A 71,689-nucleotide genomic window follows, 5' to 3' on the forward strand; every position below is an offset into this window, starting at 1 on the left:
CTTTATCTTTCCTGGCTCTAGGAATCCATCTAGACTTCAGAAACAACATTTGAACCAAGATCAAAGCCAAGTCCAACAGGACAATGGGAGGTGCCCACAGTCTTGCCCCGCTTTCTTTATTTTTCTGACTAAGTCACACAGATAACCTTGACTGCTCTGTTACCTGGCCAGCTGCATGTTTTCCTCTGAAGGATGGAACCCAAGCTGTGGCCTTGGCCATTCGTAGGTACTGAAAAAGTTGTCTAAACAATGAGAGAGCAAACACGTAGAAACTATCCCTGCTCCTGAATTTCCATGAACTCTATGACCCAACCCTCTTTCATGGATCTGCCTGCATAGAACATGTCCTTTTCTTGATTTTCATCTAGAGGATGCTGATACCCTCTATAATAAATGCTTTAGATAAGATCACCCTGGCATTTAGTGCATTATTTTTCCTTTGGAACCCCAACCAGCTCTATCTTGAGATGATTTGGGATGGTCCCTGGAAGCAATTCCCCTGTACTTTAGGAGAAACTCCAGCTCTGAGTTTGGCTAGATAGAATATCTGAAAAATAAATCTTTCCCTCTCCTATTCACAGGTCATTCACACTCTCCAAGTACACATGTCCTTTTTTCCATTGTCTCAAGTCAGAGGCCAACAGTCCCATGACCTCCCTACTCCTGTGTGCATCTGGATGGGACAAGGAGTGCTCTGGGCTTGGCTGCTGGGGCCACAAGACCAGGGTCTTCAAGATCTGCAGGAATCTCGCCAGCTTCAGAGGAACATTCCCCGAGATGCTGTTATCCCACCTGGACAGTAGGCTGTGAAAGTCAAAGGAGGTAGTCCAGGGGTCTGTGAGGCATCTCAGGGCAGGAATGTCCATCAGGGGGCATCATCCATCCCTTTATAGCTAGACGGCAAACTCAAACGATAACTTATTAATGATGAAGAAAGATCCAAAGAAGGATCAGGCAGAGCCAGGTCTCAACTGTGAGCTCTCAAGACTTCAGTTGTTGAGCTTGTCAGAGACTCCCTAAGTCTCCCCCCCACTTCTCCCAGAGTTCCACAATCAGATGAGGATGGATCTCCTTCAAGGCTCGGTAGAGCTGGTCTTTGCAGGCCCAGTCCCAGGACCGGCTGAAGCTAAAGAGCTTGCGCATCTGGCCCGGCTTGGTGGTCTCTGCCCGTACCTTCTCATACTGTTCTTCACTCAGCACCTGTCCATGCAGCTTGTCCAAGACAGGGTCCACAGATGTCACTCGGGCCACCAGCTGTTCCCGATGCCGGTCCACAAAGTGCAGTGAGCCCAAGGCATCTGGGGAGTAAAGGTGAGGCTGGCAATGAGCAAGGAAAGGCTCCCACCATAAGCTCTACCCCTGATCCCACAGTTCTGGCTCTTGTCACTTATCTCATCTGCATCTCTGGCTTCATATTCCCTCTGGAAAGGCATTGGAAACCAGCAAAGCACCTCAGCCCTTCCTCATGCAATCATCTAGCCTGGCATTCTGATGGAGTGGGGAGGAAGGATTCATGATGGGTCGTTGTGACAGAGGGGGGTGCGCAGGCCTCCATGGGCAGGAGCAAGGGGGATGGGGAGGAACTCTGCCCTAGGCATGCACCACTCTTCAATCAGATCCCTGCTGAGGCTTGCAATGAGAAGTTCCCCTCCATTCTCTTGTCCCTTCCCTCCAAGACCAGACAGTACACCCCAGGACTATACCTGGCTCTTGTGGTCTCTGACAGCTGTTACTGACCTTTGGTGACTGGAGGGATTGGAGTGGCTGCAGGTCTAAGGTCTCCTGGAGGAAAAGAGAGATGTAGAAGCATTCGTAATGGTTATAAATATGTGTGACACACCTTAAGACTCCCACCCACTTCTGAGATTCTTTGATTCTGAGAACAAGCTACAGACCAATTGGGGTAGAATCTGGACTAAGTCCTGAAGGGCTTTTAGGGATTATCTAGATGAATCCCTTCCTTAGGCAGACAGGGAAACTGAGACTCAGAGGGGGATAATCATGGACTAATAAAGAGAGAAATTATCTGAATGAGCAATAGCAATTTCTCCCTCAATATCTCAGACTCAAGTTTTTATCCTGTCTTGGCCGGCACTGAATCTGTGATGGAGAACTAGCCAAGTCCCTTGCCAGATAGCTTAAACTATTTGACATCTTATTCTGAGCAAAAACACTCTCTTTGTACTTGTTTGATCTTCCATGCACACAGACCGAATATGTGTGTTCTGAATTAGGATGTCAGAATCAAGAACAAGCAAAACCTTTGCACATGGGAAGAATGAGTGAATTTTAATAGGAAAGTCAGCAGCAGAGGCAGCAGCAAAACAGCAGCAAATGAAGTGGCTTAAATAATTAATTCCATAGAGGGGAAGGGGCAGTTCACATCAGTTTACATGAATGAGGTCTGAGAGTTTGAGCAGACCCTAAATTCAGGGGACCCAAAGGGTAGGGAAGTGAGCACAAGGACCCAGGCTGTGGTACTGGGGGCACTGGGTCCATCTGTATGCTGCAGTGGGTTTTAGGGGATGGTGTTCCTCATACTCAATTTTGACTCAGAAATCTTGGAGTCAATCCTGATTCATGCACAAACTGGAGCATCTATTGAGAAAGGTGACAGGGAGACCCAGGATTAAAAACCAAAGAATAAGAAGAATGATAGAGGGAACTGGAGATGTTTAGCTTGCATAAGGGTAGACATGAGGAGGCCGTGAATTCAGTCTTCCAGTATCTGAAGACATTTCCTTGGGGAGGGAGGTAGACTTCTGTGAGCTTCAAGGGACGGAAGTAAAATAGGAGAAAGAGGTTGGCTTAACATGAGTAAGAAGAAGAATATTGCTACTATTTATTAAGGATCACTGCTTGAGGCATGGGCAGACATCATTTTATTTAGTCTTTCCAACAATCCTACCAGTTGGTCATTTTGATCCTCCTTTTACAGATGAGGAACCCCGGACTCAAACAAGTTCAGTAACTTTCCCAAGGTTATCCAGCAAGTAAATGCTGGGGTGGGATTCAAACCAGGTTTGAGGCTGGGGCTGGTTATTTCTCCCGCTGTGGTTGTACCCAGGCCAAGGCTGAGTCCAGCCCATTCCCTTTCCACCATGCTGTGGAGCTTGTGTGTCAGTCCAGGTAGTGTCATCACCATTGTTTGACAGATAACAAGGGCTGGTTGTCCCTAAAAGTACTGATTATGGGATTTTGGTTTTAGGGGACGTTGGTGCTGGCCTAAGAAACTATAAGTTTTCTTTACCCCTGAAAGTTCATTATTTGATTTTCTCTTGTCTATTTTGAAAATACTGACTGATCTTGGTCTATATAATGTTGGTGCAAGGTTGGCAAAAGTGGTTTAATCCATCAATGGCAGAACCGTCTAGTGCTTTCTCTCTCATTTCATATCCAACCTAACATGAGGAACTCTGTCAAAAGCCCAGTGGATGTCAAAATCTACTGTTTCAAAAGCAGTGTGGAGCCCGGTGTGGTGGCATATGACTGCAATCCCAGTGACTCCTGAGACTGAGACAGGAGGATTGCAAGTAGAAGGCTAGCCTCAGCAATTTAGCCAGTTCCTAACCAACTTAGCAAGACCCTGTCTCAAAATAAAAAATAAAAAAGGACTGGGAATGTGGCTTAGTAGTGTATCGCCTCTGGGTTCAATCCCAGTATCAAAATCAAACAAACAAACATAGAAATAAACACCGCCCCCCAGTGTGGAGACACAACAGTACACTGGAGAGAAAATGGGGGCTTAACTAATCTCCAGGATATAAAAATAACTCAAAAAAACCCCTCCAAAACAACCAATCAATAAATGAGATAAGGAGCTGAAAAGACATTTCTCAGAAGAAGATATACAATTGATCAACAAATATATGAAAAAATGTTTAACATCTCTATTAATTAGAGAAATAAAAATCAAAACTACTCTAAGATTTCATTTCACACCAAACAGAATGGCAGTTATCAAAAATACAAACAACAGTAAGTGTTGGTGAGGATGTGGGGGAAAGGCACACTCATACATTGCTGATGGGACTGCAAATTGTTGCAACCAATATGGAAAGCATTATGGAGATTCCTTGGAAAAGAGAAGTTATGTAACAGATGATATAACTGGAATTTAAGTTATGTAACAGATTATATAACTGTCTCACTCCTTGGTTTATACCCAAAGGACTTAAAAATCAGCATACTATAGTAACGCAGCCACATCAATGTTTATAGCAGCTCAATTCACAATAGCTAAACTGTGGAACCAACCTAGATGCCCTTCAGTAGATGAATGGGTTAAGAAACTATGGTGTATATACACAATGGAATATTATTCAGCATTGAAAGAGAATAAAATTATGGCATTTTGCAGGTAAATGGATGGAGTTGAAGAATATCATGCTAAGCGAAGAAAGCCAATCCCAAAAAACCAAAGGCCAATTGTTCTCTCTGATAAGTGGAAGCTGATACATAATGGGGAGGGGCATGAAAAAAATGGAGGAACTTTAGATAGGGCAAAGGGGAGGGAGAGAAGGGGAGGTGGCATGGGAGCCGTAAAGATGGTGAATTTAGATGGACATCTTAACCCTAGGTATATGTATCACTGCACATATGGTGTGATGCTACATTGTGTACAACCAGGGAAATGAAAAGCTGTGCTGCAATTGCATACAATGAATCGAAATGCATTCTGCTGTCATATATACCTAATTAGAATAAATAAATAAATTAATTTTAAAAAAAGAGAAAATGGGTGCTTAAAGTTATATGGACTTGAGTTTAAATTCAAGTTATATCATCTGTTACATAACTTGAAAAAGCCACATCATTTCTCTGGGCTATTCTCCTTAATGAATTATGAACTCCCCTTTTCCCCTCCAACACTGATCATCTTTCCCCCACTTCTGAGCTGTCTAGACTTGTCCTGGTTTTACCTGGTTTCAGCAGGGCCTTCCATACTACAGTTCCACCTTTCTTGTTTTTGATTTGCAGCTTGATCCCTGACCCCAAGTGGCCAATGTAGAACTCAGAGAAAAGCTGAGGTTCTCTGGGGCTCCGATAGCAGAGCTCCAATTCCTGAGGAGACAAAGAGTTGCCATGTGAGAAGCCACTGTTCATCCTGCAAGTGAGGTCTTTCCTTACCTGATACCTTCCGGCCCGGTCCAATCCCATTAAGGATACTGATTATCTCTTACTGCAATCATTCTCGGTGGGGAATCACTCTGAATGACCCACGCCTTCCTTCCTGAAGCAAGAGGCTCTGATGGATCACTACATTTCATAGTGACTTGGGTGTTGTCCCGGTTCAGGAAGTTGAGGGTGTGTCTTCAGATGTGGGCTTGTCACCCATGGGGTTGACTTACACTCAACTATTCCTTTGTAATATTACCCCTTTGCCCTGTTTGGGATAGAATGTTCCATGAAATGCCCTTTGTGTGTCCCCTTCTCTTGCTTTGTCCGTCCCTCCTTCCTTCCTTCCTTCCTTCCTTCCTTCCTTCCTTCCTTCCTTCAGTACTGGGGATTAAACCCAGGGGCACTCTATCAATGATCTACATCCCCAGCCCTTTTTAAAAACCATTTTATTGTGAACTTGCAATCCTCCTGGATTATAAGCATGTACCACTATGCCTGGATATAATTGCTTTCTTTAGATTGCCCTCCTAGAGATAAGATTTATTGAGATGCTCAATCATAGAATTCTCCTGCTTCCTGACAATATCCAATCTAAAGTAAATCTGTTTCCTTAGAAATTTCCTCAAATTATTCAACTGAGGCCCAGATGCTATGTTAGTTTCTTTCTTTCTTTTTTTTAAGTTGTCAATGGACCTTTTATTTTATTTATTTATATGTGGTGCTGAGGATTGAACCCAGTGCCTCACACATGCCAGGCAAGCGCTCTACCACTGATCCACAACCCCAGCCCATATGGTAGTTTCTTTTCAACATTCTTTTACTGAAATGCCCTATGATTTTCCATGGTGTGTATTCTCCTGCTTCAATAAGTAATAAACCCAGAGTGTTTGATTACAGGTGTGTTCCTGGTGCATTTTGGCTGGAAGGCATTGATACCCTGTAGTCCAAATACTTCCCAGTGCCCTCAAGTTGAACCCCATCATCCTCCTCATCCTGAATGTGATCCTTTCTCCCTTAATTTTCTTTCTTTCAATCTTTGAAGCATTCTTATTCACCCTGAATCCCACTTGTTTTCTGCCCAGTCTCAATTTACCTAGTCCCTGGGAGAGCCCTGAGACCTGCCCCTATACACTCTCCTAAATATGACTTCTGACTCACTGAGGGGCAAACATCCAGATTGCTCACCTTGGGGATGATTTCCAGCTTCCTTGAAGCAGACACAGTATAGCGGGATCCCAGGTAAAGGGGGGTCACCGGGGGTGGCTTATGTATTCGCACAAATTGGAACTTCTTTTCTTCATCATCTATGGCCTGAGGGATATACAGAAAATTGGGTAAGGGAGATCTGCCCTACAGAATCTGGTCTGAATACGGTGAGAATGGTGTATGGGTATGTCAGCGGGTTTGGTTGGGGACCACACCATCTCTGCCTCCCTCTTCTGCAGAGTATTGTCACTAGATAGCCCCAAGCTTGGCCTCTCCTATGTTCAGGGTAGAAAAGAGGTCATTATGAGAGAAGAAGGGAGAATAGAGAAAGGAGACAATTTGGCTATCCTTTTGACTCTTAGAAACAGGTTGCAAATGGTTATCTAGAGGTGAGTAGTGGAGCAGTGAACACAGTTTGGAGGGACTTGAGTGTCAGAAGACTAGTCCACCCTGAGCAGAGGGTAAGATTATTCCCCATTAAGGTTCTTTCAAGAGTCCCATCCTTATTCCCAGTTGAGGATCCCTCTAGGAGTCTCTCTGGCTGCATCTCATGGTCAATGTCAGCCCACCCTGGCCCTATCTTTTTGGTTCTTAGCCTCACCTTCTGAATGGAGCAGTCACTAGGGATCAGGTAGAGGTGGAAGGAGGTGATCTCCTTGGGATGGATTTGATGGTACAGCAATGTGGTGGAGGTGATGGGGATGAAGCACAGGGCGGTGGGGATCATTCTCAGCAAGATTCCCATCGGGGAGAAGCTGGGGTCCTCCAGGACTGCATAGTGTGGCTCCACCCTGCTTGGCTTCTCCAGGAGCATCCCTTCCTCTTTAAAGTGGGCCACATGGAACAGGGAGATGTCCACATGCCCCTCTGTCAAAGAACGGATTTGAGAGGTGTGGATTCAGTGTCCTCACAAGGTCAGGCTTGGCTGAGGTAGAAGGATATCGGGGTTTTGGCTCAGAGATCATCCTCGGGAAAACCTAAAGCTGTGGTCTGAATGTTTGGGTCCTCCAAAATTCACACGTTTAGATCCTCACCCCCAAGGTGATGGCACCAGAAGTATTTGGGAGGTGAGGAGGTCATGAAAGTAGAACCTTCATGAATAGAATTAGCGCCCTTGTAAAAGAGACCCCAGGGATCCCTCTATCCTGGGAAGACACAACTAGAAGATGCTATCCAATGAAGAAGAGGGCCCTTGCTAGTCACTGAATCTAAGTGCACCTTGATCTTGGACTTCTTAGCCTCCAGATCTGTGAGAAACAAATTTATTTTTTATACACTATTGAGTGAATAATATTTTACTAGAGCAGCCCAAATGGACCAAGACACCCAGAAAAGGGAAGAGGGAGCATGTCTGGGCAGTGGGGGAAGGTGGCTTCCGTGGCCATGGGCAATACTGTCTCTAGGGTGAGAGTACCACAGGAACCCCAACCGCTGAGCTTCTAAACTCAGACACAGGTCCAGCTCCTGGCCCTGGAGATGGAACGGATACTGAAACTGTGGTTTCCTGGGCTGGTGTGGATTCTGTAACTCTGAATGTTGAGTGTTTTTGTTGTTGTTGATGATGATGATGATGATGATGATGATGATGACCTAGAACCACTCCTAACAGCCTACGACTCAGAAGACAACAGGCATTTCAAATAAGATGGAAGTGATCTCTTCTATACAAACAGCTGTTTGCCATTTAATTCCTGACTTGAGTTTAACCTGTAATGAATTAACCCACAACTTAAGTGCGTATTCTAAAGAAGAAATTTACATAATATATCACTCTTCTGTGGAGTGATGCTTGCAGGTTTGACTCTAGGCAGGTAGAGAGCAAAAAGGAGGATGTGGTGGGGGGGTAAATGGAGTGACCAAGGGCAGCCTATATTGTTTATCTGTTTGGCTACCACTCAGACTATTATTTTGGGGCCGGGTGCAGAAGTGCAGAGCCTGTAATCCCAGGGGCTCAGAAGGCAGAGACAAAGGATCATGAGTTTAAAGCCAGCCTCAGAAACGGCGAGGTGCTAAGCAACTCAGACCCTGTCTCTAAATAAAAATACAAAATAGGGCTGGGGATGTGGTTCTGTGGTTGAGGGTCCCTGAGTTCAATCCCTGGTTACCCCTCCCCCCAAACACACACACACACATACACACACAACCAACAAAAAACCCCTACTATTTTGGGAAGAACCCCTTTCTTTACTGTTGGGTGGGTATTGGCAGGAGATAAACTGAGACTCCCACCCAGGAAGCAGCTACTCCCTGGCAGCTATGACACAAGTATGTGACCAATGAGGACCTAGAGTCTAGAGGGATGAATTTCAGATGAAGAGATGGCTGAAAATAATTTTGGCAGTTGCAGTGGGGTCAAGAGTCCAGTGGTCCCATGGCAGGAGGATCCCACAGGGACTGTGACTGCAGTAGATATTGCTTTATATTTTCTTGGCGTGACCTTGGCTGTGTCCTTGGTTTCTTACCATCATTGGTTCACTGACTTTTCCCACTTCTTAGACTTGTCACATAACCTTTTGTTAAGAATATGGCTACTCAAGAATATTCTAATATATTCCTTTACTTCCTAAACAAATCAGAATTTGTTTCTTTGATTGTAACCTCTGACCACTTTCCCAGGTAGGGATGTTGAAGCCATAAGAGACAGCTCAAGTGATGAAGGCTGGACATGGGAGAGACACTGGCTTAGAGATCAAGAGTTTGGGCTCCATCCCTATATTGTCTAGCAACCACTGCAATGCAGGTGGCATCTGGGCAGCAAGCCATCCATCTAGCTGTACAAGGTCCTTAGTGAGGCATCAATCAGAACATTACCAAATGATATTAATTCTGGAAGGGGCCATGAGGACATTACTTAGGACCATGCACTTATTAATTGCATTTTTGGATGAAAAATAATGTCATAGTGGTGAACCTCTTAAAAAATTCAAGAATTCACCTACGAATTTCAGCAATCAAGCAACACAGCTATTATGATCATTGTTCCCTTTTCTGTTACAGTTGTTCCTTGCAGCAACACTTTTTCCACATAGCCATCCTAGTCCAGGTAGCTTTTTCTCACTCTGGTTTAAATTGTTGCAAGCATCTGTGGATCTTTCTCATAACCACAGCATGGGATCCCTGCCAGTGGATGCCTCTCTCTGTAATTCTCCATCTGCATCTGGTTGCAGTGTTGAGTTTGCTTCCAAGTTTTCACCATGATGAATAGTACTGCAGTGCACACATTTCTGCAGAGAGCTTTTCTATTTCCTTTGGGTAATTGACTTGGAATCAATCAGTACCAAAGGATGAGAAAAGGATATGAAAGCATATGGCCTTCCCCTGGTCTCCCAAATTGCTTTTCTAAGGGGTGGTACTGCTTGCTTGGCACTGTCATCAGTGACACTAGGTGAATGGGCTCACCTGGACCTCCATAGTACCAAAATGTCTGTAATCCTGGGAAGGAAGCCCTTTCCCCAAGGTCCCACAGCCAGCCACAGCCCTAGTGACAAATTCTGACATTCTGACCATAGTCTGTGGCACTTACAGATGCTCTAATTTTGACTGAATTCTGGAAGGTGCTCTGACTCTCCGACTTACTTTCTTGCTACGGTATCCTGAGAAGTTTTCTGGGATGCAGAACTTTCAGTGTTAAGATCAAGAAGGTCCTGGGCCATCTAAGATGATTTGGTCAATTCTCTTTAATACATATTTTGTCCCTTCCACAGACTGTAGCAGAATTACCTTCTCCCAACTTCCTGACCAACAGTGTATTTGTCTGATAGACTGGAGGGAGAAGATTGTGGTTTGAAGGGGAAGAAGCCTGAGGGATGACTGGGGCGAGTATCATTGGCAGGAAGACCAAGGCCTTCAGCCTGGAGCTGCCTTTGACTCGTCTCATTAGACATATTCAGAATAAGCCATCAGAGGTAAGAGTGTTTCTGTGGTAAGGCCTGGGGCCCAGGCTTTCTATTTACTTATGGATGCTCCATGGATGTAGTTGGGAACTGGGACACATAAACACTGCAGTGCTGGAGCTTGTGGTCCAACAAGGAAGATAGACAGTGAATAGATCATGTCTAAAGGATCACAAGTGCTCTGTCAGGTGAAGCCCCATGTTAGCCTCCTTTTCCCCAGCCTCATGCCCAGCAATTGTCTTGGTCACTGCTGCTCCCATTCTCCAGGTGGATCTTACTTCTTTGGGACCTGCCCTTGGGCCTGTGACCCGATGCCACCCTGGCCCTGTCCTTTGCTGAGAGTTGTCCACACCTTCCAGACTCAGGTGAGCTGTTGACTTTTCTGCTCAAAGAGGGACGATGGGATTCATATATAAAGACTGTCCATCAGAGCGGTTAAATGATAAGGACTGCCTGAACTTGACTCCTAGCAATGTAGCTCAGAGCAAATTATAAAACATCCCCATACGTCATCTGAAAAGCGCAACCAAGGACAGTCGACCTCCTATTGTGGTTATAAAGATTGAGTGAGTTTGTGTCTTAGGGTAGCACAGGCTTCCTTATTATCATGGAAATGCAGCTTGACCAATTATATCATCACTCGACTCTTGTGGTTCTTTCCTCAAACAACTTGGCTCAGTCCTCCTGGGAACCCTTGGGGTCTGGGAAGGAAAAAGTAGTAAGATCTTTTGAAGATGCATTTTGCTGAACCTGAGTAGATCAGGGGCTCTCTACTGCTGTACAATCAGAAAGTATTGGTCCCAGAGAGCCAATATGGGTCCCAGCAATCTAGTCTGGGTGAGCTCCTTGGATGGGTGGATAAAAGAAGTGAATACAGTAAACTTGAGGGAATTCGCTTTGCTAGAGGGCAGGCCATGTGGAGAACAGGGGTCTGTGTGCCCTGTTTATTTCATTTATTTATTTTGTTGGTACAAGGGATGAACCCAGGGATGCTTTACCACTGAGGTGCATCCCTAGCATTTTTATTTTTTGAGTCATGGCTTTGTTAAGTTGCTGAGGGTGGCTTTGAACTCATAATCCTCCTGCCTCAGCCTCCTGAGCTGCTGAGATTATAGGCATGCACTGCTGTGCCTAGCTTCATATCTTAAAGACTACTTATCTCTTGGAGCATGTTACATATACTTTTTCTATGTTCTATTTCTGATAATTTCAGTAACTGAAGCATTTAAAGGGCCGACTCTGGTACCTGAGGGTTCCTCTGGCTCTCACTTGTGGTAGTAGTTAATGATAGTGACATTTTTTTTTTTTTTTTTTACCATGAGGCTATAGTACTTGGAACTTCATTTGTAGGAAGTCTTTGGAAGTGACTGAGTACGGAAGACTTTGTGACTACTTCTCCTATTAGGAAGTCCCTCTTTCATGACTCCAGCTGTCCAGTGGAATTGGGCAATTCTCTCTTCTCCTTGCCTACAGATGTTGTAATGGCTTACCATTGTCGATAGGCCCTGGCTACTAAATATTCCCTGGCTACTAAATATTCACTTCGCCTTACTCTGACATAAACCTGTCTTTAAAAATCTCCTTGAAAATCTCAACTGAGCATCTCACGTGTTTCCTGCTGGGACTCTTGAGTGGTATAATCTCTGTAAAGTGGTACAATCTCTGTAAAGAACACTTAACATTAATATACTAGTTAATATTGTGATTGAGGGTTGATCATTTTCTATTTAGGAAAACTTTTAGGTAAGCTTAGGTAAAGATAATTTTAAGGCGGAGAGACATATACTTCAAAAAATGTATGTCCAGTCAAGAATGGAATGAGGGAAAACCTCAGTCTCTGCCTCTGTAACCTTACTCTCTGCCTTAGTAAGGAAGCCACAAGCTGCCTTCTCATCATCCATGATTCTATATTCTCAGGCCCATTGTTATCACCCTCCTCCTTAACCTGCCCTCATTTACCTTGGAGGGCCACAAAGTGAGGCAGGTACACAGCGGCCACAGCTCCCTGTTCAGCTTTGATGTCAAACAGAGGCCCTGCCACCATCCAGCTCTGCGGTGGGATAGTGTTGCCTAGGAACTGGTCCCATGCACAGAACTCAATCTCGATGGTCACTGCTCTTCTCACCACAAAGGCGAGACCCGTGTTGGACCAACAGTAGGAGCCAGCCATGGGGAAATGAACTCTAGGAAGAAGAGGGAGATGATTCTAAATGACACAAACTTCTCAAACACCTACTGGAAGCAGCCCTGGGGCAGGGGCTTGTGGACAGAGTGGAGCAGCCATAACCTCAGACTGTAAATAGGAATGCAAGACCCATCTCCTAGGGCTGTGAGTGATGAGTCATCTAATATGCCTCAGCATAGAGGCCTGGGAGCCCTTAGCTATTTCTATTACCATGACAACCATGATGAAATGAGCAAGTGTTCTCATTATTAAAGGACCTACCCACCAGTAGTTAATACAATCTACATACTGATATTAACGATAACCCTTGGAGCTAAAAACAATGCTTTTTTAGAGATCTTTAGTGATTTTCTCTTGGTTCTCCAGGTGGCACATGGTCGGGTAGACAGATGCCACTTTCTGTAAATGCAAGTTGGGAGTGACACTATCTCCCATCAGCTGAGAGAAATATACTTTGACAGTGTTTGGTGAGTGGTAATGTGTTATATAAGAGATCATGATTTTGGTTATAGGCATTTATGACTCATGAGACTTCAAATGCTTGAAAGGGCAGGGTTACCATATTCATCTTAGGGTTCCCCCTTTCCAGTAGGTAATTATCACATAGTATAGCTGTTAATACAATGGAAACACATAGATTAAAAGAGAGTTAAGGGACATAACCAAATATAACGAGCAGATCTTGTTTAGATCACCGGCAAGCATGCATTTTAGATAACCGAGCCAATTACAATACAGTCTGGGTGTTAGATGATATAAACTCATCTCAGCTTTGTTAGATGTCATAATGGCATGGTGGTTATAGAAGAAAAAGTATTTTTATTTTCTGGGTATGTCAAATGAAATACTTAAGGATAAAATAACCCAATGTCTTGAATTTAAAATATTGTAACAGGGGGCTGTGGTTGTAGCTCAGTGGTAGGTAGAGTGCTTGCCTAGCATGTGTGAGGCCCTGGGTTCGATTCTCAGCACCAAATATAAATAAATAAATAAAGGTCCATCAACAACTAATAAGATTGCTTTTCATGCACAAGGCCCTGGGTTCAATCCCCAGTACCACCAAAATAAAATAAAATAAAAAGCAACTAATAAGAATATTAAAAAAATAAAATATTGTAACAATAATGAAAAAGGATAAAAGAGAATAATTGAATTTGGCAAAATGGTGGCTGAAATTGGGTAATGGGATGTGGAAGTTCCTTGTACTATTTTTGTGTATGATTGAAACTTTTCATAATAAAACATATTTTTTTCCCCATAATAAAAAGCACAAAACCAGGATCTTAGTCCTGTCCCTTCCTGCTGATTTGGTAAGGGGAGAGTTCCCAGGGGGAATGGGGAAGAGGAGGCCAGCCTGAGACAGGCAGAGACCCCTCACTCACCGGTACAAGCTCTTCTCTTTGTCTACCATCTCAGTAGCCACAGGCCCTGTGGGGCCCCAGAAGTTATCTTCAATCCCCAGAGGCTCCATGTGCAAGTCCTCAGCAGAGGCATGAGAAGACAGATGGAAGGGTTCCACTTGTGCTACTTGTGGGGAGTTTTCCTCTGGAATAGGCAGGACAGTGGTCAGCTGTATGTTCTCTTGCCTGTTCTCCCCAGCCCCCTACAGCAGGCTTTCCTGGGGCTGTCTACTATCTGAGAATATCCCCCCACTGACCCTTGACCCAGCCTCTGTCCACCTCCCCTTTCCCACTGGATCAGATGTGTCACTCTGCTGGGCGCGGTGGGGCACGCTTGTAATCCCAGCAGCTCGGGAGGCTGAGATAGGAGGATCACAAGTTCAAAGCCAGCCTCAGCAACCATTAGGTGCTAAGCAACTCAGTGAGACCCTGTCTCTAAATAAAATACAAAATTGGGCTGGGAATGTGGCTCAGTGGCTGAGTGCCCCCTAGGTTCAATCTTTGGTACCAAAACAACAACAACAACAACAACAACAAAAATCCCAGAGGTGTCACTGTTTTCAGCATGCCCTAGGTAGACAGATCAAAAGATGGATGGGCAGTGATGGAGAGGTGATTCTTTGAACTCAGGAGCCCAGAATGGGGGACAAGGCTCTGCTTCAGAGTCTGATGCATGCCACAGACATTGGAGAGGGGCAGCAGCAGCCCCCAAATCTGGGAGAGGGGGAAACAGAAATTCATCCAGGTTCTTGCAAGAATATCTTGCATGAGGCAGGACCCTTCTAGATGGGGAACCCCATCCTACTCCAGAGTTAGGGAGATGGAGATCATCCCATATCTTACAGGTACCCACTCCATCATGATGCTCCCAGTCCAGTCCCTTCAAATACCTGATTGTGGTCTCTGCCGCTTGAGTGAGGACATGTTCTCACCCATCTGTCCTTCATCCGGGTCCCCAATAGGGATCATCACACTTGGCTTCCTGCTAGAGATGTTCATGCTCTCTCAGATCTTGGGGAAAGCTAGGGTTGTCTACATGACATCCCCACTTGAAATTCAACTTATCTAAATTCAAATCTCGTCCCATACTGCTTCTATAGCCCCTGTCTCAGTGAATGGTCTCCATCCACACAGGCATCCATGCTAGAATTGGGGCATCATCCTGACACCTTCCTCCCTGCTGTGGTTTGATGTGTCCCCAAAAGATCATGCATAAGAAAGTTAATCCCCTATGCAATGGTATTGGGAGGTGGGAGTAGTCTCTGGCCCTTCTGCCTTCTGCCATGGATGATGCAGAGAGAAGGGCCTTTCCAGATGCAAGTTTCTCCACCTTGGACTTCCCAGCCTTGAGAACTGTAAGAAACAATCTCTGTTCTTTATAAAGCACCAAGTCTCAGATATCCTGTTATGGCAGCACAAAAGAAAGTAAGACATTTGCCCACAGTTGACCACCTTGATAATACCTCCCAGTAGCTCTCCTTTCTCTTCTCTATTCTCTGCCTCCAGCATCTCCATCCTAGTCCCAGGGCCTTGCATCTGTGGCCGGAACCACTACAGCATCCCACCAAAGGTTTCCCTGCTTTTGCTCTGGGTCTCTCTCCGGCACATTTTCTGCACAGTAGCTGATATTATTAAAATATGAATTTGATGTATCATTTTACTGTGAAAGTCCTGTAATGTCTCTTTATTGCTTCTGGGGGAGGGGGCAGGGGAACGAGAAGTTCCTAAAATGGTCCAAAGGGCCTTGCTATGGCCCTTGTCTCTCTTCAACCCCATCTGGGCCATTTTCTCCCTACTCACTGATCTCTAGACAGGTGGCTCTCAAACTCTGTGTGCTTAAAAATGGAACGGAGCGTTTGTTCAAACAGATTCCATTGAGGGAAACTGGCTCCACCCCAGAGATTCCAATTCAGTAGGTCTGGAGAGGGGCCTGAGTATTTGCGTTTCTGAGAAGTTCCTCCGTGATGGGGAGGCTGCTGCTGCTGGTCTGTGGACAACATTTTGAGTGGCACTGTCCACACACCTGGCCTCCTGCTATTCCTCAAAGGAGCCAAGCTGTCTCCTGCTTCAGAGCCTCTGTCTGGAATCCTCTCCCTTCCCAATTCAGCTGACCTTGCCCCATCTTTCAGAACTTCCCTCAGCTCCTTGGACAAGATCAAACAGGCCCATTAGTGTGCTCACACCAACCCCAGGTGCAATTACACAGGCTTGTGGCAGGACTTGTACCTGTCTCTCTATTGGACTTGAGATAGAATAGAAGACATAAGAGATACAAAAGAGTCAAGAGATAGAAGACATGAAATATAGAAAGCAAAAGGGGACTTTCACTTTAATCTGAAAGCCTTGTGCTAAAGTTCCTCACACTTTCACATCCTAGGCCAGGATCCCTCCCAGGCCTGTTACTTCCCAAACCATTTTTTTTTTTCCCCCTGAGGCCTGTCACTCCCAAATTTCTGAGAAATCTCCAAATCTTTATTCACAATCTTAGTGTTACTGGAAATTCACTCAGGAAAATGTGCCATGTACTTTTAGAACAGATGGAGGAAAGGGAGATGTGATATTTTAAGTAATCTGTAACATAGGGAATGTTCCAAACATTATCTATTGATCAGATAATGCAGACAATGTCAAAGATCCTGAGAACAGCCAGACTACCATAAAAAAAAGTCATCTCCCCAAACCTTCCCAAGTCCATCCCTTACAAAGTTTGCTTTTTTTTTTTTTAAGAACACAAGATCCCCAAAGTGTTTTCTCACTTAAGATAGCCCACATTCTGTCTTGAATATGTACTCCTTGCTTTCATGAACAAATCTCTTCTTGTGCCTCTCTGACACATTAAAATTCTTTTTTTTCTGATGTATGTCAAGGACCTCATTATTCTGAGTTGAGGTCCAGGACCTCCTGTCCAGGACCTCCCTCACCCCTTCCAGTGATAGACTGAGCTCCTGGAGGTTGGACTGTGTCTCGTTTACTTTTGTGTCCTCAGACCCCCAAACAGTGCCTCATGTTCTTCTGATGAATGGATGACTCTGTGGCTTAAGCCTAGGAGCCCTTTTCTTTCCGTTAATGGTGAGGCACACAGCCTCCAGGAACTTGAGGACAGAAGGATTTCACAGTTAGGTGCTGAAATGTGCCAAACTAAGAGAACATGGGGGCTACAGTGCATTCCCTGGGGTGGAGGATGGACTCTCTTGCTCTGAGGTGCTCAGTCAAGTCCAGGGGATGGGTACAGTGTGGGTGGGTGGTGGGGTGGTGGTGGGGAGGGGGTGGGGGTGGTGATGGTGGTGGTGATAGGGGAGATGTGATGGTGGTCTTTCCTCCAAAGGTTTCTCGGTATCTTTGTCTTTGTCTCCCCCTTATGGTCATTGTTTTCACTGATCCAAATCTCCAGTCTCAGTGGCCATTCCTTATCTGTTTGTCTTTCCCACCACCCCAAGACCCTTTGTCCACCTCTTAGTTCTGGACCTGGGGGGCAAGGGTTCAGCCCTGTGGCCTGGGTGGGTCAGAGGGAGACCTGGTCCACCCCTTACCATCTGCTGGAGATGAGCAGCCTGGGTATCTCTTCTTCCAGGGCCTTCAGCTCCTCCCTCACCTGGTCACTCAAAGGGATGTAGTCCAGCCTGCAAGCACAGGGGCGGGGTCTGATTCTTCTGGGATTCTCCATGTGATCCTAAGTTCCTCAAAGACCCAGCTCCTGGGTTCTACCACCTGCTAAAGGAATCTGCCACAGGTTCCCTGGGAATCAGGCTCTGAGTTGGAGGTAGCGTGAGGGGGTTTATTAGGGAGTGTTCTTGGGCCAACACCAGGACAAGGGGAGGGAGGGCAGCAGAACTGGGCAGGGGTGGAAACTGCTGTGATATAGTCTAAATGGCAGCCTTGGCTAGCTCACGGGGGTTTCTGAAGCCAGGATGAAATGATACTTTGGAACTGGAATGAGGGACTGGGAGTTTACACTCCAACATGGGTCAGTCATTGGATGTAGGCTATCCCAGGAAGGGGATGTTCTTGGGTGAGGTGGCGCTCATTGGCCCAGGACATCCCTGTCGCCAGCTGCCATCTGCATCTCCAGTGGTGGAGGGATACGTCTTCATTCCTGAAGGGACTCTGGGCTACATTTCACAGTGTCCACCACAGAATGGCTATTCAGAGTGACTACCTAGGGCCTAGGTCTTGGGTTTCCTTCCCAGAGGTTGGAAGGACAGAGTCCTGGGGTTTCTGTTGTATTTGAGGTAGTTACTCTCTTCTCTGGGCCTCTGTGTCCTCAATCTACAACCTGGGATTGGTCACTCCTGCTTTGCTCATCGTGAGGCAGGGTGAAAAGAGCCTACATCTGCAAAAGACTATGCATTGTCACCGTTACTGATGTTGAGCTGTTTTTGGGGGGAAGAAGATGGAGCTCTTGAAGTGAAGCTTGTCCCTGTTCACCACGCCCTGGGCTCCAAGAGGGAGGATGCAGAAGCCATCTCAGAATTTCAGGGAGCAAGATCTGAATCCAGATCTACCCACAGCATCAGCTCTGGAGAGACTTCTGAAAGAGCTCTGTGGGGAACCAAGGCACTAGCCCCCAGGGTAGAGTTCCCCTGGTTGTAAATGGCCAGTTTTAACCACAGGAGATCCTGAATGTAAGTTCTTCATTCTCATTATCTTGCCCAACTACTCCTTTAGGTTTGGGAGTCAAGGCAGAAGGCCTGGCTGAAGAAAGCCTGAAGGTACAGGCTTTCTGGACCCCTCCTGAGAGCCAGATAGAACCAGGTGGCTCTAAACCTCTAAACCATGTTCTCTGAGCACATGGCCCTGGCAGGGAGCTGTGGAGAAGTGTTCTGCTAGAAATGGTCTAGGGGCTGTGTTCAGAGAGGTAGAAGAAAGAGGAAATGGTGGAAAGTGTGGTGGTGGCTTCTTGGAGAAGGGCAGGTATCTCCACGGCTGCAGGATGGGGACTTTGCTGGCTTGCATGACCTTATAGGGCTGGGACTCACTTCATTTCAGCTACGTAGGGCCTGCCTGGCCCTCCCTCCAGGGCTCAAGTCCCTTTTTGTTCCAGAGCCTTTCCTCATACTGTGCCTTTGCTCTTTTTTGGCCCAGTCAACTCCTATTTCTCCTTCAGGTCTCAGAGAAGCCCTCCCTGGCCCTTCAATTCAACTCCACCCTCTCCCAGCATTGTACTCTCTTAATACTCCATACTTGTACCTCATAGCACTCAACAGAGCTTGTAAATACACATTGGTGTCTTGACAGGTGGTCAATGACACTCTCTTTACCATTGGAGTGTACGCTTTGGGAGCGTACATTTCTGTTTGCTCATTATTGTATCCCTAGGGCCTGGGCAGTGCCTGACACATGGGAAGCCTGCCAGGCATTGGTGTATGAGTAAATAATGGATGAAGTACTACCCTGGAATGAGGTGAACATGGGAGAGACCCTTAGAACATGCAGTCTCTCCAATAATTATCATGTGATCATGCTCAATTCTCTTCCTGGTACCATCTTTGTTTTTATATGCAGTTCATTATAACCCAAAAGGTGGGCATGATATTTCCATTACATAGATAAAGAAACCAAGTTTTAGGTGAGATAATGACTTGTCCAACTCACACAGTATGAGTGGCACAGATGACAAGGAGCCCAGGCCACCTGGGCTATGCATTTATTCATTTTCCTTCCCTTGTCCCATCTCTCAGCACCCCACCTCTACCCCTGTCCCTGACCAGAAAGGACCCACAGGGCTCTTACCACAGGAGTGTGAGTTGGCAGGCTGGATGCTTGAGCCCCTTGTAGAGCAGCCTCACTCCATGGTCGCCCAGGTCATTCTGTTGCAGGTCTAGCTCCAACAGTCTGGGGCTGACGCTGAGTGCAGAGGCCAGGTCCTGGCAGCAGCTGGAAGTGAGGCCACAGCTGACCAGTCTGCCGGAGAGATGCACACGGACCACTGGTCATTGTCCTGAGGACTCATTCCTTTGGGTAACTGGGGTCTGGTCTTTTTTTCTAATTATTGTGGCCCTGTGGTGTTCCCAAGTGACGTTAAAGGAACATAAAGACCTTCCTGACTTGTGGTAATCTGGGAGGTTTTAATTTTCCTTTCAGGAAAATTAATCATTAAATTATTAAATTTAATTTGCAATCCAGGAGTCATTCAGGATGCAGGCCCACCTCCCTTTTATGCTCCTGTGGGAGTCACATGAAATCTGCCCATGCACTGTATCCACCTTGTATGAACAATTTACTCAACGTCCCATTGGTGTGTCTGGGTTTAGTTGTTAACCACATTGGCTTGGCCAAATACTCAAAGTCAGTGGACACAGGATGCTCTGGTGGGTTTCAATATTAAGGGGATCCACAGTCTAGGAGAAAAACTACTGAGTTTCTAATATATGAACAGAAGTTGAGGGGGATATGATAGGTTCTACTGGAATCGAGGGCCTTTCCTGTATTCTCCAGTACATATGGGTAAATATTGGGTACATATGCTGGCCCAAGCCAGAGCCATGTCTGACATGCTGCATGCTGCTCTGAGCAGTGCTAAGCTCTAATGCCTTGTCTTATCTGTGTGGATAACTCTGTATCTCTTATAGTTGAGCTGCAGGTCAAATGGAACGGACATAGAGATCCATTGGTCTGCTGCTTCTGGGCCTGAAGAAGGGCTCATATTCCATGATGTCCGGGAAAACCTGATTCTTACTGTTCATGGCCATCTTCTTCATAGGGAGAGGATGGAATGGCTCATCTAGGAGAAGCAAGGATGGAGTGGAAGGATGGTTTTACTCTGTTTTTCCAAATAAAGCCCCCTTTCCCCCTTGTAGAAGTGGGGTAGCTATAGACATTCACTGAGAAGGGGCTGGTGCTGGGTGCTTGGAATTGAGGCTTATGTGTCCTATTTAATTTTGGTAAACAATACCCATCCCCAGCTATTTGATACCAGGGATTGAACCCAGGGGTGCTTAATTGCTGAGCCACATTCCCAGATCTTTTTCATTTTTTATTTAGAGACAAAGTCTCACTATGTTGATTAGGGTCTTGCTAAGTTGTTGAGGCTGGCTTTGAACTTGTGATCCTCCAGCTTCAGCCTCCTGAGTCGCTGGGATTACAGATGTGTGCCACTGTGCTTAGCTTCAACAATGTTCCCCTTAATTAGTACATCCTTTTTAGAAGGCAAAATTAGCAGTACATATAGTCTTTACCCAGAAATTCTCAGAGTTTAGTCTACAGATTATACACTGTGTCTCAGGATACATAGAGGAGGATATTAATCGCAGCTCTGTTTATGGTGATAAAGATTAGCGATAACCCAGATGCCTAAGGAAGTGATTAAAAAACTAATGGTGAATTTGGGTAGTGAAATTCTGTGCTGCCATTAAAAAGAATGAAGCAACTATATGTACTGATGTGGGACCATCTCTAAGATCTGCTTTTAATGATGAGTCAAGGTTCAGAAGAGCATTTGGGACCTTTTCTACAGGAAGAGACTGTGCATGTGCAATATGTATATATAGGCTTTCTTTAGGTAATTGCTGTCTAGAGCTCCTCTGCTCTTGGTGTCTTAGTTCAACTTCTGCTGCCCTCGGCTTCCACAACTCGATCTGCTCTGCTCACAGCAGAACACTCAGGACTTATTTGCAAACCAACCTGGTAGCATGTCACTTAGTCCTTAAAGGGTCTTGGTGAAGAGGGGGCACTTGGAAAGTGGACCACCAGGCTTTGATGTCAGACCCAGATTCAAAACCCAGTGCTACTGCTTCCCACTTATGCAGCCTTATAAAAATAATTTAACCTTTGACCCATTTTGTCTTTTGTAGATGTAGTAAGGATAAAATATTACCCTAGCCTTCTAGGGATGGGTGATCCCTGGTGTTAGAAGGAGACCCCAGTGGCTCCCCTTTCCATCCTCCCATCCCATCTACCTCTTTGCTCAGGATTATTGAGTAGCAGAACAGGCAACAGCACCGTGAAGCAGAAGATTTGTCCTTGGGAAGGTCAAATGCAAGTAGGACCAGAGATGTGAACAAACATCTCTTGGGGCTCAGGCAGAAGCCAAAAGGAGACCTGATGGCAACTGTGAGACCTGAGTGCATGTGTGTGTGTGATTTTGTGCATTGGTGGGGGGGGGGCTCCAGAGAGACTAGGGAGACATGAGCAATCCACTCTTGTGCTATTACCATCATCCTTTGTAGTAGATTGTGAACTGGCCACATAAGTTCTCTCCTGGTGCCCACCTTGCACCTGTGCCCCATGGTAGTGTCCTTCCATCAAGAACTAGAGTCTTTTTTTCCTCCCCTAGAATCTGGGCTTGGATATCAGGAGATCTTCTTTTACCAATGGGACAATAGCAAAGGTGACTAAGATAGGTGTTTGAGAAGGGCTCGTACACTGGGACTTGGCTTCTCTTGTTGCATGTGGAGCCCTGAGGTCACCCGCCACCCCACCTCAGCCCAGGTGTGGGTGAGCATCCTCCTGAGCCTTCACAGAACATTGAGTTTCTGCAAGCTCCTCCACATCCCACGAAGCAGGTCCCCCCTTTCTCTGCCATTTTTCTTAATCTGCCACATGGTCAGCTTCTTTCTCCACTGTCCCCATGTCCACCCTCACCAGGCAATATCTCTCAAAGAGGAATACTTACCGCAATCGCTGTAGCTTGCAATACCTCTGACTCAACCTCTGGAAAAGGTGCTGGGCTCCAGCATCTGTTAGCAAGTTGAAGTTCAGCTCCAGCTCAGTCAGGGTCTCGCTGGTGCTCAGCCCTATGGCAAGGTCTTTGCAGCTTTCAGCGGTGAGACCACAGCTGGCCAACCTGCAGGAGACACACACATCCATGACCTCAAGTTTATCATCTTGTGGTTCAATGTATACCCACAAACAACCATGGAGCACCTACTGGGGCCACACTTGTGGTCCAGGTGGAGGCTGATAAGACCTCTTATCTCAGGTCCCCAGAAATGCACATGCTATGGTGGGGATGGACTTAGAAACAAATAGCAATAGGTCAGTTTTTGATCAGAACTCTACAGTGCTTTTACTCAGAGTAAAATTCAAGGTTCTTATCCTGGTCACCAGGATCCATCCTGATGATCTGGATCTTTGTCATCTCTGTCCCCATCTCTTTTAGCTCCATTGTTTCTAAACTTCTCCCTGTTTCTTAAATACACCAGAGCCTTTGCATCTGCTCCTTCTTCTGCCTGGAGTAATCTGGAACAAACCAGTACCTCATGATTCATTCCTTTACAAGCTTCAGGTCTTTGCTCAATGGTAAGTCACCTTGATGAAGTCTTGCTCACCACTCTGCCTATTCATTGATGAAGTCTTGCTCACCACTCTGCCTATTCAAGATTATACATGCACCCCCAGACTCCCCACAACTTTATTCTGCTTTGCTTTTTCTACAGCCCTTATCACACACAATGCATTTTATTTGCTATTTGACTTTGTGTTCCTTCCTCTTCATAATATAAAATCCATGTGTTTTGTCCATTTTTGTCCATTTTCCTCAACCCAGTGAAATGCACTCCCACCCCTGGGTTAGTGCATTTCTTAAGGCTGTAGATGAATGCACAGAATAGCATCAAAAAAGGGATAAGTCAAGGTCACTGAAGGCAGAGAAATGAGTGATTGAGAAAAGAAGGAGGATGAAGGTGTGCCTGGAATGGGTGGCTCCCTAAGGTGAGGGTGGTTGTGGGGGGCACTCCTGGATGGCAGGGTGGATGTGAAATCACAGTACATTTGTTGTTTAATCACGTTGGCATACAGATTAAGTTTGAGGATACCAAGATAGTGGTAAGTCTCGACTGTCATTATAAGATGTTTGGACTTTATTCAGTGGGCACTGATGAGCCTGTGAAAGTTCTTGAGGACAGTTGTGATTTTTGTATTACTTTGGAAAGATCCCTGACAGCCAGTGGAGGGTGATAGGTGGGGCAATGCAAGAAGCTGGTGGTATGATGGGAGAATGAGCACCTGGGTCAGAGTCAAGGCTATGGGGAGATGTTTCTGGGAGACTAGATGACACTTAGTGACTCTTTAGATTTTGGGACCAGGGTTGGATATGGAGTTGAAGCTACTGCCACTTACTGAGAAAGCAGATGAGAGAGGAGACAGGGTCAACTTCTCAGGTCCACAACTAAGTGTACTTGTCACATAGTGCCAAGTGCTTAGGAGGGCCCATGATTGGGGTTTAATTCTTGGTGGATTTTAAAATATGCTTATCTTTGAATTTATGTTTTGGAAGCAAAGCTTGATGGGATAACAGAATCTTGGCTTATATATGCTCTTATCTCAAGTCAGTTCTCTCCTTCCCTGAGCTAGAAGAGTTCTTGGCTTCCTACTTCCTTGCCTCCTGGTGTCACAGGGTATCAGCTAGCCTTTTCCTCAACCCAGTGACCACTGTTGTCCACTGTCTCCAGTGTGGGACTGGATCAGGAATGGGGAGGATAAGGGTGGTGCACTTAGAACCATGGCTCATTTGGTAATTTGGTGAGAACAAGACTCACCCACTAATGATCTGGATACTGCATGCATCCTGGCAATACCCTGGTGGTGGTGGTGGGGTTCTCCCATCTGCTGTGGATTGGGTAGTAGAACCATGGGCACATACATGCTCTCTGGCTTGAGTTTTGCGCCCACTCTGGGACAAGGTACATGGGTCTGGTGACTGCTGGGAGGGGAAACCTGGCATTTGGTGGGCTGTGTGCACATAAGTTGTGGGTGGGATCTCAAGGAGCCACTTTTGTGGTCCTCTTCATCTGCAGGGATTCTCCTTCTTCAAATCTCAACCTCTCCCCAGACCACCAAGGACATCAGGCCTCAGGCTTCATTGAAGAGGCTGAGGTTATCTGGCTAGGGGTGAAAGAGTGGACTGTATAAGGGCTCTGGAGCCAGAGAGACATTGGTTTAGGTCTCACTTTGTCAGTCATCAGTAGAAGACTATGGGCAGATTTTATTCTGTTTGAGTTTCACTACTTACCTATAACATGGATTTGCTAACTCTACTGTGCAAGGTGGTTATAAAGATCTGAGAAGATAGTGTGTGCTGTGTGTTTAGGACAGTGCCTGGCAGTGTTTAAAGGATGCTGCTGTGGGACCTGAAACCCTCAGTGTCCCTCAACCTCTCTTCCTCAGCTGCCATGTTTCCACACAGTCTGTCTCTGTCCCTTTGTTCCAGAGAAGCCCAAGGCTCCTCCTTCAGGTGTCTTTGATCCTATGTCCTTCTGCCCTCCTTCTGGCTTTGCTCTTTCTAGATCTCTGAGTTCTCCATCCTCTTCTCTTACAACTTCTCCTATGTTTATGTAATATGCTCTTATGTAATGCACTTTACATGAAAGTGCATTAAAGAAAAATCTCAGAATTCTTGACTCTAGCCCATTCAATGTATTTCAAGAAAAATCCAAAAGTGACATAAATGACATAATCCTATATTTAGAAGAACCAAAAAAGGCTGTGTGCAGTGGCACACACCTGTAATTTCAGTGGCTAGGGAAGCTGAGGCAGGAGGATCATGAGTTCAAAGCTAGCCTCAGCAACTTAGTGAGTCCTTAAGCAACTCAGTGAGACCCTTTTTTCTAATGAAAATATAAAAAGGGCTGGGGTTGTGACTCAGTGGTTAAACACCTCTGGGTTCAATCCCTTGTTCCAAAAAGCAAACAAAAAACCCTCAAAAAATTCTACCAGAAGACTTGTAGAGTTGATAAACAAATTTAGCAAAGCAGCAGATACAAGAGATGTATACATAAATATATTGCTTTCCTCAACTGCGATAATGAATCAGCTGAAAAAGAAATTAGGAAAACTATATCCCATTCCCAATAATCTTAGAAAATACCTGGGAATAAATCTAACCAAGAAGGTCAAAGACCTCTATAATGAAAACTACAGAATACGAAGAAAGAAGCTGAAGAGTACCTTAGAATATGAAAAGAACTCCCATGTTCTTCTTGGATGGGCAGAATTAATATTATCAAAATTGTCATACTAAAAGTCTGATACTTTTGTCAACAAAAGCATTATCAGATTCAATGCAAATCCTATTAAAATACCAATGATATTCTTTACAAAACCAGAAAAAAAATTCATCTGGAAGAATAGCTAAAGCAATTCGACCCAGAATAGTTAAAGCAATTCTGAGCAAGGATAGTGATGCTGGAGGCATCACAATATTGAACCTCAAATTATACCAGAGAGCTATAGTAACCAAAACAGCATGGTATTGGTGCCAAAAAAGACATGAAGACCAACGGAATAGAGTAGAGAACACACAGAGAGAAATCCATATACATATAGTCATCTGACACTCAACAAAGGTGTGGAAAACATATGTTGGAGAAAAGATAGCCTGTTAACAAATGATGCTGGGAAAAATGGATATCCATATGTAGGAGAATGAAACTTGATCCCTATCTCTCATGCTGCTCAAAAGCCAACTCAAAGTGAATCAGGGAATTAGACAAGAAACTGCAACTGCTAGAAAAAAAAAATGCAGGCTTAACACTCCAACGTATTGGCACAGGCATTGACTTCCGTAACATCACTTCTAAAGTGCAAGAAAGAAAACCAAGAATCAAGTGGGATGGCATCAAATTAACCAGCTTCTGCATAGCAGAGGAAACAAGAGGGTGCAGACAGAACCTCCAAGAATGGGAGAAGATCTTTGCTACCTGCTCCTTAGCTAGGGGATTAATATCCAGAATATATGAAGAACTCAAAAACTTTTATACCAAACAACAACACCAACCACAACAACCACCATAAAACCCTCACCAAATCATCCAATTAATAAATGGGCTAAAGAACTAAATAGATAAATTTTTAAAAGAAGAAACACAAATGGCCAACAAATATATGAAAAAATGTACAATATCTCTAGAAATCAGGGAAATGCAAATAAAAAGTGCATTGATATTTCATCTCACTCCAGTCAGAATGGCAATTATCAAGAATACAGATAATAATAAATGTTGGGTAATGTGTGGGAGGAAGGTACACTTATGTATTGTTGGTTGGACTGAGTATTAGTATAAATACTCTGGAAAGCAGTATATATTTCTCAAAAAAAAAAAAAACCTGCAAATGAAACCACAATATGACTCAGCTATCCCATCCTTTGGTATATATCCAAAAGATCTAAAGTCAGCATATTATAGGGACGTAGCCACATCAGTGTTTACGACAGTGTAATTCATAATAGTCAAGCTATGGAACCAGCCTAGGTGCCCATCAAGAGATGAATGGATAAAGAAAATATGGTACATATACATAATGGAGTTTTACTCAGCCATAAAGAAGAACGAAATTATGTCATTTGCTGGTGAATGGATGGAACTGGAGAACATCATGCTAAGCGAAACAAGCCAGACCCAGAAAGTTAAGGGTCGAATGTTTTCTCTCATTTGTGGCAGTTAGATCAAAGTAAGGGGGAATAAAGGAGGAGAGAATGCCATGAAAATAGGAAGAGAAATTTGTGAGGTAGAGGACAGGGATTGATGGGGAGGGAAGAGGGACAGGAAAAGGGAGGAGTGGTGGAATGAATCTGACCAAACATTCCTAAATACATATATGAATATACCATAGTGAATTTCACCTTTATGTATATCCGTAATGCACTTATTTAAAATACATAGCTTGGTGTGGTGGTGCATGCCTATAATCCCAGGGGCTTGGGAGGCTGAAGCAGGAGGATCACAAGTTCAAAGCCAGTCTCAACAACTTAGCAAGGCCCTAAGAAACTCAGTGAGACCCTGTCTCTAAATAAAATACAAAATAGGGCTGGGGATGTGGCTCAGCGGTTGAGCGCCCCTGAGTTCAATCTCTGGTACTCCCCCAAACAGATTATAAATAGATAGAATAAAGATCAATAGTATAGAGGAAAGGGAGCAGGGGAAGGAAGGAGAGAAGTAAAAGGGAAGGGTAAATGGGAAGCACTGGGGACTGAATTGGAGCAAATTACATTCCATGCTTATATAATGATGTCAAAATGAACCCCAAGAGTGACATAAGCCAGAATAGAAGAACACTGCATGATCTCACTTGTTGGTTAAAAAGAAAAAAAAAAAATACACAAAAAAAGTAGAATGGAGGTTCCATGGAGAGGTGGGAGAGAAATACTATTCCCTCTGCCTGGGATATTTTCCCTCCGGTTTCACTTAGTCAAATCCTCTGTGTTTTTTAGATTTTCTTCCAGATACTTCCTCAAGGAAGTTTTCTCCATTAGAGCCTTTATCTGGGCCTGTTGTCACTTGTCTGTTAGCTGTGGTCTTTAATGCCAGTCTCTCACAAACTGCGGGAAAAGATTTTGTGTGCATGCGTTTCCCATAGTAGCACAGGCGTTTGTCACAGTGCACGGTCAGAGGGGATCAATGGGTATGTGATAAATACAAAGACGAGTCTCTCATCCTAAGACTCAGCCTTTGCCTCCCAATCTCGCACCCCTCACTGCTTCATTGGACACCCCAGGCCAGACTTACCTCAAGGTCTGCAGGTAGCACAGAGGTTGTCTCAGGGTCTTACGAAGATTCTGCACTGCAGAGTGACTTAGCGAATTTCCACTAAGGTCCAGCTCCCTCAGGCCTCCACTGACCCTGAGAGTAGAGAAGAGAACCTGCCAGCTGTTGTCGGTGATGGGGACCCATCTGGACCTGAGGGAGACAGAGAGGAACAGGGGAGACGTGACCCAGATGTGCAGAGTCTAGGTGCACAGCACTGCACAACAGGGAGGGGTTCTGTCCTCCTGAGCACCAGGCCTCAATGGGGAGTGCCATTGCCAGGACTGACCCACGTTTCCACCTGCTCCTGCCAACCTGGTTAGGTGCCCTCCTCTGTGTGGTACCTCATTCTACAACCCTTACCAATAGTATACCGATGTGCTCATCCTCTCCATCTGTTTCTGTCTGAGCCTGGGAGTTCCCTGAGTGCAGGGGCAGATAGTTGGTATCTCTTTTTATCTGTAGGACTCAGCATAGCCCCTGACATAGAGGAGGAGCTTGGAAATTTGGACAGCCTTCCTCCCATCCATGAAGAAAGACATACCTGTCTTTGGCACAGAATTTTGGAGACCCAGTGGCTAGAAAGGAAATGGGAACAGAGTCCAGGAGAGACGGTTTGAGGATGATTTTGTGATGGGATGTTGGATATGATTAGATATACTACTCTCCATGTTGGTTTTCATGGGCCCCTGTACTTTCTAAGGACAGCAAGACCTTGGTGAAGTTCCACAGGAAAGAGATGGCAAAGGGAATGTCCTAGGAGAGAATATTTGCAACCCATATGGGAGAGGATGATGAGTTTCACATGAGTGTTAGAGTAGACTCTGCCTTATTTGACTTCCACCCATGTACTTTCTCCATTTTCACCCAATACTTTAAAGATCTCACTTGCTTCTGGGGTGTTTTGGTTGGATATGAGCTGTCCCTCCAAAACTCCTGTTAATGCAGGAATATTCAGAGGTGAAATGATTGAATTGTGAGAGCTGTAGTCTTATCAGTCCAATAGACTAGGTGGTAACTATAGGCAGGTGGGGCATGACTGGAGGAGGTAGGTCACTGGGGTTGTGCCCTAGAAAGGTCCACCTTCCCTGTGACCTCTTTCCCCTCCCTCTCTTTGCTTCCTGACCCTGTCTTGAGTTCAGAAGCTTTCCTCCCCTGGGCCCTTCCCCCATAATGTGTTGTTCACCTTAAGCCCAGAGCAATGGAGTTGGCCATCTATGGACTGAGACCTCTGAAATCATGAGCCATAAGTAAACTTTTCCTCCTCTAACTTGTACTTGTTGGGTGTTTGGGTCACAGAGATGCAAAAGCTTACTGAAGCACAGGGCTTCAACTGCTCAAGCCCTATTCCATGTTTCAGAGTGACATTTCTGTGTTCTTGCCAGATATCTCTATCACCACACTCCAGTAACTCTTCCACCCACCATAGTCCAGTCTTAACTCATCTTTCCCCTGAAGAGATGGGGGGAAGATCTCAGGGCCAATGTCATTGTCATGGGAAGGGAGAGGGAGGTGTGCTTGAAGCAGTTGAAAGAGAAATTTATCATTTCTTGGAGAGACAGCATATCAAGAGAGAGAGAGAGGAGCAGAGGCAGGTGGATTGCTTGATTCTTGGAGAAGGTAGAGGCAATGGGAAGGTCAGCATGAAGGTGGAAATGTGTTCAGCAGAGAAAATGGGTGGTTTTCACAGAAGCAAGAGGAGAGGTGGAACAAGGCAGGGCCCCATCCCATGGTCAATCATGCAGAAGTTTTTTTTTTTTTTTTTTTTTTTTTGTACTGAGGGATTAAACTCAGGGTGCTTTACCACTGAGCCACATCCCCAGCCCTTGAGACAGAGCCTCACTAAGTTGCAGAGGCTGGCTTTGAACCTGCTATCCTCCTGCTTCAACCTCCTGAGCCACTGGGATTACAGGCATGCATCACTGTGCCCAGTCATGCAGAGGATCTTAAGTAGGAAGAGAAGGGTGGTTGGATGGGGCAGTTAGAAATCATGGTGACATCATCCTTTGGCCACTGGGGCTGAGCGTGAGTGTCTCCAGTGCTCAGGAAGTGTGTGGGAGCTGATGAGAGGAGAGGTCAGGATACTCACAGAACAACTCCAGGGGGTCTCCATCCTTGTCCCTTCTGTGGGCCCTCATTCAGCTGAAGCCTCTTCACATGACTGCAGAATTTAATGCAGAAAATGAACACCAGAAGCTCCATGTCTGTCTGGACATACATCCTTGTTCTTTGGAAACTGTCCATGGCCTGCATTAGGAATTCCTCATCCTGAGTCTCATACAAACAATGGAGAAACTCCAGAGAGTGTGGCTGTCCTGGTGGGGATTTGGCCTCCACCCATTGCAGCAGCTCCCATTTCCTTTCCGGAGACAACTGGAAGGTGAAGGATTTCTCCGTTGCTCTTGACCAGTGATCACTTAAGAGGCCGAACAGGAAGCGCACGGTTGGTGCCCCAAAGAGGTTGTTCCTTCCATACACATCTAGCAGCTCTTCCATACCTCCAAGGCCATCAGGACTTTGGCTTCTTTCCTCCTTATCCCTCAAGGCGTAGGACATCGCTGCAAAGAACTCCTGGAAACAGAGATGAATGAAGCTATAGGTCAGGGAGTCAGGGCCCTTGCGGAGAACACCCCTCTTCAAGAAAATGGTGATGATGGTTTCATTTAACTCGTGCTTCCTGAGGTCGCCTGCACTGAACACAGTCTTTCTTTGCCAGAGGCCTTCAGCAGCCAAAGAGCAGAAGTCCTTGAGCTGTGTCCCTAGGTGTGGATCTGGAAAGGCCTGGAAAAGGTAGTGCATACACAGGCTTGTGAGGGTCTGAATGGTGGGTGGGAGTACTTTCCCCAACTCCATGTTCCCCTTCAGGTAAGTGCAGACCATCCAGGACACCAAGGGCATGAGACACAACGTCAAGAGCTCAGGGTTTGATTCCAGCATAGTAAAGGCTCTGTTTGCTTGGCTTTCATCTGTTTTGAAATATTTGTAGAAATATTCTTTCCTGCCAGACTCAGAGAAGCCCAGGACTTCTACCCAACGTGGTTGCTTCAAAGAAGGAATGAGTTTCTGCAGATCTGTGGTCCGAGATGTGACCAGCAAGGAGGCCTCAGGGAGTATGGCTTTCCCCAACAAACCGCCCAGGAGTGCATGCACAGGCTGTGACTGGCTCCAGTGCACACAGAGCTCAGGACTCTGATTCTCCAAGACCCATTTTGGCTCATCGATACCATCCAGGATGAAGAGCAATTGCTGTGGCTGAGACAGGATCCGCCTGATGGGCGCTGTAGAGGCTGTCCCATCTTCTGAGATGAGCTCAGCCAGACTCACCAACTTGCATTGGGCCAGCTCTCTGCAGCTGAAGTAGAAGATGTGCTGGAAGCGGTCTCTGTACAGCTGGCCTTCTTCCCAGGCTCCCTTCACCTGCCTGGCCAGTGTTGACTTTCCAATTCCAGGAGCCCCATGCAGTATGACAATATGAGGTTCTTTCTGGAAACCTGGGCCTGGGCCAAATAATTCACGGATCTCAATCAAATGTCCTTGCTCCTCCACTACATCACGATGCCAGCTTTTCCTGGCCAGGGGATCCTGGCCTCTGGGATGAGGTTTTTGTAGAAGTAGTAGCTGTGTGAATTTTTGGTGCATATTGTCATTTTTCCAGGATTGTGCGTGGCGGAGCTTTTCTCTTCTCTGGTTTTGATATCTTTCTCTGATTCCTAAATAAGGGAGGAAAAGATGGGAACTAATGGTACAGAACAGAGTTGATCATTTATTCATTTAACAACTGAATGGACTTAGGTACCTACTCTGAGCCACATAGCACATTAACTGCAGATAATGGTGGGTTCTGGCAGGTGACATAGAAGGAACAAGGACTTTGGAGTAGAAGATTTTAGTTCAAATCTTTACCAAGTCATACTCTCTGTATATATATATATATATATATATATATATATATATATATATATATATATTCATTCAAATATTTATCCAGGGCTTTCCAAATGCCAGGCACTACTCTAGGAGCTGGGAATAAAGAGTGAACCGACAGACACAACTGTCTGCCCTCATTAAGCCTAGGACTTGGGCCATGAGCTGCACTGAGCCTCAGTTTTCTCATCTGTAAGTTGGGCATTGTGGTATCCCCTTGTAGGAGGAGTGGAGCTCATGGATAATGGAGCAGATGCTGTTGTCTCCTGAATGGCATCTTTTCAACACCCATCATTGCAGGACCTGCCAATCATATCCTTCATTAAGCACCTGTGATTGTCTGAGGGCTCTCTCATGGCCCACAGGTGGAGTGTGCCAGAAAGACTGCAAAGCTAATGTTCTAGAGAGAGCATTAGTTGACAACAGATGGGGTCCTCTGCACTCAGGACAGGCAACTCTGAGGAATGTTCTACATTGTCTCCCAGACATCCTCAGCAGCATATGAAGGTGAAATAAAAATTATAGCCAGTTCTCCAAGGGGTATATCAGTAATTTCACCAGGAGATAGAATAGCACAGTTACTAATAATACCCAGCCTGCATGATAAATTTTCCAGTCGTACTGTAGAAAGAGGTTCCAAGGGATTAGGCTCCACAGGTGTGGATTGGGCTATGCTGTCTTTAAATTTAGATTCTCGCCCCATGCTAAAACTAAATATTCAAGGACATGAATTTAATGGGCTACTGGATACAGGTGCAGACCTTAGCATCATCTCTCATCAAGAATGGCCAAAACATTGGCCATTACAACAAGCCACTCAAACGCTTCGAGGCCTAGGAGTGGCGACTAATCCCCATAGAAGTGCAATGGTATTAGATTGGAAGGATCCTGAAGGATGTGAAGGAACTATACAGTGAGCCGATCAGATGAACTAACCATCCATCGCGGAGACATTATCCGAGTGTTTTTCAAAGATAATGAAGACTGGTGGTATGGCAGCATAGGAAAGGGACAGGAAGGTTATTTTCCAGCTAATCATGTGGCTAGTGAAACACTATATCAAGAACTGCCTCTAGAGATAAAGTAGCGCTCCCCTCCTTTAACCCCCAAGGAAAAAAACCAAAACAGAAAAGCTTTCAGCTCCTCAAAAGCAGTCAGTCAGTAAGGACAAGTCCCAGGATTTCAGACTTGGCTCACAATCAGTGACACATTCTGAAATGGGCAAAGAACAGAGCCATGGAGAGGCTTGTGGGAAGCCGGTGATGGCAGTTGGGCTCTGAGGGTTTTTCCTGAGGAGTTGTTTTGTTTGGCATGTGTGGTTCTAAAAATAAAGTTTGTTTCTTTTGACAAGTGGCTCCTGAATTGTGCCCAGCCAGACTGCGGCATTGAACCTCAGTTGCTGCTGTGGTTTGGATGTCATTTGTTTCCCCTCAAACTCACTGAAATTTGGTTGCTGATGTAGTGGTGCTGGGAGGTGGGGCCTAATGGGAGGCATTTAGGTCATGGGGGAGGAGCTCTCATGAAGGGATTCATGCATTTCTTGAGCAAATGAGTTAGCTGTGGAGGGAATTGGACTCCCTTTCCTCTCTTCTGCAGCCTCCTGCTTGCTCTTCTGCCCCTTATCCCTCTCGCCACACATGGAGCAGCACAAGATCCTCAACAGAAGCTAAGCAGATGCGGTCATCTGATTTAGGACTCTTGGCATCCAGAACTGGCAGGAGATAAGTAAACCCCTTCTCTTTATAAAGTACGTGGTCTCAGTTACTTTGTTGTAGCAACAGAAAATGAACTAAGACAGATGCTCATAGGGGTAGCCTGCTCCATGGTGCACCTTTGCTGGGATTCCTCTTCCCCAGACTCACTTCCTTTTTCACTCCAAGTGCCTCTTGGGAATCACCTCCCCAATAAACTACCTGCACACACAACTCATCTCAGGACCTGCTTCTAAGGGAACCAACCTGTGAAAGATGAAAAGATGCCTAGTGAACAGTGAGAAGCTGAGTTCATCATGTAAGAGATCGTTCCCCACAGAGGGTCCTCAGGCTCCAAATTAAGTCAGATTCTGAATGGAGCAATTGTTATAATCTCTCCCCATATTTCTCTTCCTAACATTTTGAATGCCTCTCGCTTTCCCCCCTAGATGAATTTTAAACATGATCCCGATGGTTCATCTGGGATGGTGAAGACCAGTTTACCCCAGGACACCTGGTGGGCTATATCTGGAGGTCAAGGTTACTACCTGTCCTGCCTTTCAGGCGAGATGAAGAAAATCTGGGGAGAATAGGGAGTGTGGAGTCAATTCATATTGTTATTCTTTGTGAGACTGCAGCTTCAGGGTCCAACTCACCTTTGAAATCACAATCTATGGGTCTGCCTTTATTGTCTCTTGTGAGAACATTTCTAGCAATGTGAATACCTTCTAGGAACAATAGGTCACTGCCAATTGTTACCTGGGGCCACCGCCCACTCTGCTCAGGCTGTGCCTCTTGAGATGCCAAGAGAGGACTTTACTCTTCTGATGTCACTTTTTCCAAAACCTCCTAGTTTTCATAGATCTGTGACCATGGACCATGGACTGTCCTCTTGAATCAAGTCACACTTAAAAAAAAATATTTTCTTTCTTGAATTAAGTAATACTTAAAAAAATCCTCTACCTTGAATGAGTTTCATTTTAATGTTACGCCCCTGACCAGGTAGGTGTTGGTCAGCTCCATCCAAATCCACAAAAACCAGGACGCTGGCTGGATTTGGCCTGTTTTTGCCAGTCCCAGCCAGCCACCTGTTTTTGTACAAATTGCAAGCTGAGAGTGACTGTTACGTTTTCAAATGGTTGAAAAAAAAATCAAAAGATGAATATCATTTCATGTTGTGACAATTATATGATATTCAAAATTTAGTGTCCATAAATATAGTGTTATTGGAACACAATCATGACAGTTTGCTGGTGTATCGTCTATGGTTGCCTTAAGGCTGTGATGGCCGGTTTGAGTAGCTGTGGCAAAGACCCACAGAGTTTAAAATATTGTTTATCATTTCCTTTACACAGGCAGATTTTTTTTTTTGCCTTTGTTCTTGATCAATTAGAAAGCCTGCTGTGTGATTTTTGTACTTGTTATGAAACTGTTCAACTTCCACCCTTGAAGAATTTCTTTAGAATTTAGAATCAGGGAAAACTTGAGGAAATGGGTTAGCTGTGGAGGGAATTTGATTCCGGTTCCCTTGAGTGGGTCTTTTCTCTTCTTATTGATAATAGCTATTATGTAACCCATTATATTGCTCTTTTTGCCCTGCTTGCCAGGATGCTCAGAACCGATGGAACCTTTAATTATAGCAACTAATTTGCCTTCATGGTTTTCATACTTGCTTTTTAAAATTTTTTTATCATTATTGCATTGTAGTAATATTGCATTGGTACGATGCCTCGACTCCTTCCTATATTTCTGCCTTTCCTCATTTCTTCTCTCCCTTCTTTCTTCCTTCTTTCCTTTTGTGAATGGGAAGTGGTGTGACTAATTAAATCAGTTGACACACATTGAGCCTAGGCCACATTTTCGGCCCATGAATTCTGTAAATTAACTCCCAGTTGTGTGTAGAAGGATTCCTTTTCACTCAACATCTCTCAGATACAAAGGGAGCATCCCCTAGCATGGGTTAAGACCATAACACCGGAAGCCAGTGTGGCTGTGGCTTTGAAGTGACTATCCTCATTGCCTACACAGCAGAGGGAGTAGGACATAGGGGTTAAAGGTGTGGACTGTGGTGTTGGGGAGAAGGAAGGCTGAATTCCAGCTTTGCCCCTCATTGTGAGACTTTACTTTTTTCAGCCTCAGTTTTCTCATTTGCAAGATGGGACCATAACAGTGGTTGTGAAATTTAAATAGAATGTATAATTGAAGCACTGGCACACGTGGAGTGGGGTGTCTAGCCAGCACTTGCAGGCACGTGACTTTCTCTAGACCACTTCCAGCAGGGGATTGGTGAGAAGCTCTGTGGACATCAGATCCAGCTTACCTGACCCCAGGCCAGTGGAGTATGTTTCGTGTGCTGGAGAATGCACCCACATCCTCATTTTTAGCGGCTTCCTAGAAGCAAAGCCTTGATCTAGTGGTGACTGCAGTGTCAGGGGTTCTAGGGAGTGGATTCAGAGGTTCTCCAGGTCCTCTGCTCAGCCTGTTAACTTGGCCCCCAGGGATCTGATTTTGTGCATGCCTTTGTACCCCTGCCATGCCCCAGAAGCTCGGCAAGGCCTCACCTCCGTAATAGTTTCCAGATGTTTCAGCCAGAAGCCTCTCAGTCTCAGGAGCTCCCTGATGCCTTGGTTCTGTATTGGTTTGAGGTGGAGGTTCCCAGCCCCCTAGCACTGTGGATGTGGGGGCATTGGGTGACTCTTGGCTTGGAGACTCCTGGTCTGTGGAGCTTGAAGGAGCTCGGTGGAGGAACAAGGGAGCATTTCCTGGATGGGGGGATGGGGGATGACAGAAGAGAAATGACTAGCTACTGAAAATGCACTTTGACTCTCACAATGATCTTGCGGACTAGTTATTAAGATCTTATTGTTAAAGCCACATCAAGGTAGATGGAGAGTTTTATTTTCTTACGGCTGGTCTGAAGCACTTTGGTGGGCATATAGTGTGTTTAAGTTTGCAAGATTTTGATGAACCACTTGAGGGGCCAAACTCCCTATTTCAAGTAACCATAGTTACTCGGCAGCTTCCTGGGCAGGGTGGATCCTCTTTACTGCAGTGCACAGTTTTGCCAGACACTGAGAACTCAGGCCATGCAAATTGGAGGTAGAGTTGAATTGTTCAAAGTGATAGAGAGCGGAAGAGCAGTCTGGTACTGTATTGGACATGGGAAAGAGGAGAGTGCTCTTGGGAGGCATAAATAGTGGGGGATCTTTGTTGGGGGAGACATGTGAGCAGTCTAGCCCCTCTTATCATATCAAAGTAGAGTGTTTGCTCAGATTTTGTGCAAGTAGATATGTGTGTGCGTGCATGTGTGTGTGTGTGTGTATGTGTGTGTGTGTGTGTAGCTTAATTCTACCCTGTGGAGTTGGAGGTGGGACAAGGAGCTAAAATTAAGTAGTATAAAGTCTCAGATGAGGGTGGAAAGACTTGTTCCACATCACACCACGAGTGGGTGAAGTCAGAATGAAAACTGAGGGTAATGGAGTTGGAGCCTGTAGCCACCCATGCCAGGACTTGGGAGCAGAAGAGCGAGAGTGGGCACAGAGGAAGGGGAAGGAAATTGGGGCAAACCTAGGACTTCCACAAAGCAGTGGCAGGGTGGAGAAGGAAATAACTTCCCCAGGCATGGATTGCTCTGGATTCTAGCCCTGGCTCTGCCCCTAAGTGCTTGTGAGCTTGAACAGGCGGGCTGTTCTCTCTAGCTCTTCTGTACTGTCAAGAGGGTGGCCATTTTGATTGTTGGGATAGGAGAGGAAGAGGCAAGGGTGTAGCTGAGGTTTGAACCCTGGTGACCAAAACGGTAGAGAATAAAATAAGAGAAGTTAGGAAAGGGAACTGGCTGGGGATGAGGAATGAGCCCAGCCTCATGCTCAGATTTTGTGCAAGTAGATATGTGTGTGCGTGCATGCATGCATGTGTGTGTGTGTGTGTGTGTGTGTGTGTGTGTTTGCATCTGGAGAACAGAGGCCTCTTTTGAACTTCTGGGCTACCCTGACCCTGTGGATCTTCAGGGCCCACCAAGATTATGGGATGAGCTCTGCATGGTCAAGGACCATGCCACACAGGACTGATGCACGTGGGTCCCAGTTTCCCCATCTGTCAAACGGAAAGGGGAGCAGTCTCAGCACTGAGAGGTCCTTGAAGGACCATTGCTTCCAGCCATATTGCTCTCACCACCCCTATCCTGGGTCTTTCATCTTTCCTCTATAGTAGGCCCCCCAGGTCCCCATGAAGGTCCAATAGGGACCGACTGGCTGACTCACTGCCCCACCCCAGTCCCAGGCAGGGCTCTTAACTCACCTTTCTGGATGTGGCTAGGTGTTACAGGAAAAATTCTCTTTGATTCCCGGGTGGACCCGGTGCAAGGAAAATTCCAGAACTTCAGCACTTCTGTGGAGGTGGGCCAGCTGGGGGACTCCATGGCGGGTGTATTTGGGGAGCTGATGATTAAGGAAGAGTTGCCTATGGGAAAGAGACAGAGAGGTTGAGGGCTTGTTCGAGGGGCAGGAACAGAAGCCAGACTGAGCCTGGGGTTCTTCATATTAATCAGGTCCCATTTCTTAACCAAGTGAGGTCAGGAGAAACCCATGAGCCCACTGAGGCCCTCACAACCTCCCCCACCGCCCCAACAGGCTCATCCAGAGAATGATATCCTCACAGACACCACTGGGCAAAAAGTCCTGATCTGGGGCTCAGGGAATTTGCCTACCTTTCCTGGTTCTGATGTTGCTTCTTTGGGTAAGTTAACATTCCCCTCTGAGCGTTAGCTCTCCCACGTGAGGCTGCCAGCACCTGCCTCTCCGGGTTGCCAATAGTGATAATAGCAGCAGCAGCATCAATAGCAAGAGCTTGCATTTATGGAGCACTTACTGTATATTAGAGTCTACTAACAGTTTCACATGGGTTATCTCTTTTAACTCCCACACAGGCCAAGGAGACAGGCTCTTACTCTCTCATGGAGAAACAGAAGCAGAGTAGTAAAGTGACTTGTCCAGGGTGGCAGTGCTGTGACAGGAGCCTGCCTCTGCCTATCTCCCAGTCATGTTCATAACTACAATGCTCTGGTAAGGGCTTCTTGGGGAGCTGGGCTTTAAACCCATGCCCACTCCTTTCTGTACCCTTCTGAATGCCAGTCTACCCCCGCCATCAGCCCTCCAGGCACTGTGAGGAACACATGGGGATAGAAATGCACTGGAACAGAAGAGGGTATAGGGCAAGGGGTCTAGCAAGAGCCCCCCAGCAAGCCTTCCAGCTCTAGCCTAGTCTGGCGCCTGAATGCTCCTTTGGGCAGTCCCAAGTCACCCACCCAGAGGTGGCTTGGTGGGAGGGTTCAGTGGTGGTAGTCCCAGTGGGACTGGGGTAGGGTCTTTTTCTACTCACTTGAAGTCAAGGTCGTCTTTGCCTGGGCCTGGGCACACAGCAGACTCAGGCCCATGTGTTCCCAGGTATGGAAGGCCAGGTCCCAGGCTCGCTGCTCCCCATACTGAGCCACCAGCTGTGAGGCCACCTCCGTGCCACTTGCCTTCTCTGGTTGAGCTGGTGTCACACCAGAAGAACACCCAAAGAGTGTTTTGTTGGATAGCCGAAGCTGGAATTCCTTCAGCTCCTCTTTCGGCAGTAGCTCCAGGTAATGAGCCAGCTGGTCCTGGGTCCCTCTGGCCATCTCTGCCCCAGGCAGGAGAGCCTTGGGGATATTCATGGGGGGAGCAGTGGGTAAGTGAGTGGGTGGTGAAGGGCATCAGGCAGGTAGAGAAGAGTGATCTTCCTTTGCCTTGGCCAATGCACGTCTCTCAATGCACAACTCTCATGGGGATCATGTCTCTTAGCCTGGCAAACTCTGATTCAGCATTTGGGACTCAGTTTTGTAAACTGAGGGCATCTGCCAATATAGATGATATCGGGAGGAGAGAGGGGAGAGGAGTGGTAGGAGAACCACAGGAGGGAGGAGACCCAAGGGGACTGGAAGATACTGGAAGAAGTCAGAGTCCATGGAGGTGCGGGGGCAGGGCCCAGGGCTGGTCAGGAAAGGTGATGGGGAGGAGGAATGGGAGGAGGGAGGGGTGGGAGGATGGAGGGATGGGGAGATGAGGGTGTGACTGACACTTACTATTCTGGGTTCCCCAGATTCTTCCTTCTCCTGGGATCTGGACTCCTGGAATCAACCCTTGAGACACAGCACTGAGAGGGGGTGAGGTGGAGGTGGGGCAGAGGCCATACAAGTGGTGGGCTCAGAGCCCAGGACTGAGCTCAGGGCTGGAGGGGGGCAGATGCCATGCAAGTGGTGGGTTCAGAGCCCAGGACTGAGCTCAGACCCATTTGCAAGTCTCTCCAGAATGCTCCTGGTTGGGACATCTCCTAGTTGAGAACAACCCAGAGCTGGCCACAGCAGGAAGGACAAGTCACCCAGAGGAAACCTCTGAGGGGTGTGGTCAGGGAAGAGGAGGGGCCTGGACAGGCCTATCTATATCCAGGACAGACACATGCTGTGTGCAGGTGCATATTGCACCCTGTCACCCATCACCCAGAGCCTGTCTGCAGGGCTAGGATGCAGACTCTCCAGGCAGGGGCTGGGGATGTGCACCCTGGCACTCAGGGTAGGTGGGGTCCCCCTAAATCTGCCAGGGCGAGCTCCTTAGTGGAAAATGTTAGAGTTGTCCAGGAAGCATCTTTCCAGCCTCTCATGGTTTGGGGGCTTCCTGAGCCCACTTGCTCATCCTGACATCTATCATCTATCTATCTATCTATCTATCTATTTATCTTTCTATCTATCTCTATATTATCTGGGAATAGATAGATTCCAGATCGAGGGGGCTGTGGAGGCTGCCCAGCTCTCAGCTAGCAAACATCTCCACCCGAAAGCGGAACAGTCCCTGCCTTATCGTCATGAAGCCAGGCACTGGGGGAATCAGAAATAGATGTTCTTCCTCTTTTGTCAAAGTGGCAGAGTTTGGGGACTCTAGGTTGGAGAATGACATTGCCCAACTCATTTGCTATTGTGAAATAAATAACACCAGGAGTTTCAGAAGATGCTTTGAACTTGCCCTGAGCTGGAGGAGCCCAGGCTTCAGGAGCTTCAGCCCGTGGCTTGCTTGGCCACTGGCTCCCTGAGTGGCTCATTCATTTCTTTGAGCCTCAGTCTGTTTTTTTTTTATATTAAGTGGGACATCATAAGTTTGCCAAGAGCCTCCAGTTCAGCAGGCATTCTTCAAACATCCTGGATCTGAGCTCTCAATCAGATCACTTCCTTTTTCCCCTGCAGCCTGCCTGGATCACATGCTCTTTGTTTCAGTAAATAACTGCTGGTGCCCCAAACATTGGGTCTTCCTCGACTTCTGTCTCTCAAACCTCACATCCAATCTAGCAACTTGTGCTGACATCATTTAGAGAGATCCCAAGTCTTCTTGCCCCTGCCTATTGAGACTGCTGGTCCAGCCAGCATCTCTTTTATCAGGATCGCTTCTCTAGCTTCCAAATTCTTCTCCATGGTGCTGATGCTGCTCTTTTGCTGTCTTCTTAGCCCAGCAGTCAGAATTATCCATCTCACTATGAGTAAGAGCCAAAGTCTTCCCAGTGGCTCACAAGATGCTGTAATCCAGCCCTGTGGTCTCTCTGGATGATATCCGACTCCCTTTCCCTCTCTCATTCTGCTGGGGGTCCTCTTGGCCTCCTTCCTAGTCTTTGAACACACCAAAAACATTCTCACCCCCGGGCCTTTGCACTGGCTGTTCATTCTCTTGGAATGACTTCCCCCAGCTATCCAGACTCTTGCTACCTGTACTATAAAGCATCACTCCTTCCCTCTAATACCCTTCACCCTGCTTTATTTTCCATTGACACCACCTGACATTATAGACTTTATGTCATCCTCACCTGCAAATAGAATGTTAACTTTTGGAAGACAGGATTTCACTTGTTTTATGGACTCTTATATTCTCTACACCTAAATCATCGCCTGGCTCACAATATCATCACAATAAACGCTTACGGATCCTGAATGTCTTTTTGACTTCTTTCCTTTTTCATCCTTCTAAGCAGCTATTTACTCTGGCCACTAGATGGCACTCAAGTACTTTCTGTAGGTTGAAACTGCCTCATCAATTAGAGGATCTCTGGTTCTCTCCAACTGAGTGCTTTTTTTTTTTTTTTTTTTTAATTGCAAAATTAGTTTCTTGTGGACACAATTTAAAAGCAAAGTATTTTACAAGGTTTCTAGCTACATAAACCAAAAAAAAAAAATAGATGTTATCTGTTCTCTATCATGTGTAATTATAATGCTCCAGAGTCACCTGCATTCATTTTTTTTTTTTAGCTATTCTTTTTGACATTTGCCTTCACATTTCTAAGTAAACATTTCTCCTATTAGCTCTTTATCATTAGCTTTAGGTATCAGCTCTTGACTTCCTGCTATACAACATGAGGATTTAACTCTTTTCATGCTCATTTTCATCCAAATACAATCTTTCCCCTGCTCCATCCCCCATCTTCCCAATAAAGTCCCCCCTCACCCCCAGGTGGCACATATAAATGGAATCATATAATTAAAAACAAAAACCTCTATCGGGGCCTGGATTTTTAAAGTCATCTCTGTTTCTGGTGCTTTTGGTCTTTGCTTCCTTTTATTGCAGACCTTTTAGGAGCACATAAAAAAACCAATTTTATTCAAGTCATGTTATTTTCTATTAAAAAAGGACCAATGAGGATCCTCCACGTGTCCCCTACCCGAACAGAGTAAACTAATGCTTTCTTTGTAGATTTAAATTATCGTAACTTCAAGCCAAATCTCTGCAGCTCTTGGATGTAGGTCTCCTTAAAATTTGTTTCCTCTCAGCTGTTTCCAAAAGTGTCCTTGGCATTACCTGATGGGGATTCTGGAGTCAGTCCTCAGTATGTTCTCTGACCTCCTGGTCTTACTGCCTTGCTGTTGTCCCCAGGATTTCAGATGCCATCTCTGGCTCCCTGAGATTGATGGGCCTTGTTGTTCTTTCTGGTCCACCAAATCTGGGGGTCACTGTTATTTTTTTGCTCACCCTTAAAATGTGGGACAGGATCCCCTCGATTCTCCCTGACACAGCTGAGACCGTGATATAAAGATAATGACTTTGAGGGCCTGGGGTTGTGGCTCAGTGGTGGAGCACTTGCGTAGCACACGTGAGGCACTGGGTTCGATCCTCAGCACCACATAAAAATAAATAAAAATATTGTGTCCATCTACAACTAAAAAATATTAATAAAAGATTACAACTTTGAACAGACTATTTTGTTTTGTTAAAAATATTTTTTAGTTGTAGATGGACACAATACCTTTATTTATTTATCTTTATAATGGTGCTGAGGATCAAACCCAGTGCCTCGCCCATGCTAGGGGAGTGCTCTACCATTGAGCCACAACCCCAGCCCTGAAAAGACCCTCTTAGAAGATCAGGGATAAAGGGAAATGAAGAGAGCAGAAGGTGTCCTACAGTGGCAGCTGCTAATAGTGTTCTTGGAGCCCACAGGTCCAAGGCCATTCTTGGGGCCTCTTTTCCAGCCTGCAGTCTCTAGCTCTGTCTGGCCTTCTGTTGACATGGCTAGGTCATTCTTCAGCCCCATGATTCTCCAGTCACCTCCATGCCTGGGAGGCTGGGTCCATCTGGCTTCAGATCCCCAGGTAGAGATCATTCCAACATAGTGAAGCTTTGACCTCCTCTCATGATGAGTGACATGGAACTATATCTAACCCTTTAGGTGTGTGGTCAGCACTATGGACCCAACAAGACAATAGCTGACAATTCATCTTCTCCAACTTGGTATAGTTCAGGCTTAGCTAAAACTGTGCACAGAACACGGGCACTTGTCATTCTTGGTTAAAAAAGTACAATCTAGTCCATCTAGTCTCCCTCATTCCCTGTGCCTCCTCTTCCTCCTTTTTTTTTCTTGATACTGGGGATTGAACCCAGGGGTGCTCTGCCATTGGCCAATCCCCAGTCCTCTTTAGTTTTTAATTTGAGACAGGGCTTTGCTAATTTGCAGAGGCTACCCTCGAGCTTGCACTCCTCCTGCCTCCACTTCCCGGGTTGCTGGGACTGCAGGTATTTACCACTGTGCCTGCTCCTCTTCTTCCTTCTTCCTTCCAGTACAAAGTGAAGGAAATATTAGGAATTAGTGTCTCTCCCCTAACCACAGTTTGCCTTTAATCTCTGTGAAATTGGACAATATCAGCAAAAAAACAAAACAAAACAAAACAAAACAAAACAAAACAAAAAACCACACAAAAAACCCAAACAAACAAACAAAACAGATTCTGTAAAGAATATTGATATTTATTTGGAAAGAGCAGAACAGTTCATGAGAATATCAAGATATTGCAGTGGGAATATGCATGATATAGTAAACTATGGGTGGATTCAAAGAGGATGAGGCAGCCGGGCAGCGGGGCACACCCCTGTCATCCCACTTACTTGGGAGACTGAGGAAGGAGGATTATAAGTTTGAGGTCAGCCTGGGCAACTTAGTGAGTCTCTGTCTCAAAAAAAAAAAAAAAAAAAAAAAACAAAAAAAAACAAAAACCCAAACGTACAAAGGGCTCAGGATATAGCTCAGAGGTAGAGCATCCCTGGGTTTAATCCCCAGTACCTAAGGGGGCAGGGAAGGCCAGTTTTCAAAAAGGGAAGTTTTCAAAGACAAAAATAGGGAGGATTACATCAGATATTTTGAAACAGTAATTCTTGACCACGATGATTAATAATAGGAGTGGTGTCAGTCTGAGGTTGAACAGACAGTTAAGAAGTTGTGGGGCAGATGTCCCTGAAGAAGTACTTTTTCTATAAGGTTCTGGTATGGCATTTGGTGATAGTAATGATTAGGCAGTCATATATTGATCCTTCTTTCATAACCTCCCTGTTTTATTTACTTTTTTTAAAAATTAAGATTGACACGAGTGCTTCATTTTGATCATGACAGAATTCACATTCCTTCACAACAAGAATATATACGTTCATATTGCCATTTTCCAAGAACACATAATGTCCAAGGGGCACAGTCAATTTACATCACTTACAGTAGAACACATCCTCCCACTCTGAATATTCTCATTTGACTTTCTTAATTGCATGTAAATCTCAGTCGAGAACAATGATGGGTTCCTGTGTATGTCCCATAAAAATCACCCACCACCAGGGTCCTCCTATGCTCCGGGTGAGGCAGACCAAAATCTCCACTCCAGAAATCATGCATAATGTTTTAGGAATTCTTCTTACCTAAAAAACACTTTATATGTACAGGAAAATGGCAAGAATTGTGCAGTGAGCTTCCATATAAACTTTATCTAGATTCCCCCATTGTTACATTATGACATTTGCTTTCTAACTCTGTACACCATTGTTCAATTTATTTTTTATTTATTTTTGGCTGGTTATGTGAGAATAAGTTGTAGATGTCATGTCTTTTCACTCATAAGGACTTTGGCAAGGATCTACTAAGGATAGTTATTTTCTTATATAACCATAATATGATTCTGGAAATTCAACATTAATCTGATACTACTATCCAAATACACTTAATTTTTAAAGAGAAATTTCCCCCTTATTTTTTAAATCAATTATTAGGATAACAAAATATAATACAAAAAAAAAGGTAAAGTAAAAAGTTAAAATTTCAACTTCCATCATCATTCCAACCACTTCCCAGGGGGTAACCAGTGATATATGGATGTTACATGAATATTTCAATGTTACATTAAAAAATTACACTTTTTCATGAATGTAGTTACTTCTCTATGTACCAAATATGTAGAACCTGATTTTTTTTTTTAAGCAGAGAATTCTCTTTTTGAGATGGGGTCTAATTATGTTGCTGAGCCTGTCATTTTGATTTATTTCTGGTTTTTAATTTTAGTTACTTTCTCCATTGAGTCACTGTTCTTTTAATGTAGTTTCTCCCCTTGCTGGTTTTCATTTCCTCTTCACGAAATATCTTATTGAATATGTTTTTGTAGTGCAGGCTTTCGAGTTGTGAATTCTTTTAATTTTTGTTTATCATGGAATATTTTTATCTAATCATCTATCTGAAGCTTAATTTTGCTGGGTATAGTATTCTTGACTGGCATCCATTTTCTTTTAGAGCTTGGTATATGTTATTCCAAGACCTCCTATCTTTTGAGGGATCAGCTGATATCTGGATTGGTTTTTCCCCTAAATTTTATTGTTTTTCTCTGGCAGGCTTTAAAACTCTATTATTATTCTGTATTAGGCATTTTCATGACAATGTGCCTTGGTGTGGGTCTGCTGTAGTTTTGTATATTTGGGGTCCTGTAAGCCTGCTGTATTTGATGTTCTATTTCATTCTTTAGGTCTGGGAAATTTTCTAATATTATTTCATTGAGAAGATTGTGCATTCCTTTGGTTTGTATCTCTGAGTCTTCAGCTATTCTGATAAACCTTTTCAGGTTATCCCATATTTCTTGAAAGTTCTGTTCATGGTCTCTTAACATATTTTCTCCACAATCAACTTTGTCTTCAAGATTATATATTTTGTCTTCATTGCCTGAAGCTCTGTCTTCCAAGTGGTCTAGTCTGTTGTGATGTTTTCAATTGAATTTTTAATTTGGTTTATTGATTCCTTCATTTTAAGGATTTCTGCTTTTTTTTTTTTTCAGAATCTCTATCTCTTTAATGAAGTGATCTTTCACTTCCTGTATTTTCTCTCTGATTTCACTCCTTATGTCATCCTTTACTTTGCAGATCAGTTTAACTATCTACATTCTAAACTTCTTCTCTGACATTTCTTCCACTGTGGTATCAATAGAGTCTATTCTGGGAATATCTTGGTTTGTTTGGGGCTATTTGTTTCCTTTCATGTTGCTTGCATGTCTACCCATGTATCAGTGTGGATATGAGGCAGTAGAGTTTCTACCCTGTGGACTTACAGTGTCTCTGAAGGTTTATAGTACCTCACTGTTTAGGGAGAGACAAATAATAACAACAACCAATGAAAACAATATACAGCATTAAACCAAATATTTCCTGCTCCAACATCTACAATGCTAATTATCACAATAAACAGAAATGATACGATCAGTTATTGTCTACAAGACAAACAGCATGTTTACAAAAGGGTTTCCAATTTCAAATGGTGGACAGGGAGAGAACAGAAGTGGTATAGGATTTGATGATTATGAGGGAAAGGAGAGAAGATAGAAGTAAAAAATTAAAAAAAGAATGAAAGAGAGAACAATAGAGGTTGTTTGTTAGTGGAAGAAAAGAAAGAAAGAGAATCAAGAGAAACAGGTGAGAGAAAAATATATATATAAAGTAAAAATTTAAAAAAATTAAAAATAAAAGAATAAAAAGCAAAACTAAAATATACTAATCAAATATCCTAGTCCTCAAAAACCTGATCCATGAAAAATGACTGGCTTCAAAACAGCTGGAAATGAGAAAAAAAATCAAAATATGAGTTGTGTAAATATCCATGAACCATTAAGGTCACAATTAAACAGAGGAAAAAAAGAAAAAAAGAAAAAAAGAAAAAGAAACCAAAAAAATGAACAAAGAAAAAAAAGAAAAAAAAATAATGAAAAGTTAAAAGAATTCTCTCCATTGGAGTTCAAAAGATTTTCAGCTTCCTTTCTCAGCAGTTTTAGGTTGGGTCGTCTAGAGCATGATGCTCCAGTCTCTGGACAGCTGGAGAGAGGTAATTCCACAGGTGGAATTCCTTGAGGCAAGGTTTAGGCTTAGATGGGCTCCAGGCTCTTCACTGATTGCCAGTTGGTCTGAAGATTTTAAATCAGTGCACCTCCAGGGCCGGGTAATTGCCAGTCCACACTGGAAGACTATACCTCAGGGATCTCCCCTGGCTTCTACTCCTGGGTGGAGGAGCCAATTCTTAGTCCTCTATGTGACCTGAAGACCCCACATTTCCTGATCTTGGGTTCAGTTTCAAAAATTCAATCTCTCCCACCTCTGCCCTTGCAAATTCCCAGACAAATAAGTCTCTTTGGCTAGCAGCTGGATTGAAGGAGGAGGGGTAGAGCTGGGTAGGTTTCTGAGACCAGTTGTCTCCTGGGTAAACCTCTCTCCATGTATGATTTTCTGCTGGTCACTTAAGCACACTCTGTGTTGTTCAGTTTGTGTTGACTGGGCCTGTGTTTTGGGCCAAACTTGGGTTTGTCAGGAATTGGCTCCCTTAGCTGCTAGCCCCCCATGCCATTGCTGCAAAATGGCTCCTTCCTTTGTCCTCTGCATGCTGTCTGGAGAGATGGTGGTTTCTTTCCAGCCCAAGAATATTATGCATGCTCCTTTTAGTTTAATCTGAAAATGTCCTTGATCTCTAAATGCTCCATACCTAGATATGCCTCAGGCCTCCTAAAAGTGCAGATTCCTAGCTGGGCATAGTGGCGCACACATGTAATCCCAGAGGCTTGGGAGACTGAGACTGGAGGATCGTTTACTTCCTGCTTAGAAGAGGCTTTGAGATGAAAACAAATTGCATGTTTATTTGTATCGATATCTGCCGTATCTCCCCATTAGAATCTGGGGAGATCAATGGTGGATATGAAAACCCTTTAGAAATTAATATGATCTCCCTAACTGACCTAGGTGGCTGAAAGTAGATGTTTTAAGTGGGGCTAGCAGGTGTAGCAATAGAGGCAAGTGAAGAAATCACAACCTACTCTTCAGATCATAAGTTCAAAGCCAGCCTCAGCAAAAAGTGAGGCGTTAAGCAACTCAGTGAGACCCTGTCTCTAAATAAAAAATACAAAATAGGGCTGGGGATGTGGCTTAGTGGTCAAGTGCTCCTGAGTTCAATCCCCGGTTTAAAAAAAAAAAAAAGTGCGGGTTCCTTTAATTCCCTTTTCCTCCATTTTGCTCACAAAGGGACCCTTTTGGCTGGTGCGTCTAGTCTGGCCATGGCAGTGGCTGTGCTGCTGGGGATTTCTTCCTTATTTTATTATATCCAACCTCCTGAGTCCCTGATCTGCTTTGAATGTCCAGTTTTAAATTCCAGTGAAGTGCTCCCCACATTTTTGTTCACCCACCTGGCTGAGAAGCTTCCTGTCTGCTTTCTTGGTTTCATGCCTCAGAGCAGAGCCAGGAAAGTGACTCAATTTGATGAAAATCTAGCTTGATTTTATTTGCATTTCTCTGCTACAAATCATGCTTCACTGACCAACTTTGAGGACTTTTTTTGGGGGGGTGGGGTGAGTGGAGTCCAAGGCTTCATGCATGCTAAGCCATTGCTCTGTACCACTGAGCTACATCCTCAGCCCTATGACCAACTTTGTACACACATACATCTTTTCACATATGTGTGAGTACCTCTAAGGTATAGATTCCAAGAGAAGAAATTTCTGGGTGAAGAGATCACACATATAAAAATTTTGGTTTGGAAATGTGCTTTTCTGGGGGAACACACTTTTCTTGGGAACTATGTTAACAGACTGGAGATGTATATGCATAACTCTTTGGTTTGTCTTCTGGGAATTTTTTTTTTTTTTTTTTTTTTTTTTTTTTTTTTTTTTTTTTTTTTTTTTTTTTTTTTAAGGGTAGTACAACAATATATTTAATTGTAAGGGTAGTACAACAATATATTTAATGCCACTGAGCTAAATACATTTAAAAATGGTTAAAACAGTAAATTTTATATTATGTATACTTTATCACAATTTTTATAAAAGGTACTGATACATGGACAAATCTTAAAAAAAAATAAACAAAAACAATCTACATGAACAATAATGTAGTTATCGTACTAATGATCTAATATAACCTATTGGTATAAATAAACATGACCACTTGAAAGAAAAAAAAGAAAAAAAAATCTACATAAAAAATGCAAGACAAAAAAGTAAAAAAGCCTTCATATTATGTGATTCCATTCATTTGAAAATGTTCAAAAATTCATTGGTGATAGTTGCACATCATCTGTGACTATACTAAAAACCAATGAATTATGCACTTTGGTGAACTGTTTATGAATTATTTCTCAATTAAAAAATTTAACTCGTTTTCAATCTATGACTACTAAAGACAAATACTATTCTATAAATTCTGGAACCACATTATGGTGCCACATTGAACAAAGAACAAAAATAATGAAAGGACTGTGGTTTAAAATGGCTGGCAGGGAAGATCAGAAAGGTCTGTACCAGGGCATGGTGGCTTTCCAATCACAGGGCAAGAACAAAGGCAAGATCATGGAACACACTAGAATGAAGCTGATCAAAGACCTTTATTCTGGTCCTCATCATTCATTAAGCCACCTATGCAAACAATTTCATCTCTGCCCCAAGCAGCAACAGCTGCATCCAGGGCTAAAGTGGAAGACAGACATAAGTAGTGGAAGACCTTATAAAGAAAAGTTATCAGGTAAGAATTCTGCTTATCCCGGCTTAAGTAAAGGTAGAACAGGAAGATGTGCATATGTGCAGAGATTCTGTTCTTCAAAGCTGAGGCCTGCAGAGAGGCAAGCTGAAGAATGCAGTGAAGGCTCAAAAACTGTCCAGCTCAGCAATCAATCCAAAGTACCTTCCAGAAAAGCAAATTCATCGACAGCTTCTATTGCATTATCCAAATCTCTCCTCTGAAGGGTTTTCCTCTTTCCTTGTTGAGCACAACAGTAGGCATCTTTTGCAATCGTCTCCACAAATAGTTCCGCGGCTCGTGCCAGAATGAAGATGGCTTCCTGTCCCGCTAGCGTCACGTCGGGGTCCGCCTTCACCAAAGCCTTCACTCGCGCCAAAGGCAGCCTCGAGAGACGAGCCCCCGGGGCACTCGTTGGAGCTTGAGCCTGAGAGGCCGCTGCCTCCCCTCCAGGCCCCTCCTCCTCCCGGGGCGCCCCACTTCCAGCCGCTGCCGCCATCCTGGCCCTAAGCGTGCTGCGCGCGGCCGCCGACGACCGGGAATTTTTTTTTTTAATGTCAAATATATCATCCTTCTCTTAAGAACATACATGAAAAGCTGGATTGTAAGCCCAATGTCCCGGGAGGCTGAGGCAGGAGAATCGCAAGTTCAAAGTCAGCTTCAGCAATTAATGAAATCCTAAGCAACTTAGAGAGACCCTGTCTCAAAATAAAAAAAAATACATATTTACATGTGTGTGTGTGTGTGTGTGTGTGTGTGTGTGTGTGTGTATATAAATATAAATATATAATTTTTTTTCTTTCAATCTCAGAGAACGTGATTCCTATACCATCTTCACTTTTGGTTTCCTCTTCTCCCTATTCTCATTTTCATTTTGTTTCATATGCATACTTACTTAATGCATTTTAAACTTTTCCTGTATCTTTACATAATGTAACTTTTGCACCAAGTGCTTCCAGAAAAACTTTCATTCAACCTTTTTTTTTTTTTTTTTTTTTGCTATGAGTGCAGAAAATGGTTGAATGGAGGTTTTTGATGACAGCCCTGAAGCAGGGAGGGAACCGACAGACAGCTATCTGTTGAGAGGGCTCTGTTCCCTGCAAACCCTCTGTAGAGCGGGTTCACCTTGCTTTTCCAACACTTTCCTAAGACTGGGATCTTAGATGCAGATGAGAACCAGATCTATAAGACTCCAAAGTCTGTCCTGCACAACATGTTGCCTTTGCTGTGTGGAAAGTTATGCTGGTGTATCCATCTATAACAGGTTCATGGCCCTGTCACTCCCAAGGCTGCTTCTGAAAGACAGTTGGGATGTGAACCTCAGGCTTACTGTGGTCCTCACACTCGGGGAAGCCTGACCTCTTGGGGCACACCTGCATGTCTTGCATTAAGAGGACTGTCTCTCATGCCCTCCACCTCAGACTTTTGAACTAAGTACAGAGGTTGGATGATGACTCTGTCTGAGTGAGTATATCCAGATTCATTGATGTCAATCAAAGCAAAGGGGCTTTCATTGTAGCAGGAGGGCCTGGGGTAACACTGCTGCAGGGTAGGACTCTGCTCAGGGAGAGGTGCTAACTATAGAAATGAGTTAGCGGAGATGAGCATGGAATCCCCTTGTGGTGCCCTTGAAAGAATAAGCCAGATCTTCAATTGTCAGAGGCTTAGGGTGGATGATTAATAAGGCCCCTGTGCCAGCCCTGCTAAACTTCCCTAGAAAACTACAAATCCACAATGCCAACTGGTCATTAAACTCCATTACTCCAGGCTCTCTTTTCTCAACAAAATTTGGCTTAGGCCACCAGGTGGTGATAGTTCAATAGAAATAAGCCACAAGTGAAAGCATTAAAAACAGGCTAGAAAGCTCTGAAGCCAAGAAAGGATTTTTTTTTCTTCTTGTGAACACAGTGGCCCTGATGAGTGGGCTGGTCGAGGAAAATTTGGAAGCTCTAGGGGAAACTCTGAATAACAAAGACAGAGGAAGAAGCAGATGCCACATGTGGTAGCCTCCTTGGCCTCTCAGGGGTCACCCAGGCTCCCTTGTGTTCACTCTTAGTCAGATTCAGAGGCCAGGGCACTGCTGCCCAATGGATCATGGGCAGATGAAATATGCCACCTGGAATGATTAGATCAAGGCCCACTAATCTGCAGGAATGATCAGTAGGATAGGAGTAGTCTTCATGGAGCTGTCCAGGGTTCTTACCAGGGCTTCCTTTGTGGATTGGTCTTTGGCTTTCTTGCCTTTTTTTCCAGGGCTTTGTCACAAAAATATATATTCCTAATATATATTTGCTGAATTGCTTCCTCACTTGACAGTCTTATTGTGCCCTTGGGACCCACCAATTAATCTGCCAAATCAGGTCCAAATGGGTGCAACTAAGCACAGAACCAAATGAATTAAATGCCTCATTCCTCCTCCATATCTGTGGCATTTTTTAAAAAAAATATTTATTTTTTTTAGTTATAGGTGGACACAATATCTTTATTTTTATGTGGTGCTGAGGCTCGAACCCAGTGCCTCACACATGGTAGGCGAGCATTCTACCATTGAGCAACAACCCCAGCCCCTCTGTGGCATTTTTGATTCTAAATTTCTGTCCCTCTCATGTCACTGCTGTGAAGGGTGCATGGTGGGAAAGTAGCAAGGGATGGTGCTGGAGGAGTGAGCTGTGGCCAGATTGTGAAAAGTTAAGGTGAGAATTCAGTGCAGGGCAGGTGCCTTGTCAATCTCAGAGTGCTCCTAGTGTCCTGCACAAATTCCAGGCACAAAGTAAGCACTCAGTAAAAGATGTGTAATGTCTAATAGTGCAGAACTGTGTAAAGGTTATGGAAATGTGGGCTGGCTCTAGGCTCAGTCCTCTGGAAGGGCTAGTTAAAACTCTCAGAGGAGAAGAGGGTGAATGATCCCTATTCCCATTTATTTCTTCCTGGATTTTACATCTGGATTGACTAAAAGAACCAGTCCTTTGTTCTTCTGTGTTGCTTCTCACTATCTTAGACTCATGTGTAATACAAGGTTAAGACAGGAATGAGGAAGGTAAGAATCAGGAGTACAGGTGGAGCTAGGGGAGCGAATCCAAGATCGGGGACTACAGTTTGACAAACAGGCTGCAGGGAAAGTAGGTATCTATTATGCAGCTCAGAAACCAGTAGGTGAAGAAATAAAATTTCAGAAGTATCCATATAGATGAACCAGAGGTAGATACAGGGAGTGATTTGGAGAAAATACCCAATCTTGCTCTGGTGTGGTGTGGGGAGCCCTGATGTCAGTGCCCATTGTGATCTGAGCAAAAATCTCCCCTAGGGCCAGGCACCATCCAGCAGGGCATTGGGGGAAAAAGGCAAACCTCCTCCTCTTTGCACAAACTCTGGAGCACTTATTTGTAGGACTCTGGGCACTTTGGTCTCCACAGCTCCTTGGAGATACATTGAGTTGGAAGAAGCCCAGTGAAAGGCCATGAATCAGGTGCCCTGCATCCCTCCTTCCTTTTCTACAAGTATTATCTCTGAGATGTTCCCATTTTCTGTATTTGCCCTCTTATCCATTCCCTCTGATCACCATCCTTTCTTCCTTAGGTTACTGTGATAATCACCTCTCAAATGCATCTCTCCATGTCTGATCCAACCACTTTCAATCCATCCTTTACAAAGGCAGCCAGAGAGAATCTTCTGGAATCCAAACTTAATCACATCACACCCCTCCATAAACCCCTTCAATGATTCCACACTTTTGGGTGTCATTCAAGGTTCTTTAGCCTTGGCCCACATTTTAGCCTTACCTATATCTCCCTCTCCATGAGTTCTCTACTCCAGCTTCAACTTCACAGTGTCCTTGGAACCACAATGTCCTGTCACCCACTTGGTGCCTTTGCTGATACTCTTTACTCTATCTAGGATGCCTTCCTTGTCTTTTATGAACTTCTCATCTAAGATCACGTTCAAATGTCACCTCGTGCTGGAAACCTCTCACTTCCCCAGGCACAGTTCCTTCTTTGCCTTCATGTAAACTATTTATTTTCCTATTTTTCTGTGTTAGTCAGCTTTCTGTCACTGTGACGAAATACCTGAGTAAATCAATTTAAAGGAGGAAAGATTTATTTTGGTTCATGGTTTCAGTCCATGGTCACATTGCTGAGGCCTGTGTTGATGCAGAACATCATGATGGGGAGCATGTGGCAGAACAGACAACAGAGGTGCTCACTTCATGGTGGCCAGGAAACAGGAGGGGGACAGGGGAGAGGGGATGGGACTGGTGAAGACACACCCCCAGTGATCTACTTCCTCCAATTAAGCCCAACTTCCTAAAATTTCCACCACCTCCCAACAGTGCCACTAACTGGGGACCAAACCTTGAACACCTGAGGCTTTGGGGACATTCCAGATGCAAACTCTAAGGACATATTAGAGGGCTTGGTGCTGCTCTGTCTCCCTGTGGGGCACACGTGGACTCCCTGAGAATAAGAATTACATTTGCTTTGCTTCCTCGCAGAGTTCCCTTTCCCCTCACCTCACAGCAGAGTGCCTGGCACTTATCTGGTGCATGATGAGTATTTTGAGATTTGTGAAATCAATTGAGCCCAATGGGCAGACCCAGAGGGCTTCCCTATGGAGACAGAACACAGCCAAAAGCTCTAAAACACCAAGGTGAGCAGAGGTCTGAACGAACTTCTCTCATCTGTCTCCTGGTCTCTGGGCTGGTCATTTCCCCTTGCTTGTAGACCCATCTATTGACCCCCTCTCTCCCTGCCACTCTTTTAAAGCTTTATTTCACTTATTCAGTTTTACATAGTGCTGAGGGTGGAACCCAGTGCCTCACATATGCTAGGCAAGTGCTCTACCCCTGAGCCACAACTACAACCCCTTGTCTTTATGTTAAAAGCTGTGTTCAGGCCATTGGCCGCTGGTGTCTGTCTAGGTTTGGCTGGAGATTAGAGTGTGGAAAGAAAGGAGAAGCCAGGACAGGTCCCCTCTTCTCTCTGCTCTGGGCAAGGAGAACATTTTTTGGTCTGGCTGTATCTACATAGCTGTTCCAAGATCCCTCTGGACATCTTCTCCTTCCATGGTCTCATCTCTTGCTGTAGCTCAGACTGGATGGCCCTGCCTTTTGGGTTTTGGTAATTCCATCATCCCCCGTGTCCTGGAGTAGAGAAGGGGCACTGGTTTCCTGCTGCTCTTAATTCTGATCGCTTCACAATATCTGGTTTGGTGTCTTAGTCTTTCCAGCCTCGTGTGGCCCATTTTCTCTATTTGATTCCCTGTGATTGAAATACTGGAGTGATTTCAGTTTTTCCCAACTGGACCCTGACCATTATAATATTTTTTAAAAGTATATTTTAATATTTATTATTATTATTATTATTATTATTATTAGTGGTGCTAGGGATTGAACTGAGGGCCTTGTGCCTGCTAGGCAAGTACTCTAATATTGAGCTGTGTCCCCAGCCTTTTGAATTTTATTCGATACAAGATCTTGATGAGTTGCCCAGGCTGGCCTCAAATTTGTGACTCTCTTGCCCCAGCCTCCCGAATAGCTGGGATTACAGGTGTGTGCCATCATACCCAATTATTTTCATTTAAAACGGATGCATTGTCATTTTACATATTTTTTGGGGTATTACAGTCTTCTTGCTTAGATATGCTGAAGGTTCAGTCCTGGGTTTCTGGACTAACCTCTGCCCTTGGTTTCACCCTAATGAGTACCTTGCTTTGATCATAGTGACCCCACAAGGCAGCCATTGGTGGCCCTTATGAGAGTCAATGTAGTTTCCTGCTATTGGATGCCTTTCAATTCTCACTGAGTGATGTTGGTGGTCTGGCTCCTTGGCTCAACCAATCCTTTCATGCCCTTTGGTTCTTATGAAGGAGGATCTTGAATCTTGGAAGAACAATTTGGGAGGCTTGGTGCAAGAGCACAACCTACTTCCAGGATGCTAATGATGTTTTGTGCCCTGACACTTGGAAGAGAAATGTTTGAAACACATTCAGAGAGTGGTAACCTTCAACAATTCATTAAGCCAAGAGTCGGTGCCAATAGGAAACATAAAACCCTTCCTGAGAGGCCTGGCTGAACTCAACAATTGATCTGTATACTACTATTAAGGTGAAAGAGCCTGTCATGTGGTCATAACTGCTATGGAGCAGTGATAAAATACTTTAGGGAAACTGGAATCAGACCTGTGCTGGGTGAACCAAGGCTGATCACCTGGTGGTTTCCAGGATCCTTTGCAGGAGGCAGGAGGGTGAAGAGACTCCACAGTCTCTGGTGGAGGGGTTGGGATGCAGGGAGCAGGGCTGGAGAGGAGGTGGATGCGCCACTCTGAGGAAGTGGCTGGGACCAGGTACAAGCTTTCCCTGGAGCAGAGAAATGAAAATATTTAAAGCTTCAGTTTGACAAGTAAATTTGACTCTCATTGAGCAAAGAGAGAGGAGGCAAGAAAGAGCTAGGAAAGAGTGGGGGAAAGAGAGCTAGGACCAGAAAAAGGGAGGACATTTCAACAGAGGTCATGGAGGAGCTAGGATGGCAGAAAAGATAGGAATCCAGCTTGAGGGGCCCCAATCCCCATTCTGCAAGCAGGATCTTTTGGCTCCAGGGATCAGCACTTCTGCATGCCTGGTGCCTGGCAATGCAGAGGTGGTGAAGTCACAGTTCTCTTTGGGAACTTACGCTCTGGTTGTGGAGACTGAACATAAAGCAGATGACCATAGGTCGGTGTGATAAGTGTGCTGGTATGTGCCTGTTGCTGTGGAAGCTTGGAGGAGGAGCACCTGTTGGGCAAGTTTGGTGGAAGGGATGTCTGTGGGGCATCCTGAAGCATGGTCTGTGACTATGCAGGAAGAGAGGAAGCAGTGGAGTGGGGGAAAGTCCTGCAGGCATCTGGAGACTGGTATCCAAAGACCTGTCACGAGGGACAGCAGGATGCATTTTGGGCACTGCTGTGGAGGCAGGTGGGTGACAATGTTAGGAGAGGCTGGAGAGCTGAGTGGTAGAGGAAGGGGCCCTGAAGTGCCTGATTTGATTCTGGGAGGCTGGAATGTTCTCCTGTAGGATATGGGGAACTGATAAAGCAATATGGCAGGGGGTGACACAATCCTATTTGTGCTTTAGAAAGATCATCCTGGCTACGACAGGGAAGCAGGAGTGAAGAGGAATAAGAGTGAGACAGGGAGATGAACCCAGGTGGTGGTTGCTATGATTCGTCTGCCAACTGCTTCCTGCCACCCCAGGCTATGCTGTGGACCCAAACAGTCCAGCTGAAACAACCAGGCAGAGAGGCAGGAACTGTCTTGTCCCCAACCAGGATTCATGAGGCTCATTCTGGAGTGGAGAGAGGGGTCTCAGGGAGCAGCTTTTGGGACAGAAGTGACATCAGCCTGCCAGGCTCTGAGATGTGCATCCTGAGCTTGCACGTGGAGTGCTCTGTCCTCTGCAGGCCACTGCAGGCCGTTGTGTGATTCAGTGGGACCGGAGCTTTGCAGGTGGAGGCAGAGGTTTAATGGCTGCTGATGAGTTGTGAGAGTGAGGGTTTTTTTCGGGAATGTATGTGAAGGAGGCATCTCTATACAGCTAAATTCCTTTATTAACTTAATGAGTTTGGCTGCTTTCCTGGAAATGCAAGTGCCATTTGGCACCATCGCTGCTGCTTCAGAAAGGGTGTCATTAAACTAAGAATCTGTAGGAACGCACAATAGCGATAAACGAAGCTGCTGGGGAGATTTGCACAGCCTTACGCAGACTTCGCAAGGACCTTCAGATGGAAAAGGCTCTGTCTCTGAGGCTGATACTCAGTTAGGGGCTGCAGGTGGAGGTGGTGCAGACTCCAGTAATGATCTGGACAATCCCTCCGTGCAGGTGATGGTGGATGATTCTGGGAGCACTGATATTAGAGCCATTTTGAGATTGAAGTAGAGATTTCAAAGGGGTCAAAATGCAGGTGTGTTGATGCATGCCTGTGATCCTGGCTATTGGGAGGCTGAGGCAGGAAGATCACAAGTTTGAGGCCAGCCTGGGCAACTTAGTGAGACCCTGTCACAAAATAAAAAGGGCTGGGCATGTACCCAGTGGTAGAACACGCACTGAGCATGCACGAGGCCATGGGTACTACTAAGAAAACCAAAAAGGGGTGGGGCTCAGGACAACTCCCAACCTTCTCTGTCCTAGATGCACCCTTAAGTCTGAGTTTCTCTTTCTTCCTCCCTCCCTCCCTCCTCCCTACCACTATCTTTCTGTGCTAGGGATTAAACCTGTTGGGCAACTACTCTACCACTAAGCTACAGTCTTAGCCCAAGCCTGGGTTTCCAAGGACAGAATCCAAGTGTCATTCTTTATTCTATGTCCCAGCTTTGCACCACTTGTCTTGGTGGTTCTCAACCCCCCGCCCCCCCGAAGGAAACTTGAGGCCGATTACTTCTTGCAAATGCTGGATCAGATTTGGAACCCCCCAGGTTGGAATTAGATCATTGGGTAGAGTGAGAACAGCACTCTGATTTTGTTCTTGGAGTGGGAAGAAGCTTGAAGTTAGGGGTGGGGACAGGAAAGTTTTGGACTTTTGAATTGATACTATCATTGTGAAACCCTCTGTCTCTCAATTGACTCTGGACCTGAAAATTGGACCCGGACACCCTGTGGCAATAAAAACTTCTCTGATTGGTGTCAGCCAAGACATTCTGTCTTAGTTCATGGGATGTCAGGTCCCAGGAGCCACTGCTGCAGAGAACGAGACCCAGTGGCTGCAGAATGGCCTCTTCCTGACACTCTTATGTGTCAGTCATCGTGTCCAGCCCGTTGCAGCTGGAGATGCAAGTGCCAGCAAGCCTGGCAGCAAGCCTGTGGTGGCAGTGTGTTAGTCCCTTACAGGGGTGAAGTGGAGGCTCAGAGAGATGAAGACGCTGGCTAAAGGCTTTTCCCCTGGTAGGTGAAGGAGGCGGGATGGAATTCTGATTATGTTCGGCCCAAAGCAATGCCTTTGCCCACATACCTCTCCTTGCCCATGAGGAAGATGTAGGTTGGGGACCCACGTGAAGTCAGACTCGAGCTCAGCCCAGCTGAGAAGAGCGTCTGTGGCTCCTTCCACCCCCTCTTGGCTCCCATCCCAGGAGTGGATTCCACATGGTTGAGAGCTTTTATAAAAATTTCAGTTTTCAATTACATGCTCATTGTAACAAATCCAAACAACACAAGACAGATAAAGCAGGCGGAGAAAGGCCTTGCCTCCCTCTCGCAGCCAGGGACCTTCTCCTTCACTCCAACAGACAGAGTGTGGTGGGCGGGGCCAACTCAGGAGCCAGCGTGGGTTGGCTCCGCCCCTGGGTAACTCCACAACTTCTGAAACGCAGCTTACCTCCTCAGTGCCTCAGTTTCTTCATCTGTAAAACAGGACAAGAGTACTTATCTCATGAGGCTGCTGTAGGGATTAAATATTTAGATAAATGTCTGGCAAAGAAGAAGTACTTGATAAATCATCAGCTATTTTTATTATATATGTTGTTTAAAATCCAAAATGAGTATGAACACTACACATATTGTGCCTCAGCCTCCTTTTTCACTTTACAATATGCTGTAGATTTCTTTCCAAGTTGGTACATATGGTACTTCTTTAATGCTTGAGTAGAATTTTTATTTGTAGGGATGTACTATAATTTATTCATCCAGATATGGGTATTTATATTGTTTCTACTTTTTAAAAAAAAACATTAAAAGTAATGTGACCTTGGGCACTTTACATGGCCTTATGAGCAAGAGAGAGTTCTAGGATGGGATTACAGGATTCTAGTATATACACATTAAATATGATTTTTATATATTTACAAATTTCTTTTCCAAAATACAGTGCCAATTATATTTTCACTGACCATGTAATAAGAAAGCCTGTATCCTCTTCCTTAACCAACACTAGATTTATAACTCATTTTATAACTGATTGATGAAAGAAATATCCAACTAAATGTGTACGTCGATTGTAAGAAAGATGTTCATATGAAAGTAACTTAGTCATCTACTTTATGCCACAAATATGCACACATAATACAAAAGAGACAACAGTCCAAGAAAAAGATGGCAAAAGTCATGAGACCCCGGTGGCACACTTTTGAACCAAAGTTAGGAGTGTAGGCAACACTATGCAGACATGCTCAAATCCTTATGATGCCTATTCATTATCGTCCTCATTTTAAAGATGAGAATACAGAGGAATAGAGAGATTAAAAAGTAGTTTGCCTAAGACCAGGTGGATGGTGAATGTCAGCTTAGGAGTGGAACCCATACCTCCCTAACATCAGGATCAGCTCTGTTCAAACGTGCACCCTCAGTGTAGAAGTGGGCACACACTTTGGATTTGAGGAAACTGTTGAGGCCTCAAGAGAGTGGGACTTTCTATAGCCTGAGACACAGAGCTCTGAGTGGTTTGATTCTGCCGTGCTTCTTGTGTGACTTCAGACAATTTCCCTGTGATACAAAGGGGCCACATGGTAATAGGGAAAAATCAGGGTTGACAGAAAGCATTCCTGATCCCCTTCACTCCTCAGGATGAAAAGACTGGGAGGTAAGTGGCAGGACAGCTCCTCCCCAGTGAGACTCCATTAGCATTCCTGTATATTTATATCAAATAGCCCATAACTCCTTCTTGCTCTCATTTCTGTACATGCCTAGCAGTGTAGTAGTAAATCCTGGGCCTGCCTGCCTTTCTTTCTTTCCTTTTTTTTTTTTTTTTTAACAAAATAGAATCAGAGTCTTTTGTGTTCAAAAGCTAAGTGTTCATAAATCAGTGCTCCTTGAATGGGAAGATGTATGTGGATCCGTGAATCCAGGGCTTTGAATTATTTATCAAGAAGAGATGCTTCTTAAAAGTCATGCACATTTCAGACCCATAGCAAAACTGGGTGGCTTCTCAAGATGTCTTTGTGGCCATGAGGGAGGATGACATGAATTTAAAGAATTACTCTCAGGACCCTTCATCATTTGGTACCTGCCCCCACTGTTCCAGTCTCCAGATGTCCCAAGCTACAGCCACTCCCAGATGCTCAGAGATTCCTGATGCATCATGTTCGCATGTAGTGTTCCCTTCCCTTGGATAATCCTTTCCACTTATCCATCCTTCAGACTCTTTTTAATTATTTTTTTTTGGAATTGTAGATGGACAGAATGCCTTTATTTTACTGATTTTTATGTAGTGCTAAGGATTGAACCCAGTGCCTCACACATGCTAGGCCAGCTCTCTACCACTGAGCTACAGCCCCAGCCACCATCCTGCAAACTCTTATGCATCTGCCAAAAGCCAGCACGCATGTCCCCATCTTTTAAAATCAAGTTCCCCTTCCCTTGGTCAGGATCAGTAGCTTCCTTCTTTGTAAGTGTGACTAGATGCAGATCATTTCAAGGGCAGAGTTAGTGAGATCTGTCTATCCAGCAGTAGAACAATGTCAGGCACAGAGAGTGTGGGTTGTTGAGTGAGGGAATGATTTGATCTCAGTAGAGGGACATCTCTGCTTGGTCTGCACAAGGTGTCTGGCACACGATACTTATTCAATTTCTAGCACAATGTGTAAAAATACTTCTGTGAGTGGCTTGAAGGAAGATGCTAGGGGCAGATGCTTCACTGACTCTGTGGGTGATGCAAATCTGGAAGTGAGAGTGAGCGCACGGAATGATTACTTAGTATTTGAAAAGATTTTGAAAGGGTGGCAGAATTGCCTGAAATTAACAAGCGGCCACTGAATATGGGTAAATTGCAAGTGTTACTCATATAAAGGTGTGAGAATCAATGGCTCTTGTGGCCAGGGAGAGGGGGAAGGAAGATTCACAGGTGACTGAGGTGTGAAATAGTTCTCTGCATGTGCCTTGGTTTTTCATCCCCCAGCTGAAGGGAAGCTGAGAAGCTTGTCTGAAAAGAGACAGGAATAGGCAGAGTTTTGTTCGCTGCCTCCTCTATGGTTGTAACGATGCCTGCTACTTAGCAGGTGCTCCATAAATATTTGTTGAATTATGAATGAACACTCTAGCAACTTTGCATTTACCCTCTGCTTGGAATATCCTTTGCCTTCAAATTCTTATTAGTTTTTAAAACTAAATTCAGGGCTCCCCAGCTCTAGGGCACTTTCCCAAGTGCATACTTCTCCACTGGGCTGTTAGAATACTCTGTTTTAAAATGTAGGACTTATTATACTGTGTTCCTAGTATGGATCTCTCATTATACTGAGAGTTGGCAGAAGCAGAGGCTGGTTTGATTGATCTCTGGTTGAACAACGCATTCCATATCATTGGTGTTCAATATATGTCTGTGGAATGAATGACCAAGAAGTGCTGACACATGATGCTTATTTAGTTTCTAGTAAAGGTAGGAGAATTATAGATGGGTCAAAGGGCAATGTCCTTGACCATGAGGGCAAGGTTGTAGGCCATGGGTTCAAAGGATCCCAGCCTGTTGCTAAGAGCAGAACTGGGCTTACAATTTGTCAAGGGGATAAGTGAAACAGGAGTTGAGATATTGGCCTGTGAAAATAGGTAGGTTTGGTTTGTAAGCTCAAATCATCCTTCAGGAGCTGGTTTATAAACTCGGTTTGTCTGACTCTGAATCTAGTACATTATGTGTGCATTACAACTGTGTCCAAAATGTTGGAGGTGGAATTCAGAGTTATGACAGGGTCCCGGGCTTGGGAGGCAGTGGAAGAGAGGAGACTGTCAATGGCGTTCAGGAGGCTGAAGCTGTAAGACAGTAGAGTAGAGGTTATCATTTTGGATGTTGAATTCATCAAGGATGATATCAAGGGATGGAGTACAGAGCACATTTTAAAGACTTCTTCGGAGTGAAAATTATAGAAACCAACTTCAAAGAAGCTTAAGCAAAAAAGGATAATTTATTGGCTTCCAGTATCCCAGAAAGCACACATCGGTCAAGATCGGTGGGGAAGGCAGGGAAGTGGCTGAGTCTCGAGAACAATAGGAACCAGGAATCTCAGGGCCAACAGGCCCCCCCCCTTCTCTCTCCATACCTTATCTATTGGGCCTATTTGTTGTCTCTGTGATAAATGACTTTCTTCACGTGGCAGGACACATGGCAGTTCTGCATCTTATTTCTCATAGCTTTAAACATCAAAGAGAATGCTTCTGTAGGACTGTGATTGTTAAATCTTGATTGTCAGCTTGACTGGATCCAGAGATGCTTAGAAAATTAGCCAAACACACTTCTCTGTGTGTGTGTCTGTTTCCAGAGATGATTGGCATGTGTGTCAGTGAACTGAGGGGGGAATAACCATCCTGAATATGGGCAGCATATCCAGTAACCTGGGGGCCCGGATGGAACAAAAGCTGTAGAAGCAGGAAGTCTCCCAGTGTGTGCAAGCTTGGATTCTTCTTGAGTGAGGCCAATTTTTTTTTTCTTTTGCTGCTGTCCTCACCTGTGGACACCAGACTTCGGCTTTTTCCGCCTTTGAATGCAGATTCACATCAATGACTCTCCAGGGGAGCTCCCAGTCTTCAGTTGAGGCTGCATCATTGGTCCCTGTTGTTCTAAGGCTTCCAGATTCTTGGACTGAGCAGCTACTAATTTCCCAGCTCTGCAGTCTGCAGATAGCATTTTGGGACCATCCAGCCTCAGAATGTGTAAGCCAATCTAATAAATATGTATGAGTGTGTGTACACATGCACACATATATAGCATATATATTGATATTCTGTTGGTTCTATTCCTCTAGGGATTACTGGCTAATACAAGGACACCAGTTTTTAATTCCCAGGGAAGAGACCCATTGGCTCAGAGGCAGAAAGGTGTCACCCCATGACTACTGGCCATTAGATAGTACTGGCCATTAGATAGGGTGAGAGAAGTACTTGCAGAGAGGAGAAGCATAGCCATTTAGGAGAAATTTATTCTTCATTTTATGAGAGAGAGATGGCAATTGGGATGACTTTGGCTGCAAATAGAAGAAACCTGATTCATACTGGCTTAAACAATAAGGGAATTTATTGGCTCATACTGTGAAGGCCAGGTTATAAATGGTATAAGGATCAGTTTAATCCAACTGCTCCGGGGTCCATATTTCTGCAGTTCCCTCTTCTTGCTTTGTCTTTGTCTTCAGGCTGCTTTCTTTATGGGGACAAAAAAGAGGTAGCACTTTTCAGCTCTACATTCACATATCAAATCCAGAGGAAGAGAAATCTTTTAGAAGATTTTTTCCCCCCCATAACAACAAGGAAGCTTTATTCTCAGAGTCTTTCAGCAAACCTCTGGATGGTTTCCTTGGATTTGAAAAGGAAGGTACTGGGTGCTCTGCAGCCCTGATCCCTCAGTCCTCACAACAGCATTGATGTGCCAGGTGCTGTTCCTATTCCTATTTTGCAAGTGGGGCAACTGCAGCCCAGGGAACTAAGCCACATGTTCAAGTTCACAGAGTGAGTGAGTGGAGGAGCCAGGGCTTGAAGGCAGGGTTTGGAGCCCAAAGTTCATGCTCCAAGATTCTTGGCAGAGCATGCATGCAATCCTTGACAAGTCGCAGCCAGCCCTCATGTGTTTGTGATGGTGGCATTCCAAAGCCCTCATCACAGCGTCTCCCCTCCCACCATCCTTCAGCACACATGAGAGATCAGGGCTGCACAGCACCCAGCACATGCCTCCTCAGGGCCCGGTAATACCACTTTGCCAGATCCTGTGGGCAGGAGAGCTGGAGCATAAATTTAGTCCATGCCCCCAGAACTCAGTCCAGGACTGTGTTGGCAAGAGACATATCTATTCTACCTCCTCTGTCCAACACTGAGGTGACAGGGGTGCTGCAGATCTTTGTGCTTCAGCCCTCCATTCCCCCTCTCCTCCTCCTCCTCCTTGGTTGTCATCTTGTCTCAGCCAAATCCTGGATTCTTCATAGTAAGAACCGGAGACAGTTGAACTTGAATCCCATCGTCCTCACTGAGTGACCTTGGAAAAGTCATTTAACTTCTCTTCACCTGGAGAGCCCCGTCATGGCCAGATGCATGTTTCATATATTTTAAGGAATCCTCAAAAGTGCTTGGGGATAGATACTATTAATTTATTAGTTTTAGAGATGAAAAAACTGAGGATCAGGGAGGTAAGCCCACTTATAAAAAACAAACAACAAAACAGCAGCAGCAGCAGCAGCAGCAACAACAACAACAACAACAAAAACAAACCCTCATGGCCCTAACAAGTAGCAATGCTGCAACCACACCTGATCAGGGCTGATCTCAAAGCCCACACTTAACCATTCTGCTAACCAGTACTAAGCTACCAGCACTGTACTAAGCCAGCATTGAGCTACTTAGCACTCTTAGCACTCCACTAACCAGCCCATTTTATCTAGCTTTGAGCTGTCCTTGACCGGGCTTTTCAGCCTAGTGTCAACCAGCATTGAGCTATACAGCATCAATATATCCAGCTCCAGGATCAACATATCCAGCCCTGCTCCATCTGGTCTCATGTGAGGTGCAGGAGGAGTGGGGACCCTCAGCTCTGTGCAAAATCAGATGTTTGTGGAATGTGCTACCTGTCTCAATTACCTGAAAGACTGCTGGGAGAAGAGGGGTTAGGCTTATCTGCTTCTTCTCAGGGTTGAAATTTTGGGAACAATACTCTGGTGACAATTGAGAATTTGGTACAGAATGAATACCCCCCAAAATGATTGTTGTGCTGAAACAGATTGTGGGTTCTCTTGTGGAATCTGACAATTCCACCAAGATGCCCTTGAAGGATGCATAGGAGAAATGAGTTCCAGATCTCCAAAAGCTCAGAGTCTACTCCAGCAGAAGAGCAGATTCAGGCTCTCTATGGGAAGGCACAGGTGAGCTCCAGACCTTCCCATTCTGGGAGCAGAATTCCCAGCAGTTTGGATGAACCAGATCAGATCACATGCACACAGTGATTTTATGCTTTTCACACTGTGCTATAACCCTCAGTGCCCATGCCAGCCAAACAGGAGCTGAGCAAGAACCGCATCCTCCCTCTGAAGCAAACATTCCCCACAAACCTTTTTTTTTCTCCCCAAAGTCATGAATAACAATCTCCGTCCCTGCAGCATCTGCTAACGATTTATTATTACACGGGTAGTATAACATTTTCATACACCCAACATTTTTCATGCTAGGTTGAGTTAATTACAAACAAACAGCTCACAAGCAAGAAGCATTTCCTCCAGCAATCCTTTGCAAACAATGATGCTTTGTTCCCTCTTGCCACCTGAAGCAAGACTCTGCCATTTTCTTGGCTTCTACCACATTCCCTCATTTATCACCATTGCTCTAAATGAGTCACACAGACCCACAGGAAGGGCCTCTGAAACTTCTGACTCAGTGGCTGCTTACTGCTGTACACGTAGCTTCTATTTTTTTTGAGCATAAAATAAAATTATATTTTCCATACTGCAATGTACATCATTGTACCCAGAATTTAGGTACTCAACTGCATATAGGTTTTTCAACAATAAAGTTGAAATAAAATTATTGTGTCCATGTAATACTAAGAATATATATATATATTTTAAAAAGAATGAGGTTTATGGGAGTAGAATGTCAAAAAGAGTTTGGCTCTTTTTGAAAATCGCATTTCTCATTCAGTTGATGAAGAAATTCCCCTCAGAAGCGACTCATACCTAACTCATGTCCATGGGATATACAAGAAATCAGGGATATCCTAGAGGTGACTGAGGGACCTTGATGTTTATTAGGGAGGTGACTGAACAACCTTAATGTTCATTAGGGAGGTGACTGAGGGACCTTAATGTTCTTTAGGGAGGTGACAGAATGTTGCTATGTTGGGGAAGAGCTGTGCTAAGCATGGCTTTTCAAATTAGTGCATTTCCCAAAACTTTAAGGTAATAAAATGAGTTAATAGCATAAGTTTATAATAGTTCTACTGAGTGCCATGCACTAAGTTCCACATGTGTCTTTTTAAAAAAAATATTTATCTTTTAGTTGTAGTTGGACACAATACATTTATTTATTTATTTTTTTGAGGATGGAACCCAGGGCCTCAACATGCTAGGTGAGCGCTCTACCACTGAGCCACAACCCCAGCCCCCACATGTGTCTTTTACATATACATATTTAATATATAGAATACATAACATTCTCATAACGATTCTGAGATAATAACCATTAGCATTCTCACTTTACATGTGGGGAAACCGAGGTACAGAGAGCTAAGTGACTTGTCCAACATCCTAGAACTGATAAGTGTTGGAACTAGTATTCAAATCCAGGTGATGTTGCCCAAGTCTGAGCTCTTATCCACTCTTCTCTCAAGCCTTCTTGGAGTGTGCAGCCTCTTTACTTTTATATGCCACTCTGATGTCTCTGAAGACTATCAAGAAGAGATGTTGAATGAACCAAGGAGAACCAAGGCCATGAGTTTGTAGAAAAAAGGCAGTCAAAGGTCACCATGTTTCTAGGGCTCTCTACCCCTTCCAATAATGGTAAAAAGCCCCACCTCCCACACCCAGGGGAATCCCTTCCATCAGCCCTGGGTCTATGAGGGAACTTGGTGGAGGGGGCGTCCTGGGTATTGGAAGACCTGTGTTTGAGACCTGGTGCCATCTTTCTGGCTATGTGGTGTGAAAGGAACACCCGTGCACTAGCATGGTCTTCCACTAATTGACTATGTGCCCTCAAGTCTTGTATTTTTCCTCTCTGGGCCTTAGTTCCATATCTGCAAACTGAGAGGTTAGCCTGGACAACAACCAATGTCACATCTTGCTCCAATGGGGGCAATTTTTGTGCAGGAGGGAAAAATCATTCATTTGGAAAATTGGTCTCCAATCATTATCATAGTGGTCACATGAAGCACATTTGGGAGAGTAATTCTGCTCAGAGGAAGAATGCCTTGAACCGTCTGAGTCTGTCATGAACTGTGAAGGGAAGTGGTGACAGTTGCATCAGTTATGTGACATTTTACTCCCATATTCTTCATTCTTTTTTAAAAAAAATATTTTTAGTATTAGATGCAATAACTTTATTTTTTTTAATGTGGTGCTGAAGATCGAACCCAGTACCTCACATGTGTGAGGCAAGTGCTCTACCACTGAGCCACAACCCCAGGCCCCATAAACCTCATTCTTTAGATGAAGAAATTGAAGCTAGAATGGTCAGTGATTTCTCTAAAGCTTCACAGGGAGGTAATGTTGGAGTTGGCATTGAAAGTTGGTTTTTCTACGTACCTGCCATTTTAAGTCACAATATGAGAACCGGCACAACAGCTAATAGTGACTGACATTTATTGAAAACTCACCATGTCCTCACAATGTGTGATATATTAAATTATTGTTCATCACCAATTCCTCCCCTCTGATCTCACCCAAAGGCAAATGGGTGAGAAATAAATGCTTGTATAATACTGAGATTTTTCTGTGGTTGTTATGCAGCAATAGCTAACTAATACAGTAGTTGGTGTATGAAGTGGAATGTTCCCATAACAAGAACCTGAAATACATGACGTTGGCTTTGGGAATGGGTGACAGGTGGTGAGGAAAGTGTCCTAGGAGGCTAGTGAAATGGCACTCACTAGTGTTATGTAATAGCAAAACATTTGGTAAGACTGTCACTTGCAATAAGCTGGAAGATAGAAAATGTGCCTGAGGCATTTGTAAAGTTGGATGACGGCATTTTGAGGCAGGATGTTGAAAGCATGAGCTGGCTGCTGCTAATTGCATTTGGAAGTGAAAAATTTAAGAAGGATTGGCCAGTTTGCAAGCAGAATTCCAAGGGACCTACACGGTGCAGAAATTGCCCTGGGAAAACAAAATGATTTTCCACCAAGCTGGAGGTGTGGCCTCAACAACACAGGTTTGGGGAATGAAATTTAAGGTTTTGTGGGTTGTTTTGCAGTAATGGTGGACTAAGAGATACTCTACCAGTTGCTGTGCATGCATGAGCTCATGTACTCCTCATAATAATCCCAGAATATAGATGCTATTATTTCCATTTCACAGATACCATAAAACAGAGGTATTTGAAACATGCCTAAGATCATGAGGCAGATCCAGAGTTGGAACTCGATGGTGGATCTGACTCCAAAACCTATTCTCTAATTCAACATGCCTTTTAATGTTTCTGTCTTCTTTATGTGTGAATTTGGTAGGCAGGATAATGGACCCTCAAATCTGTCCATATCCTTTTTTTTTTAAAATTTTTATTGTTGGCTGTTCAAAACATTACATAGTTCTTGATATATCATATTTCACACTTTGATTCAAGTGGGTTATGAACTCCCATTTTTACCCCATATACAGATTGCAGAATCACATCGGTTACACATCCATTGATTTACCTATTGCCATACTAGTGTCTGTTGTATTCTGCTGCCTTTCCTATCCTCTACTATCCCCCCACCCCTCCCCTCCCCTCCCCTCTTCTCTCTCTACCCCATCTACTGTAATTCATTTCTCCCCCTTGTTTTTTCCCCCTTTCCCCTCACTTCCTCTTGTATGTAATTTTGTAAAACCCTGAGGGTCTCCTTTCATTTCCATGCAATTTCCCTTCTCTCTCCCTTTCCCTCCCACCTCTCATCCCTGTTTAATGTTAATCTTCTTCTCATGCTCTTTGTCCCTACTCTGTTCTTAGTTACTCTCCTTATATCAAAGAAGACATTTGGCATTTGTTTTTTAGGGATTGGCTAGCTTCACTTAGCATAATCTGCTCTAATGCCATCCATTTCCCTGCAAATTCTGATTTTGTCATTTTTTAATGCAGAGTAATACTCCATTGTGTATAAATGCCACATTTTTTTTTATCCATTCATCTATTGAAGGGTATCTAGGTTGGTTCCACAGTCTTGCTATTGTGAATTGTGCTGCTATGAACATCGATGTAGCAGTGTCCCTGTAGTGTGCTCTTTTTAGGTCTTTAGGGAATAGACCGAGAAGGGGAATAGCTGGGTCAAATGGTGGTTCCATTCCCAGCTTTCCAAGAAATCTCCATATTGCTTTCCAAATTGGCCGCACCAATTTGCAGTCCCACCAGCAATGTACAAGTGTACCCTTATCCCCACATCCTTGCCAGCACTTGTTGTTGTTTGACTTCCTAATGGCTGCCAATTTTACTGGAGTGAGATGGTATCTTAGGGTGGTTTTGATTTGCATTTCTCTGACTGCTAGAGATGGTGAGCATTTTTTCATGTACTTGTTGATTGATTGTATGTCCTCCTCTGAGAAGTGTCTGTTCAGGTCCTTGGCCCATTTGTTGATTGGATTATTTGTTTTCTTATTGTTTAATTTTTTGAGTTCTTTGAATACTCTGGATATTAGGGCTCTATCTGAAGTGTGAGGAGTAAAGATTTGTTCCCAGGATGTAGGCTCCCTATTTACTTCTCTTATTATTTCTTTTGCTGAGAAAAAACTTTTTAGTTTGAGTAAGTCCCATTTGTTGATTCTAGTTATTAACTCTTGTGCTATGGGGGTGTCCTATGGAGGAATTTGGAGCCCGATCCCACAGTATGTAGATCGTAGCCAACTTTTTCTTCTATCAGACGCTGTGTCTCTGATTTGATATCAAGCTCCTTGATCCATTTTGAGTTAACTTTTGTGCATGGTGAGAGAAAGGGATTCAGTTTCATTTTGTTGCATATGGATTTCCAGTTTTCCCAGCACCATATGTTGAAGATGCTATCCTTCCTCCATTGCATGCTTCTAGCCCCTTTATCAAATATAAGATAGTTGTAATATTGTGGATTGGTTTCTGTGTCCTCTATTCTGTACAATTGGTCCACCCGCCTGTTTTGGTACCAGTACCATGCTGTTTTTGTTACTATTGCTCTGTAGTATAGTTTGAAGTCTGGTATGGCTATACCGCCTGATTCACACTTCCTGCTTAGAGTTGTTTTTGCTATTCTGGGTCTTTTATTTTTCCATATGAATTTCATGATTGCTTTATCTATTTCTACAAGAAATGCCATCGGGATTTTGATTGGCATTGCATTAAACCTATAGAGAACTTTTGGTAATATCACCATTTTGATGATGTTAGTTCTACCTATCCATGAACAGGGTATATTCTTTTATCTTCTAAGATCTTCTTCTATTTCTCTCTTTAGGTTCTGTAGTTTTCATTGTATAAGTCTTTCACCTCTTTTGTTAGGTTGATTCTCTGTCCATATCCTAATCCGTGAAGATGGCAAGAGGGACTTGAGGTTGCAGATAGAATTAGGTTTGCTAGTCAGCTGATCTGAGAATGCAGATTTTCTCCTGGGCTATCTGGGTGGGCCCAAGGTCCTTATACATAGAAAGAGGGAGAAGAAGCGTTTAGTCAGAGGGACATTTAAATTGTTATGATTTTATTTTATTTTTTATTTGCCCTCTGTAGACATATATGATAGTAGAATATATTTTTACATATTCTACCCACACAGAATAAGTATAACTTGTTCCAATTAGGATCCCATTATTGTGGTTGTGCATGGATGTGGAGTTACATTGGTTGTGTATTCATACATACGGATAGGAAAGGTATGTCTGATTCTTCCTATTGTCTTTCCTATTCCCATCCT

The 71,689-nt window shown here is 44.5% G+C and overlaps 2 protein-coding genes across 2 annotated transcripts; both read right to left on the reverse strand.

Moving 5' to 3' along the window:
• Positions 1–236: 236 nt before the first annotated feature.
• Nlrp1 (NLR family pyrin domain containing 1) lies at positions 237–39,538 on the reverse strand. The gene is made up of 17 exons (XM_076871390.1): positions 39,256–39,538; positions 38,176–38,337; positions 36,441–36,641; positions 30,354–31,974; positions 28,247–28,417; positions 22,417–22,587; positions 19,536–19,706; positions 17,336–17,425; positions 14,696–14,787; positions 14,234–14,238; positions 13,788–14,008; positions 12,180–12,403; positions 6,929–7,194; positions 6,307–6,432; positions 4,923–5,064; positions 1,748–1,782; positions 237–1,317 (listed from the first exon to the last, which is right to left on the reverse strand). Exons 1-17 carry the CDS (start codon positions 39,536–39,538, stop codon positions 1,006–1,008), a joined length of 4,293 nt encoding a protein of 1,430 aa, XP_076727505.1. The 3' UTR covers positions 237–1,005.
• Positions 39,539–50,063: 10,525 nt separating this feature from the next.
• Positions 50,064–50,737, reverse strand: LOC143409896 (DNA polymerase epsilon subunit 4). The gene has a single exon (XM_076870473.1). It carries the CDS (start codon positions 50,710–50,712, stop codon positions 50,365–50,367), a length of 348 nt encoding a protein of 115 aa, XP_076726588.1. The 5' UTR covers positions 50,713–50,737; the 3' UTR covers positions 50,064–50,364.
• Between the last annotated feature and the right edge of the window lie 20,952 nt (positions 50,738–71,689).

This window comes from Callospermophilus lateralis, chromosome 11 (assembly GCF_048772815.1).
Source record: "Callospermophilus lateralis isolate mCalLat2 chromosome 11, mCalLat2.hap1, whole genome shotgun sequence".
In the NCBI taxonomy this organism is placed as follows: Eukaryota; Metazoa; Chordata; class Mammalia; order Rodentia; family Sciuridae; genus Callospermophilus; species Callospermophilus lateralis.

What these genes read in the sequence shown, in the direction of transcription:
- Nlrp1 (XM_076871390.1), bottom strand. Translation starts at nt 39,538, where the DNA reads ATGGCCAGAGGGACCCAGGACCAGCTGGCTCATTACCTGGAGCTACTG. An exon ending in AGACCCCCTGGAGTTGTTCT is followed by an intron (nt 28,418 to 30,353) that starts GTGAGTATCCTG and finishes TGTCTCCCTCAG; the next exon opens with GTCCAGATGGGTCCCCATCA. An exon ending in AGCTGGAAATCATCCCCAAG is followed by an intron (nt 5,065 to 6,306) that starts GTGAGCAATCTG and finishes TTGTCTCCTCAG; the next exon opens with GAATTGGAGCTCTGCTATCG.
- LOC143409896 (XM_076870473.1), bottom strand. Translation starts at nt 50,712, where the DNA reads ATGGCGGCAGCGGCTGGAAGTGGGGCGCCCCGGGAGGAGGAGGGGCCT.